The sequence below is a fragment of the Bidens hawaiensis genome, unplaced genomic scaffold, assembly GCF_021521415.1.
Source record: "Bidens hawaiensis isolate Kalapana, Puna unplaced genomic scaffold, B.hawaiensis_p1.1 tig00005460_1, whole genome shotgun sequence".
Classification (NCBI taxonomy): Eukaryota; Viridiplantae; Streptophyta; class Magnoliopsida; order Asterales; family Asteraceae; genus Bidens; species Bidens hawaiensis.
The window spans coordinates 220,394-292,482 of NW_027491348.1; the positions used below are offsets into that span (position 1 = coordinate 220,394).

The 72,089-nt window shown below is 39.7% G+C and overlaps 1 protein-coding gene across 1 annotated transcript; it reads left to right on the forward strand.

The window, feature by feature from the left end:
- The first annotated feature begins 17,911 nt into the window (after window positions 1-17,911).
- LOC143629796 (VAN3-binding protein-like) lies at window positions 17,912-22,277 on the forward strand. Its single transcript, XM_077098971.1, has 7 exons — window positions 17,912-18,252; window positions 18,329-18,439; window positions 19,768-20,185; window positions 20,813-21,034; window positions 21,121-21,170; window positions 21,709-21,766; window positions 21,915-22,277. Exons 1-7 carry the CDS (start codon window positions 18,052-18,054, stop codon window positions 22,112-22,114), a joined length of 1,260 nt encoding a protein of 419 aa, XP_076955086.1. The 5' UTR covers window positions 17,912-18,051; the 3' UTR covers window positions 22,115-22,277.
- Window positions 22,278-72,089: the final 49,812 nt, after the last annotated feature.

Genomic DNA, 72,089 nt, shown 5'->3' on the forward strand with positions numbered 1-72,089 from the left:
TCGTGGACTTAGGTCATCCAAACCTAACCATGATAAACCGGTCTCTTGTATTAGTTTTTCGTGTAGTGTCCTCACAAATGTTAATAAAGTTAACTATTAGTTTTGGTTTAAATTACGTTGTTCCCTTTTTATATCTAACATTAAACTTTTTTTATTTCTTCGTTTGCTATAACGAGAACAACGAAACTGACCGATTTTCTGCCTACAACAACGATACCATCCGATTCTCACTTATTGCTTAGTTTCATCTTAGTTTCGAACTTTCAACAACACACAAATTAAAAAAATAACTAGTTTATATAATGGGAAAATCCCCAAAATATCCATTTTAAACAATGTGGTCAAGCTTTTGTTTATTATTATTATTATATATTCCTCAAATGTCCATTACCAATAACCTTGGCTACCCCCTTAAACTTCTTTAGACTCGCTTATTTTAAACCAGTAGTTACTTGCCATGTGTGGTATATACCGTTGGCCATACTTATATGCCGTCGAATCTTAACTTAATAATTTATTTTGTAAAAGAATTTATTTTTTAAAATCATTTTCTAAATTTTTGCAAGGCAGACAGTATATATGCAGGCCGATTCTCACTTATTGCTTAGACCATGTGTAGTCATAAAGCCCCAACCCTAGGCGTTATGCGGCACGTGGCGCCCAGTCAGAGTTATGGTTTTTTACAAAAATAATGTGTAGTCATAAAGTCTCCATAAAGGCATAACTTTGTTATTTGTTTTGTTTTTTTTTTTTAAATTTATGTGCCTTCCACCAGCGTTATACACAAAGAGCTAAAAAAACATTACTCCAAAACGCTCGGTATATATCATTCGATCTTAACTTAATAATTTATTTTTTAAAAGAATTTAATTTTTAAATCATTTCCTAAATTTTTGCAAGGCCGACGGTATATATGTAAGGTCGATGATATATATGAGAGTCCGACGGTATGTATGACACATGACAGGTAGCTGCTGGTTTAAAATAAGTGAATCTGACAAGTTTAAGCGAGAATCCGATGGTATTAATCATGGATATTTGAGGAATTTATGATGGTTATGGACAAAACCTTGACCACGTTATTCAAAATGGACATTATATAATTACCAATGTTTTGAAACCCGGCCCGGACCGGGACATGTTAGGTATTCCGGTCCGGTTCGCACCATTTGGCCCGTTTTCTAAAAACCCGGCCGGGTTTGGCGGTTTGCGGCCCGACCGGAACCAGTGACCCACCGGGTGAACCGGCAATACCCCTCTTTTGTGGATATTAATTCAAAGATGGCCGGAATTGACGATCGGAAAACACTGGGCAGCAGCTGTTCAAATCAGTTGTTTCATATGCAATCTTCTCCTAATTTCTTATGATTCTCATATATTAAAGCTCTGATGCATTGACCAAAGAAAATTAAAGAAGAATCAGATCATCATGTTGGTAACTGAAGCAATGGAGATGAAGGAGATCAATTTATAATATAGGGAACTGAATATAGATTGCAGCTATAGATCTAGGTTTAAAATAAAAGCATATTATTAACTTGTATTTTTTCACCTTTACTTTTATACAAATTACATTTTCCATCCATAATATTACTGTTACTACCTGATTAGGAATTATGCATTGTGAATTGCACATACATGATTACTTTTTATGGGGAAGGTTAACGTACAAATGAAATTAACATGTTAAATGTGAGAATCAAATAGAGTAATTATATATACAAGTAGAGTAATTATGTAATTACAATAGAGTAATTACATAATTACTCTACTTGTATATATAATTATTCTACTTGATTCTCACGTTTAGCATGTTAATTTTATTTGTATTTGATCCAAACTGTATTTTTTATAAGATATAATATATATATATATATACACATATATATTATGACATCACTACAAACCCCCTATTGTCTCCACCACAAGTCCGCCACAAACCACCCGCACGCCACCGCTTGAAACGGAAGGATTGAGCCAACGAGATTGTAAGACGGCCGACAAATTTTTTTACGTCTTATTTTTAGTTTGGCGGCACGCAGGTATTTCCGCCCCTTTAATCTTAACCATCCTCACTAATCTTGTTTCTTTCTGAGCACATCTGCACTTGTCAACTCCACGTTTTGAGTTGGGTTTAGCTGCCCGATCTGTTTGAATGGATCTAGGTACTGGGTTTCATGATTGAATTTCAATTGTCATGATTTAGGTTTCTTATTAATTGTTGATTTGAGATTTGGGTATTTGTTTTGCATCCAACCACGACATCTTTTTGCTTTTCTGCTTTTCTGATTTTTTACTTTTTATTTTTATTATTTATCTTTATTTATTTATTTATTTAGTTATTATTATTTTTTTTTTGGGTTATTAATTTGTGATTTCTATGCTCTATTGCTTGTATTTGTGTGAGTAGTTGCAATCATAGAGAGTAGGAACCATGACTACTACTTGAGACATGTCCTGAAACGAGGGGTGTAGGTAAGGGTAAAGATAGGGAGCATATATTGCATTTGGCTTCTTGGAATGTAGGAACACTAAATAGTAAGTTGCTAGAATTGGTAGATGTGCTTAAAAGACGTAAGGTTCAGATAGCATGCCTTCAGGAGACTAAGCGGAAAGGGCATAGAGGAGCCGAGTATAACAGATATAAGTTGTGGTACTCGGGGTCCGATGGAGCTAGGAATGGAGTGGGGTATCTAGTGGCTAAGGAACTACAAATTAGTGTGGTGGAAGTGATAAGACATAACGACAGGATTATGGTGCTAAGATTAGTATTAGGAGAGGAAGTAGTGGCAGTAGTTTGCGCCTACGTGCCTCATATAGGCTTAGGGGATCAGGAAAAGAGAGATTTTTGGGATTTCCTAGACGCGGTGGTAGGGGGCATACCTAGGGGTGAGAGTATTTGTATAGGAGGGGATTTTAATGGACTCATTGGTAGGGCTAACGATGGTTTTCAAGCCATACATGGGGTTTCGGTTTTGGTAATAGGAATGAGACTGGCACAGAGCTTCTTGAGTTTGCGGTGGCCCACGACCTAGATATTATAAATTCATATTTTAAGAAACCAGATCCACATTTGATCACCTTTAGTAGTGGCGGACGCAACACGCAAATTGATTACATTTTGATGAGGCAAGGAGACCGACGTTGGTATAAGGACTGCAAAGTCATACCGGGAGAGACGGCCGTGGCTCAACATCGACTGTTGGTTGCAGATATTGGATTCAGAATTAAACTGACGGTTCGACAAAGGAAATGTGCACCGAGAATTCGATGGGGAAATTTGAAGGACGAAAAGCTTCAACTGTTTAAGGACAAACTCATGTTGCAGACATTGGCTCAACTAAATGGGGACACAACCCAGATATGGGAATCTATGGTGACAAAGATCATTCAAGTAGCAAAGGAGACCCTCGGGGTCACAACAGGAAATACAAGTGGGCATAAGGAGTCTTGGTGGTGGAATGAGGCCGTACAAAACAAGATAAGGGAAAAACAAGTAAGCTTTAGGGAGCTTATGAGGTGCACGAATCAGGAGGAGCGAGTGGAATTGAGGGAGACTTACAAAACGGCCAAGAGAGAGGCGAAGAAGGCGGTGTTGGAAGAAAAAAAACAAGGCCTATAAACGGATGTATGAACGTCTAGAAACAAAAGAGGTGGAACATGCTATGTTTAAGATTGCCAAAGCCAGGGAGAATAGAAGGCAAGATCTAGGACCTGTGAAGTTTATAAAGGATACAGAAGGCCATGTACTGGTTAAGGAGTAGGACATCAAACTAAGATGGCAAACATACTTCCACAACCTCTTTAACAATGGGAGAGCCTACCAAGAGGAATATGACAACACAACCCCTCAACGACAACAACCGAATAACTGCTACTGCCGACGGATCACATGGGAAAGGTCCAGACTGCACTTAGGAGGATGCGAAGGGCTAAGGCGGTTGGCCCAGACAACATACCAATCGAGGTGTGGAAGTGCCTGGGAGAAGAAGGACTCATGTGGTTAACTACTTTGTTCAACATTATCCTCAAATCTGGCAAAATGCCAGACCAATGGAGGACCAATGTCGTAGTCCCTATTTATAAGAACAAAGGAGACGCACAATGTTGTGGTAACTACCGAGGAATCAAACTACTAAGCCATACTATGAAGCTTTGGGAAAGAGTGATGGAGGCTAGACTTAGACGGGAAACTCAGGTTACGATGAACCAATTTGGATTCATGTCGGGGCATTCCACCACAGAGGCAATACACATTATAAGAATATTGATGGAAAAGTATAGGGGGGAGAAGCGCAACATCCATATGGTGTTTATTGATATAGAAAAGGCGTACGACAGTGTGCCACGCAAAGTTCTTTGGAAGTGCCTACAGGGTAGAAGGGTTCCGAGGAAATATATAGAGGTAATTATGGATATGTATACCAGGAATGCAACAAGTGTTCGTGCGCCTGTGGGGGATACTGATTTGTAACATCACGTAAATTTCGGGCCAAAAATGTCAAGTTTCCAAAGTCAAGGGATCAATTCTGCCAATTTCCAAACTCAAGGGACTAAAATGTAAATTTTGTTTTCTGAACCCATCGCGCTACGCGACAGGGTCAAGAAAGACACCCATCGCGTACCGCGATGGGGTGTCTGACACAGATTGACACGTGTGCCACGTGGCACACGGTGGCAGCGTCTGCTGCCACGTGTCACCACGTGTTGACACGCGTGGCGGCGCCTGCCACGTATTGACACGTGGCAGGTCTAAGGGTCTGATTCGCCAGGCCTACGTCGCGGTACGCGACGGGCCAGCCCAAGGACCTAACGCGTACCGCGATGGGACCCAAAATTGGTCCTATAAATACAGAGCTCCGGATCATCATTTGTGCACACCAAATTTCACATAATTACTCTCTCACTATTCTCTCTCTACCTCGAAATACATGCATCGATCCGTCTCGAAAAACGTGTCCCTAAACCTCGTAATCCGTACCCGTTACCTTGATTTGTGTGCCACTCCCCGACATCCCGAACAAGAAGGAAGTACTGCCTGACGACCCGGTGAATTCCTTGAAGTATGTGCCAATGTGTCTCGAAAAGCGTGTCAAGGGTGATTGAGCGAGTGTTGATAAGAAGAACAGAGTCGAAGTGTTGCCCAAGTAAAAAGGGTATTTCTAAGCCGACAAAGGTTGGCATAATGCCCGACCAAAATAATAAAATATTGAAAGGGCTTAATACCCTAAGTCAAAGTTATTCTCAATAAACGAAAGGAATATATAACAAAGAAAAGAAAGATAATATATATATATATATATATATATATATATATATATATATATATGAATATATAAAAAGATAAGATTATTCTTTGTTATAGAAATATATTATTTAAGTATTATGAATATACTTAAATAATAAAAGAAATACGTTTCTTAAAGAAGAAGAAACGTCGGGTTTTTGATATAAACTAAAGGTTTATAAATTACTATTAAAAGTAAAGGTTTTAAAAGTACATAAAAATGAACTAAAGGTTCATCGAGATGATAAGACTAAAGGTCTTAAGCCGGATCGTGTATCCGACTAATGAATGTTATACTCGTACTATAGGTGCGAGGTAGCGAAGGAAGAACTAACGGACGGTGTTGGAAGCCGATCCCACTGAAAGGTGAATACGCCCCACTTTTACAAACTTGTTTTCAAACGAGTCAATTTGATTATATGAAAAACTTTACATGAGGCTACGTGTTTCTAAAAACATTATAAATAAGAGTATAAGCCAGCCCTCAGGCTATGGTATTCGTTTGTCTGGATCCTTTCATATGTGGAACGCGGTGGGCACATCGCACCACGCTTGGTCACGACCTCCAGCCACGATGGGCCGGACCTAAGTTACGTCCGATAGGGGAATGGCCATGTGTATATTTATGGTACCTAAGTTATATAATAAACGCTGCGGTGTTTCGCTAAGGTGACCTAATGCAGAGACTCGAGTTTATAGTGATTGTTTAACTTGATTATTCCTAAGCCAAGATGGGCCGAGGCTTACGTAGTCTCGAGGGGTAATTAAGTAAATTAAATGTTTTTGCGTCAGCATATTCACCAGCATGCGTTGCTGACGTATTTTATTTAACATTTTGCAGGTAATCAGGATTAGAGCTTAAAAGGACGAAGAAGCTCAAGTATCTGATGGCTCGGATAACTTTTATGTAAATATTAAAAAGTGGTGGTTTTGTAAAACGTATAAACAAGTAAAACCAAACGAGACTTTCATCTCGTCTTTTGTGTTGTAAAAAATTTATAATATCGATCCTTTGTTTTTATAAAGTCTTCAGCTTAAACCCGCAACTCTGATTTATTTACAAATATGGTACAAACTGTGGGTCACACTCCTAGGCCTAGATTGGGGGTGTGACAGGTTAGTATCAGAGCCATCGATCTTAGCGAATTGGGTATCATAAAATAATACCCAAGCTTCGATTCAAGCATAGGAAATATTTATTTGTTTATTTGAATATGGATAAGATTGGTTAGTAACCCTCTCTTCCCCTCTCTACATTCTAAACCACCCAAAAAGATGTCGTATGAAGAATTAATGAAGTATTATGATAATGAAGTAAGAAGAGCAAGGAAGTATTACAAATTCCCCAAGGACATTATGAGCAAGGATTATTTCGAGTCATTTTTCAATTTCAATGAAGGATCTAGCCAACATCCTAACATGGAACCAAGTCCTATCTATCATTTGGACAATACACCACATGAAGTGTACCAACCGCCGAGACACTCGAGTTATCATTCCACAAGTCTACCTATGTATCAACCATCGGAGGTACCGACATATGATCCTTCCGAAATTCTGACTTATCAACCCATGGATACTCCACCCCATTACTCAGATCCAATATATGTGCCACCAAATCCACACCTGTCATATTATTTCCTCGCAAACTTACCAATCAAGGAGGAACCTAAATCTCCATCTTCCGAATGGATGAAATGTCACCCCGACCAAAGGAGGTGGCATACCGGCACTTCAACCATGGATACTGCCAATTCTCAAGGGCAATCCCAAAAGCCCAAGATGAGGGTGATTATGCCATACGAAAAGATTCACATGCCGACAATGACGGAAGAAGAAATGGAGGAAGAACCAGAAGAGGAAACTGACCCAAAATGACTGAAGAAGAACCTATGGAAGAAACCGACCCCGAGGAAGAGTACCCGGACAACCCGAATGAAATAAACACACCGGAGGAATAACAAACACCTAGTTATGGGTCCGTGGATCCGTACATGAAATTTCTTCAAGAACTTAAGGGTAAGGCATCATCAAGTATCCCACCTTATCAAGGCGAGATTCCATCCATTGAAGAACAGGCCAATGAAATCCGTGAACATAATGAAGCAGCTAATGCATTCTTCAATTATCCTTCCGACGAGACTGCATCACCATACCCATATCCCAAAAACCACTACGACATTGTGATGATGGGTTACCGCGACCCACCACCAAGATATGGGTATCCTACTGACATACCGCAGTCCCAGGAAGAGCATTTGGATCGAGCCCTACAAGAGACTGATGAGTTGAGGAAGAAAATTCATGTTGATGGAAAGAAGAAAAAGAAGATGGGAAATAAACTACTTCGCAAATACACCAAACTCACCAAAGTTGTGAAGAAGTTTATGAGAGATTGAGAATATGACGGAATAGGCGACGAAGTTTGTGTGTAAAATAGTTGTATAATATGTGTAACTTATGTAATAAGGATAGGATCTTATATATCGTTTTAAACGATATATAAAGTATGTTGTAAAAAGATATACATATCATTTATGATATGTATATGAATGTGAAATAAATAAAACTTGTATAATAAGAAAAGGAATGTGTTAATTTCATATCAAGGAATATAAAAGATAAAAAGATTTAAAAGAAAATGTCTAGACAAAGCGATAATCGTGAGGTTTCCCGAAAGGAAGCCGAGAAACGAGAAGCGAAAGGGAAAGGTCCCGAGAAAGCACAAGAGGATCCGATTCCCGAAAAATACATGAACCAAATACAACAAATGATTGATAAAGCTGTTAAAGAAGCATCTGAAAATAGATCCCAAACAAAACATTCACATTCTGAAAACCTTCTCGAAAGTCTGTTTCCAAACCCCGATCTAGACCCTCCCGCATGGACGAAAGCATGCACGAATCAAATGCCGATGGAGGCATAAGACAAGAATTTAAGAAACTAAAAATCGGGGGATGCTCATTCAAAGACTTTAAATATTACGGACCAAAAGAATTTCACGGAGACAAACGAGCCATAAATACTGTAAGGTGGCTCGAATAAATGGAAACAATAGTAATCACGAACAAGTGTACGGAGGAGGAAAAGATCCAATACTCCGCCTTGATGTTCAAGGGCGAAGCACATGAATGGTGGAACGCATTACTCTTGAGTAGGGGAAGAGAAGCGATGTATAGTCTGACGTGGAATGAGTTTAAAGAATTGTTGATGTCAAAGTTCTGTCCGATGCACGAGACAGACCAGATCCAAACCAAGTTCTTAGCTCACAAGGTTGTCGGAACAAGCCTTCGTGAGTATAACACAAAATTCCACGAGTATTGCCGTTTAGTGCCCCAGCTAGTCACACCCGAGTCTAGCAAAGTTACACGTTACATATGGGGACTACCTCGCGAAATTCGTGATATGGTAAGATCACACTTACCACAAACTGTTGATTCCGCGATGGAGTTAGCAGAATACTTGATGGGCGGAATGATCCGCAATAAAGAAGAAGTTAGGAAGGTTGTACCAGCACATGACTTGAGAAAAGGTGGAGATACCCGCTTCAAGGGTAAAGGGGTTGACCAACGAAGTCCTAGCTCCAATCTTGGCGTCCCTCAATGCAAAATTTGCAAGAAGTATCATCGAGGTAGATGCAACTTCTCCTCACGAGTCTGTGAATCGTGTAATAGACCCGGCCACGCCACGGCCGATTGCTGAAAAAAGAAGATGACCTGCTATAACTGCAATGAGATGGGACATCTTAGCTTTGAGTGTCTTAAAAATAAACCCGCGACTGGTGGTGCGGGTGGTAGCGGTCAGAAGAATGAGCCCAAGAAGGGCAATGCAAGAGTCTTTTTCCTTGACACAAAGAAAGCGGCTGACATGCCGGAAACTATAACCGGTACGTTTCTTGTTAACAACGCATATGCTAGAGTCTTATTTGATTCAGGAGCCAATTTAAGTTTTATAGATTATAAATTTTGTAGTCTATTAAACGAACCTTTAATCAAACTTAATAAAACTCTAAGAGTCGAAACCGCTAATGGCGACATTGTTAAAATCTTTGAAGCTTTAGAAAACCGAAAAATCTTGTTAGCCGGTTATGTTTTGCCTATTCAATTGTTACCCATGACTCTTGCTAGTTTTGATGTTGTATTGGGTATGGATTGGTTATCCAACAATCATGCACGTATCCTTTGCAATACCAAGACTGTTGAACTCCAAGCCCCTGATAAACGTACTATACGAATTGAAGGGGACAAGGACGCTGGCCAAGTTAGCCTAATCTCCATGATAAAGGCTAACAAATGTTTGAATCAAGGATGCTTAGAATTCATGTCCTACGTCACCGAAGAATCGAAACCCAAAGAAATCAAAGACGTTTCTGTTGTTTCTAATTATGCCGATATATTTCCTGATGAACTTCCCGGCATCCCTCCTGATCATGAAGTAGAGTTTAGAATCGACCTTATTCCCGGTACTGCTCCGATCGCTAAAGCTCCTTATCGCCTCGCGCCAACCGAGATGAAGGAACTGAAGAAACAACTCAACGAGCTCCTAGAGAAAGGCTTTATATGACCAAGTTCATCACCGTGGCAATACTGTCCATTAAAAAGAAGGATGGATCCATGCGCATGTGCATTGATTACCGAGCCCTCAACAAAGTAACTATCAAGAATCGTTATCCACTTCCGCGTATCGATGACTTGTTCGATCAGCTTCAAGGTGCTAGCTATTTTTCCAAGATCGATCTTCGTTCCGGCTATCACCAACTCAAGGTTCAAATTGAAGACATTCCTAAAACCGCCTTCCGAACGAGGTATGACCATTATGAATTCACCGTTATGCCATTCGGACTCACTAATGCGCCAGCCGCGTTTATGGATATGATGAACCGCATCTGCAAGCCTTACTTGGATAAATTCGTTATCGTCTTTATCGACGACATACTTATTTACTCTAAGTCTAAGGATGATCACGAGAATCACCTTCGAACCTTACTTGAAATCCTTAGAACCGAGAAGTTGTACGCCAAGTTCTCAAAATGCGAGTTCTGGTTACACGAAGTGCAATTTCTTGGTCACATAATAAACATTAACGAAATTCAAGTAGATCCCGCTAAGATTGAAGCTATCTCAAAGTGGGAAGTTCCAAAGTCGCCAACTGAGTTGGGATTGGCCGGCTACTATCGTAGGTTTATCGAAAAATTTTCCCGAATCGCTGTTCCCTTAACTTCTCTAACTCGTAAAAACATTAAATATGAATGGGGAACAAAGCAACAAGAGGCGTTTGACATACTTAAACAAAAGCTTACCCAAGCTCCTATACTGGCTTTGCCAGAAGGTATTGAAGACTTCGTGGTCTTTTGCGATGCGTCACATTCCGGATTGGGATGTGTGTTGATGCAACGCAAGAAAGCTATAGCTTACGCCTCTCGACAACTTAAGGTGCACGAAAAGAATTACACAACTCACGATCTAGAGTTAGGCGCCATAATCTTTGCACTTAAGATATGGAGGCACTATCTCTATGGAGTAAGATTTGTCGTGTACACTGATCACAAAAGTTTAAAACACATATTCGATCAAAAAGAGCTAAATATGCGCCAACGACGCTGGATGGAAACTCTAAACGACTATGAATGCGAAATTGTCTATCACGAAGGTAAGGCCAGCGTCGTGGCCGACGACTTAAGTCGTAAAGAGCATGAAAAGCCAAAAAGAGTCCGAGCGTTAAGGCTAGAACTTCAAATCGATCTTATTGACCAAATCAAATCCGCGCAAATTCAAGCGATTAACTAAAACCAAATCTCCGACGAAAAACGAAACGGCACCATTGGCTCACTAGTCAATGGTGACGATGGTATCCTAAGACTTGATAATAGAATTTTGGTACCAATCGTTGGAGGATTGCGCGAAAAGATCTTAAACGAAGCCCATAAGTCCAAGTATATGATGCATCCCGGAAGCGACAAAATGCACCAAAATCTTAAAGCAAATTATTGGTGGAACGGAATGAAGAAGGATGTCGCTTCGCATGTGGCGAAATGTCTTACTTGTTTGAAAGTCAAGGCCGAACACCAAAGGCCTTCAGGATTGCTTCAACAACCCGAACTTCCCGTGTGGAAATGGGAGTTACTAACCATGGACTTCATAACCAAACTCCCAAAGCCGACTCGACAACACAATGCGATATGGGTGATTGTGGACCGTTTAACCAAGTCCGCACATTTTATACCTATTAACGAGTCGTATTCAATGGATAGATTAGCACGTCTCTATGTAAACAACATCGTTGTATTGCATGGAGTACCGCTGTCTATAATCTCTGATCGAGACAGTCGTTTTACGTCTCACTTTTGGAAAAGCTTCCAACAAGCTCTCGGCACAAAGCTAAACCTTAGCACCGCCTATCATACACAAACTGATGGGCAAAGCGAAAGGACAATCCAAATGTTGGAAGATATGCTCCGTGCATGTGTGATAGACTTAGGAGGAAGTTGGGATGACCATCTACCTCTAATTGAATTTTCATATAACAATAGTTATCACACGAGCATTCAAACCGCACCGTTCGAGGCGTTATATGGACGAAAATGTAGAACGCCCGTGTGCTGGTCTGAAACCGGAGATAATCAATTATCTGGACCCGAGATAATCCAAGAAACTACCGACAAGGTTCTTCAAATTCGTGAACAACTTAAGACGGCACGTGATCGCCAAAAGAGTTATGTCGATGTCCGTCGTAAGCCGTTAGAGTTTAATGTCAGTGACAAAGTCCTTTTAAAGTCTCGCCATGGAAAGGCGTAGTCCGATTCGGCAAGAAAGGCAAACTAAGTCCTCGATTCGTTGAACCCATCGAGATACTCAAACGAATTGGTACTGTCATATACCATTTGCGACTACCCGAGGAAATGCAAGGAATACACGATGTATTTCATGTTTCGAATCTAAGAAAGTGTCTAGCCAAGGAATCTCTTTCAATGCCATTAAAAGACGTAGAAATCAATGAGAATTTAAAATTTATAGAACGTCCCATCCAAATCGAAGATTCAAAACTAAAGAAACTTAAAAGACGAACCTTGAAGATCGTGAAAGTGAGATGGGATTCTCGAAGAGGACCCGAGTATACGTGGGAACTCGAATCCGAAATGAGAAGGAAATATCCCCACTTATTCTCGTAAGCAATCTCGAGTACGAGATTTATTTCAAGGTGGGGAGGATGTAACATCACGTAAATTTCGGGCCAAAAATGTCAAGTTTCCAAAGTCAAGGGACCAATTCTGCCAATTTCCAAACTCCAGGGACTAAAATGTAAATTCTGTTTACTGAACCAATCGCGCTACGCGACAGGGTCAAGAAAGACACCCATCGCGTACCGCGATGGGGTGTCTGACACGGATTGACACGTGTGCCACGTGGCACACGGTGGCAGCGTCTGCTGCCACATGTCACCACGTGTTGACACGTGTGGCGGCGCCTGCCACGTGTTAACACGTGGCAGGTCTAAGGGTCTGACTCGCCAGGCCTACGTCGCGGTACGCGACGGGCCAGCCCAAGGACCCATCGCGTACCGCGATGGGACCCAAAATTGGGCCTATAAATACCGAGCTCCTGATCTTCATTTCTACACACCAAATTTCACATAATTACTCTCTCTCTACCTCGAAATACGTGCCATCGATCCGTCTCGAAAAACGTGTCCCGAAACCTCGTAATCCGTACCCGTTATCTCGATTTGCGTGCCACTCCTCGACATCCCGAACAAGAAGGAAGTACTGCATGACGACCCGGTGAATTCCTCGAAGTGCGTGCCAAGGTGTCTCAAAAAGCGTGCCAAGGGTTATTGAGCGAGTGTTGATAAGAAGAATAGAGTCGAAGTGCTGCCCAAGTAAAAAGGGTATTTCTAAGCCGACAAAGGTAGGCATAATGCCCAACCAAAATAATAAAAAATTGAAAGGTCTTAATACCCTAAGTCAAATTTATTCTCGATAAACGAAAGGAATATATAACTGATGTGCGAAAATATATATATATATATATATATATATATATATATATATATATATATATAAAACACAAGTCGCAACTAAGCTTTAAAAACCAAACAATCTATCCTAGTTCACACAAACGGCAAGCGTACCGATCGCGTATAGCACAGATGAGGAAAGTCCGGATATCGAACTCGAAGACACGTGAAAACGTTTATAATCACTAAACTCTAACCAAGACTCACCAAAATATTTAATTGATTTTTTTTTAGATTTGATTTAACTACTTAACTTAACTAAATGAAAACTTTTAACAAAACTTCGGAGACTGCAGTGATAAAAACGTCTACCTAAGTAAGAATCATATTAAAGGAGATGACAAGACAATGGATTGAAAACTCTCACGACTTCGGTTCTAAAGGATGACACAACTAAGGTTCACTCAAGAAGGTCAGATCACCTCTCGGTCTCACTAACAAACTCTAACTTATCTTAGTTGATTTTAAGAACAAACCGGGAAAACAAATTATTAACGTGTTCTAATGCCGACTCACCTCTCGGTCTCACGAAACACTAGCCTAATGGAAACGAATACTACGCAACCAAGGATAGAGGAACAATTCAACTTAACTTAAACTAGACCAACTAATCGCTCAAACACCCAAACCCGACAAGAACAAAACCCGCTCGCGATCTTAATTCTAACAAGTAAAAGTAATGAGACGAGTTTACTTCTTATCACCTCTCGGTCTCTAAGAAGGTGTTTCACAACTGATTTTATCTAATTAATTTACCCACTTATCCCTACGGTTGTACTTCCCGCAAATAAACCCTAAACACAAAGTAAAGAGCCTTAAACATGCAACAACTAATCAAAACCGATTCAATTAATTAAAGCACGAGGTTATTAGGTATAATCAAACAAATCACAGCCACCAAACACAATCTAATTTACAATTAAATCAAATTTTACATTAACAATTTAAGCCATGATCATTAACAATCCATATTACTAGTCAAAACCTAACAATATTCATCAAACCTAGGTAGAACAAACAAGATTAGCTACTCATTAAGTTTGGACAGCCATTAACATTCAAGTAAATCATCATAAACATCAACATAAACATAATCAAACTCATTCAAGATCCAAGAATAACTAAATCAAAGTCAAACAATCAATTACTTGCAAAACAATCCAAAGAAAAAGATCAATTCAACTAGTTAGGGTTCTTGAACAAGAAACAAAGTTTATGAATGATTACTTAGGGTTATATGGCTGAGATTATGAATGGACGACCGTATTATCACTCAAGATGCAGGGAATTGTGAAACTCCTAGGAACGGACATCTTTTCTGGTAACTTCTCATTAAGTTTGGACAGCCATTAACATTCAAGTAAAACATCATATAACTCATCATAAACATAAGAAAACTCATTCAATGATCAAAAACAATCAAACACAAATCAATCTCTAAGTAACTTTCAAAACAATCCAACAAAAAGATCAAACTAAACAAGTTAGGGTTCTTGAACAAGAAACAAAGTTTAAAGATGATTACTTAATGTTTATGAGCTGAGTTTATGGATTTATAAGACCTTTAGCTGCTGTATAAAACCCTCCTTGGTGTTCTTCTTCTCTTCCAGCCGTCACAGCCACCAAACCCTAGCCGCCACAAGCTTTTTCTTTCTTCTCCTTGCTGCTGCCGATCGCAATCTGCCTAGGGAGTTGGGGCTGCTGAATTTCGGGATTTAGGGCTGGAGTATGGCAGAAAATTAAGTTAATTAACTTAATATAATATCATGTAAGACTTCTAACTTGTGGGCTTGGGTTGGGCCTTGAGTTGTAGTTTTAAAACTTGATCAAAAAGGCCCCTGGAGTCTTCCAACTTAACTCCTTTTCACCATCTTTCATAAACCTACAATTAACATTTAAACTTTGTAAATTATTGCACTTAACCCCCAATACTTTCATAAAATAAACAATTAAGCATAAAAACCATGATAAAATCATAAGGAAAGTAAGTGTGTTTTACAACACATCAATAACAAAGAAAAGAAAGATAAAATATATATATATGAATATATAAAAAGATAAGATTATTCTTTGTAATAATAAAAGAAATATGTTTCTTAAAGAAGAAGAAACGTAGGGTTTTTGAAATAAACTAAAGGTTTATAAATTACTATTAAAACTAAAGGTTTTAAAAGTAAATAAAAATGAACTAAAGGCTCATCGAGATGATAAGACTAAAGGTCTTAAGCCGGATCGTGTATCCGACTAATGAATGTTATACTCGTACTATAGGTGTGAGGTAGAGAAGGAAGAACTAACAGACGGTGTTGGAAGCCGATCCCATTGAAAGGTGAATACGCCCCACTTTTACAAACTTGTTTTCAAACGAGTCAATTTGATTATATGAAAAACTTTACATGAGACTACGTGTCTCTAAAAACATTATAAATAAGAGTATAAGCCAGCCCTCAGGCTATGGTATACGTTTTTCTGGATCCTTTCATATGTGAAACGCGGTGGGCACATCACACCACGCTTGGTCACGACCTCCAGCCACGATGGGCCGGACCTAAGTTACGTCCGAGAGGGGAATGGCCATGTGTATATTTATGGTACCTAAGTTATGTCATAAACGCTGCGGTGTTTCGCTGAGGTGACCTAGTGCAGAGACTCGAGTTTATGGTGATTGTTTAACTTGATTATTCCTAAGCCAAGATGGGCCGAGGCTTACGTAGTCTCGAGGGGTAATTAAGTAAAGTAAATGTTTTTGCGTCAGCATATTCACCAGCATGCGTTGCTGACGTATTTTATTTAATATTTTGCAGGTAATCAGGATTAGAGCTTGAAAGGACGAAGAAGCTCAAGTATCCGATGGCTCGGATAACTTTTATGTAAATATTAAAAAGTGGTGGTTTTGTAAAACGTATAAACAAGTAAATACCAAACGAGACTTTCGTCTCGTCTTTTGTGTTGCAAATATTTATAATATCGATCCTTTGTTTTTATAAAGTCTTCCGCTTAAACCCGCAACTCTAATTTATTTACAAATATGGTACCAACTGTGGGTCACACTCCTAGGCCTAGATTGGGGGTGTGACACGATTTCTTCCCCGTGGAGGTAGGCCTTCACCAGGGGTCAGCGTTATTTCCGTTTCTTTTTGCAGTAGTCTTGGATGAGTTATCAAAGTCAATTCAAGAGACACTCCCGTGGTGCATGATGTTCGCAGACGACATTGTGTTAGTTGCTGAGAGTAAACAAGAACTAAACGAGAGGCTAGAGGAGTGGCGAACAACCTTAGAGACAAAAGGATCAAGGATTAATCGCTCTAAGACGGAGTACCTACACTGTGATTTTAGCGGGGTAAATGACAATGAGGACGTTCAGATCACCATTGAAGGGCAAGTGGTTACACAGGTAACGAAGTTCAAGTACCTAGGTTCATTTGTTTAGAGCGATGGGGAATTAGACAGCGATGTGGCACATCGAATTCAGGTCGGATAGTGTAGATGGAGAGCAGCCACAGGTATATTGTGCGACAAGAGTTTCCCAACTAAACTAAAGGGAAAATTTTATAGGGTTGCAGTAAGACCTGCAATGTTATATGGAACAGATTGTTGGGCCATCAAGAAGGCACACGAGCGGAAATTGGAGGTAGCAGAGATGAGAAAGTTACGCTGGATGTGTGGGCACACAAGGTTAGACCGAATAACAAACAAGGTGTTTCGGGAGAGATTAGGGGTAGGTAACATATCCAACAAGATAAGAGAGTGGAGATTGAGATGGTTTGGACATGTGAAGAGAAGACAGATGACGAACCCTGTTAGATCCGTAGAAAACATTACTATAGGGGGGGGGGGGGCGGTAGAGGCCGGCCTAAATTGACTTGGGATGAGAGGATTAGAAGTGATTTGCTAGACCTAAGCCTCTCAGAGGACATGGTTGAGGATATGAATTATTGGAGACTTAGAATTAAGGCTAAGGATTTTTAGGGAGAAAGGAATACCTTAGCAGGTTTTTCTTTACCTGATTCTGATCACACACCATTATGTTTTCTCTTCTCATGTAGTTATATATGGTTATCTATACATGTATTAGTATTATTAATTTTACTACGTGCTATTATCAATTTTATCACTATTGTACTTTGATGCCCCTTATTTTCTCCCATACAGTGTTATCTTGAGCTGAGGGTCTCCCTGGAAGCCACCTTTCTATCTCATCGGATAGAGGTACGGTGTGCCTACATCCCACCCTCCCAGGCCCTACTTATAGCTTTGCTATTAGTGAGATTTCAATGGGTATGATTGATTGATTGGATTGATATATATTATGACATCATCCGGGTCAAACACTGGTCCGACCTTCAACCCTATAAGATATCCTGGTCAACGTTCGGGTTGGATATGAAAACATTGATAATTACTCAAATAAATAAAACAAACAATAATATGTGTACCCACTTCAAAAGAATATATATATAGCGATAATTCTTAAAAAACAATGATGAAAAATATGAAAAAAAGCAATAAAAAAAGAAGTTGCATCAAACATTTAATGGAAACCAATGCCTGTGGCTACACGCGTGGAGTACAAACACAACACTCTTATTTATCAGTGAGTCTAGTAAAAAAGCAGCGTCGTACGTGTGAAGAGACAAAAGCTTACACTAAACCACCATCACCCCACCATCTTATTTCTTCATCATTACCCCATTCCTTTGCTTTATTCTTCCCACCCATTAATATTATTATTACTACTTCCCAAACATACAATGGACTCCTCCACATTTTTCCGAGCACCGGAGACTCCTTCCGACCCCATGGAGTTCCTCTCCCGCTCATGGAGCATTTCGGCGTTACAAGTTTCCAAATCTCTAGCCGACAGCGAGTTGGAGGACGTTGGGGCTAACCCTTTTGCCTTTGCCACTTCCGAGACTTCGCACTTGATGATGGAACGGATATTACCGCACTCTGTAAGTTTAAGTGTGTTTATTTAACTCGCTTTTAGTTTATTAATTGTTGGTGATTTTATTTCATTTGACTTGACAGCAAGAGGTGTCGCCGCGGACCTCCGGCAGACTCTCGCATAGCAGTGGCCCACTTAATGGCTCCCTCACGGACAGCCCGCCGGTTTCGCCCTCTGAAATTGATGATTTGAAGGTATGCTTTTCCGGTTATTATGTATGTATTTTTTTTTTCAAAAAGAAAAATGTACAGTTGTATGAGCTTTTTCAATCCATCAATGTTAAATCAGTAGTCAGTTTTAAAATCATATGAGCCGTATGATTTCTCCCTCATTTTATTGGTGATCAAATCAGTCATTTTTTGTCCGTCATAAAATAATATGCTATCGTAAGACATTTTTCACGCTATTATACGACCCGTATGAATCTAAAAACGAGCCGCTTGACTACTTTTTGCCATATGGTTTATGGTCAGTATGACCGGTATGGCACGTCACTAGTGTCCGTCTTTCTAGATATTATAAGTGGTTACATTAGTAACTTTTTAAAAAATTATACAAGCCGTGTGATTAAATTTTCACACGACTCGTATGGCCTTTTCCTACATGGCCACATCAGTAGTTTCTTTGTTAGATTAAAACATACATGTTGTATGATTTGACCCTCATACAACTCGTATGATCTTTTTCGCCGTATCATACGGTTCGTTTGACTACTTTTCATCCCATCATACGATCCGTGTGACTCGTAAGTGATGTTTGAGTATCATGTTCTTACAAGAACAAAAAATGGACTGTTGAACATAATGATTGCATAGTGGTTTTTCCGGCGAGGAGGCTGACACAGTTACACTTAAGCAGCTTATGTCTAGTACATGTTCTTGTTTTACATAACAAAACCCCCAGAATCAAACCATGTTTGCAGCTTTCCTTCTACCATCAAATCAAAATAATATAATAATCACTAAATGCCAAAATAAAAGTAGAACAAAGGATTTGAATCTAAACCTAGTGATGATTTGTTGGATATAGATCTAGATATTTTGTTTTGTACTTTTGTTTGTAATCTAGTCCTAAAAAAGGTAAACATGATCATTAGTCTTAAAGCAAGATCTTCATTAGATTCTTGTTGGCTTATATTCTAACTAGGTGTTTTACTGAATACAAATAAGTAACTACATTATTCTAAGAATGTGACACAATTTCAAAAATAAATATGTATTATTGTAGTTATATTATTGGTGTTGATAGTTAAGTTGATCTGATCCTAACTAATGGCTCATAATGAACACGGGTCCAACATTAGTGCCATCAAAAAATGGGCACATTTATGAGGTAGGTATGCTTCTATTCCATGTCTAATTTTGTACATTGTAATTAATATAGTGTACCATAGCACCTAATATAGTCTTTGACCTATAATACAACATGTAGCCGTCGCTTACTACCTGTTTGACTCGTTTTTAACACGCGCTCAAACAATTATTCTTTAAAAAAAATTGAAATACGTGCTTATGTTATGCAGTACTGTCATTTGAAGAATCCAGTGAGCAACCAGTACCGCGGTGGAGCTGTTAGCGGTGCCGCCACGGGTAATGGTGGGAAAACTGTCGGGAGGTGGTTGAAGAATAGGCGAGAGAAGAAGAAAGAGGAGACTAGAGTTCATAATGCTCAGTTGCATGCAACTGTTTCAGTTGCGGGTGTGGCGGCTGTTGTTGCTGCCATAGCCGCCGCCACTGCTGCCTCTGGGCATAGGAAGGATGAGGAAATGATGAAAACTGACTTGGCAGTAGCGTCTGCTGCCACGCTGGTGGCGGCACAGTGTGTGGAAGCTGCAGAAGTGATGGGTGCTTTACGGGAACATCTTGCCTCGGTTGTTAGCTCTGCGGTTAACGTCCGGTCGCCTGGTGATATCATGACGCTAACTGCGGCCGCCGCTACCGGTATTTATATTATTTTTTTTTACTTTATCCCTTTTTGGATATAATTATTCGGATAAGGGTGCAAGTTAAATGAGCCGAGCCTTAACTCGACAAAAGTTTTCCAAATTCCAGCTCAGCTCAGCTTGTTTATTGTTAAATACCTAAATTATACTAATTATTATTTATTAAATACTTTACTAATAAAAATTATTATATAAATATGTATTTAATATATCAAACAGTAGATATATGAATGATAGGCTTGGCTCATTTAACCTAATAGGGCTTGGGCCGGAGCTCGGCTCATGAGGAGTTTTTAAACTCAAGTTTGGCTTTGCTTGTTTATTATTTGTTTAATATTTAAATAATTATAAAACCATTTATTATTTATTTTAAAAATTCTAATAATAAATATGTTTTTGATATAACAAATAGAAAGTACATAAATAATAGGCTAGCGAGCCTAAACAAGCTCGAGAAGTGAAGCTTGGACTCAAGCTCGTTAATAAAATGAGCTCCAATCGAGGCTTGAGCTCATTTAAGCTCGGCTCAGTTCAAGCTTTTAACGGGCCGATATCGATCAACTTGACTTGGAAATATTTTAACACAAGAATATATATTTTATTCATTTTTAAAAATATATTATAGCGCTCCGGGGTGTGGCGACATTAAAAGCACGGGTGGTGAAGGACTCATGCAATATTCCAACTGTACCGCGTAATGATAAGGGGAGGGTTCATAGCAATGGCACGGCCAGCAGCTCAACCGGTAGTTATAGTGACGAGTTTGTACCCGAAGAAAACTTCTTGGGAATATGTAGCCGGGAATTGCTTGCCCGAGGTTGCGTTCTTCTAAAACGCACCCGCAAAGGTTCGTGTCCAGCGATGACTTTCAATATTTTCAAATGCGTTTATTTAGTGATGCAAAGTTTTTATATAGTTTTTCTATTGCCGCAGGTGATCTTCATTGGAAAATAGTCTCGGTTTATATCAACAAATTGGATCAGGTTAGTTTTTTGAAGCCCTAATTAAAATTAGAAAAATGAAATATAAACACTACTTTATCCTTGAAATTGACACTTAAATATGACATCAGCAATTTCTTAGTTCTTTTGAACAAGTCAACTTTAATGTCTTGTTGGGAACTTTGTTTGCTGTGTACTTTTGTGTGTTCATATTTTCAAGAAAATTTAATATACTGAAAAAAAGTGAGTGGTAGATGTTTATCAGTTTATATGCTTAACTATTTAATAGGTGACCAATAAACCAAATTTGGTTTTTCTTTTTATTGATTTTATTAGGAAAAGGATTAAAGCTTAGTAAAAATGATATTGATTTAGTTATCCAACAAAAAGTTTAAATTTAGTTATCATATTTAAAAAAACTAAAAATACTGAAAAAGGAAAAAAAAGTGATTAAATTCTTGTCCAACAAAAACTGTAATGTTGTTTACAAACATAATATTATTATTATGTGGTCCTTTTAACTCTAGTAAAGTTAAATACAAACACTTAAAAACGGTCTGTTTTTGTGTATATGGATCAGGTGATCCTGAAAATGAAGAGCAGACATGTTGCTGGGACCATCACAAAAAAGAAGAAGAGTAAGTACCCTACCCCACCCCCACCCCCACCCCACCAATAGCCAATACTGTGGTGGGTCTTTTTGGGGATTTGTTAAAGCAATAAAGAATAAAGTTGAAAAAATAAATTCTCATTCTTTTGACAATAACTTTGTCTCTTTTTCCACAGATATTGTGTTGGAGGTTTTAAAAGATATGTCACCATGGCCTGGGCGACCAATGGCGGAAGAGCGCCGCTACTTTGGGCTGAAGACGGTGGCTCGTGGGGTGGTGGAGTTTGAGTGTAAAAACGAAAGGGAGTATGATATTTGGACTCAAGGTGTGTGTAGGTTGCTTGCAGTGGCTGCTGAAAGAAACAATGGGATTTGAAGGTAGCCGAAGTAATAATACAAAGTAGATTTTGTGGGTTTGGAATAGCTTAATATGTTGTGTGTAAATCTTTTGTTTAGTATAACAATCTAATTAGTGTGGTTTAATCTTGAACGGTTTAGTTCGGTATTGGTTTATGTAAATCTATAATATGATCGAATTACTGATTGGGTGGGCATATGTGATGTTCTTAGCTATGTTTTTTTATGACTAAATGTTTCAAGTTTTGTCACACGTGAATCTTTGTCATTTATAAATGTTACATCATCTAGACCATTTTCAGTGTAGGGGACAGCTGATATGACTCTTCCACGTTAGACAGACTATCATATTTAAGGCTTTAGAGACTGTCATATGAGTGATATTACAATTTGTTAATTGTCAATTTGTTAGTTGTCTCATTCGGTAACAACAATAAGTCTGAATGATTCAGATATAATTTTAATCATTCAGATACTGTTCTGTTTAAAACTAAACAATCTGAATCAGATGTTTACATCTGAATGGTTTTCATTCAGATGTAAACGTACAGCCTCTAAGAAATTAATCCTAGATTAAAGGGTTCGATGTTGTTCCAAAATAAAATGGGTTCAATATTCCATTTAAAATGTAACATTTAGTGGTTCATTGTTTTTTTTAATTAAGTGTAACTTTATGTTGTGAACATTTGAATGTTAATGAAAGCCATGTGATGTGATGAAAAGAAAAGGAAGTGGACAGTCAAAAAGGAAAAGGAGGTAAAGAAGGATCGGTCTTTGTTGGTTTATGTGCCTTGTGTTATTGGATTTACTGGTTTTGCTTTTTGTAATGTATGCTAATTTTAAATCTTATTTATTCTTCCTGGATGTTTTTATATATTTTCCTTTTTATTAAGTTTCTTTGTATTTAAAACCAATTTAGTGGTTTGTCAATTTAAATTGTTTTTTTATTGTTAAGACAGTAGGCTTCACTATTCAGATATCATCTATACAAGTTGCACGACTCGTATGGACATCGGATGGTGTCGGAATGTAAGAATACAACTCTTATTTTGCATATATTTTTAAGTATCAAAATTTTCAAACAAAAGCAAATTAGAACCAGGGACGGATCCAGTGTTTGACTAGGAGGAGCGTTTGTACCCACTCAAGTCCATAGTTCCTTTATAAATTTGTAATATACTAGGTTCAAAGACCCAAGTGACTCATCCAAAAAATATTTAGTGACCCACTCATAGTTTTTTTAGTGCCCCAAACTTAACTTTTTAAATTTTAAGCCCAAGTTTAATTTTGTTATGAACAATACCAATTAAGCAAATATTAGTTAATTGATCAACCACTTTATTTGAAAATTTGGAATTAGTGGTAGGCGAACAGATTAGGGTGATGGTGGCTTCACATCTTTTCGATGACACTGGTTATAGACCCAAAAGACAAAGGTAATCACCAATCAACATTATTATAATTTTGATTGTTTCAAGAGTGTTGTCGATATGAAAATTCAAGAATTTGGTGACCGCTTGAATGAGATTCACATGAATTTACTTCAAAACATGTTGGCTTTCAATCCGTGTGATTCATTTTCCAAGTTTGATGCATCAAAGTTAATGAGACTGTGTGAGTTATATCCATATAATTTTGATAATGGGGACAAAATTGTTCATGCATCTCAACTTGGTTGGTACATTGATAGTGTAAGAAAAGATAAATGATTTGCTGATCTGAAAGGTATTGCGGATCTTGTTAAAGTTATGGTGGAAACAAGGAAAAATATCTCTTTTCATTTGGTTTATCGATTATTAAAGCTAACGTTACCTATTGCAACCGCAACGGTTGAGAGATGTTTTTCAACAATGAAGATCATAAAGACAAATTTATGTAATCAAATTGGTGAATATTTTTTGAATGCTTGTGTAATTTATAGTGTTGAAAAAGAAACACTTTTAAGTTTTACGAATGAAGCTGTAATTTACCGTTTTCAAAAGATGAAATCACGTATAAGTCAATTGTAATATGTATTTTGTTTATCTTTATTGAAATTTATTGTTTACATTTCTACACGTAGTTTGTTTAATATAAATTTTTTACTCAACCCGTTTCGGTTTGACCCGACCCATTTTGGTTTGACTTGCTTTAGTTTGAATTGACGAGTTCTAAATTGAAATTTGTTTTGCACCCACTGGCTAAATTTTCTGGATCCGCCACTGATTAGAACAGTTTACTCTTTAGTCGTTTTGGTTGAAATGAGTCAGATCCAGCAACTTCCGGCTGATACTCCGGCAGTAGCAAAGCGAACTGTCGTTCTCGGAGGTCTTACTCCTGAAGACGACGGCCGGGTGACCGGGGAGACTCGTCGGAATCTTTGAATTTCAGATCTGGAAGAGAGATCTGGAGATTCTCCTCGGTTTAGAGAAGAAACGCCGGTAGCTCGCCGTTTTGGATCTTGGTTTCTGGAAGAATCCAAACTTCAGAGGAACAGTTGCAAATGCAACAAGAATGAGTAGCTGAAGAGTATGATCTCATGTTGCGGAATGATAGTGTCTGCGAGAGGACTCTGACGTATGAAGATTCACCTCCTTCATCTCCTTCTCCTCCACCAACAATTCGTCGCAGTCATCTTAACGATAACCTTAAAACTATGACATATTCTGATGAATTAGAAGGTAAGGGAAGTCGTGACAGAGGTCGTCGGGTTATGCATAGTGTATTCCGCAAAACCACGTATGATCAGAGTCGTGCTTCCTGTAGTCATCGTGATAATACATATCGAGATGACAATGATGGTTATCCAAGTGATGATAGTCGGATTCATAGTAGAGAAGAAACAAGTCGCCCGCAAAAGGGGGTAACACATACCGAATATTGTAGTGATGCAGAAGTAGACTTTACCAAGACATATCATCCCACGACATTTGCAGAAAAGTCTATGTTTATTCCATGGATTGCCACTGCTTCTTTCCCAACAAATATGAAGATTACTAGTAATCTGGGTAAGTATAATGGCATGACATATCCTAGTGATCATCTGCTTAACTTCACAACAGTGGGGGGTGTTAGCGGGTGGACTTTACCATACCGGTGTCACATGTTTTCCCTCACTTTAACTGGAGTACCCGCGAGTGGTTTGAAAAGTTACCAGATGGGCAGATCCAAAGCTGGAATGAGGGTGGCAAAATTTTTACAACATTTCAGTCAACAGAAGAAGTATATGTGTAATTTGTCTAAGATTTTAGATGTTGCCTGGAGGGACAATGAATCTGTGGAAGACTTCAATACTCGGTTCAACAATGAAAGTTTGAAGATTGGTGGAATCGGTTAAGAAATGTTAAGAGGTGATTTTAGGCATAATGTCCGCAGTAAAGATCTGATAAGATGTCTAACTGGGCGGAATGGAATGCCCAAGACGTGAGACTCTATATGTCTGTCACAAAAGTGTTTGCGGCAACAGAAAATGTTTTAGGTTGTGACAGTCTTAAGCAAACACTTAAAGCAGAGTTTAAAAATGCTCGGCCTAATAAACAAAGGTGAGGTTCCATTTGGTCATGCATCCAGCCACCTGCGGAATCTTCTAAATAGCTAGATGCGCGAGCACTAATTGGACTGAAGAATAAAGATCGTGGTTGGGGGCAGGATGGTCACAAGTGGAATCCTTTAACAAAGACTCCGTCAGAAATATTAACAACTGAGAATGTTGAGTTTAAGAAACCTCAACCCATAATCTGCAGGTCATATTTGAATCCAAACAAGCAATGCTTGTTTGATAATGACATTGGTTATCATACTGACGATTGTGGAAGTCAGAGGAATAATATTGAGATGGCAATTAAGTCAGGAAAGTTGGGACACTTGTTGAAAAGTGTAAGGCAAGGGACACGCAAACAACCTACCCAGATTGATAATGGGCCGCCAAAGAAACAAGTAAAGGATTTGAATGTTCATATGATTCAAGGAGGACAGATTCGCAGGTATAAAAGATCTGAGATTGAAAATGAGGATTGGAAGGGAGAACTGGTAGTTTTTCCAAGAGTTAAGGGTGGTCATTGTATGAAATATCCACTGATTATCACTGTAGTTAACTGGCAATTATCGATCTCAATATGTGTTCTTTGATATAAGAAGCACATCAGATATTATGTATGAGCAATGCTTTGAACAACTTGGTGAAGAAGATAAAGCCCGACTGAAACCTATTCATGCACCATTATCAGGCTTTGGATATGAAGTTATGCACCCGTGAGGTGTAATTTCTTTTCCAGTAACTCTTAGTGATGAAGTTCATTCAAGAACTGAAGATGTGGAGTTCTTGGACCTTCCCGCAAGATCGAAACATGTTGTAATTCTTGGAAGAGAAGCTATAGGTGATTTTAATGCTAATCAGTATACCGCGCACGGCGCGGTAGGGGTTCATGTTAGGACTTTTTTTGTGGTTTATGCTTTGTATAGCGTTTACAGTTTTGTTTAGAATGGGCTTGACGAGTATTGGGTTTAGAATGGGCTTGGCCTGTGTGGCTTTTACTAACCTATATAAGTTATGGTTTTATCATTTGTTAGGTTAAACACTTATATTATTATTCTCTTTAAAAGTGTAATCATTTTTTGTATTGTGGGATTAAGTACCCGACGTTTATAATAAACTTGTGCTTTAAATCTCATGTTTGTGTTCTTTTCATCTATTTCTTGATTCACCACGTGTTTGGATTCCGCCAGTCACTTGTTTATTTGCTATTGCGTTGTAATGATCCAAATTCAGGACTTACAAGTGGTATCAGAGTCTATAGAACTATTCTAGGCTCGGTTGCAATATCAACGAATTCATGAAACGGATTTTTGGATTTTTCAAGGTGTTAAAATCAAAGTTTTGGGGTGTGTTTGCTCGGTTGATCATTGAAGTCTACTGGAAACCGAAGAACACGAGGAATTGATTTTCATCGTGTTATTAGGATTTTCGGTTGGAATTTTGAGATAATATTTGTTCAAATCTTTTCAAAAAATTCTTAGATATCGAAATCCGTTGTTTATCGAAATGTTGAGTATTGACCAAGTCAAACTGGGTTCTCGGTAAAACAAAGTTCTCAGCAAGATTTGGTTCTCGGTGACAAAGGATCTCCTAATCGAGTTCTTGATTCAGCAAGTGTGTGCGGCTTAGGTCTGGGTTTTCAGTTAAATTAAAAGGTTCTAGGTGTGTTTTTGGCGTTACTAGTTCTTGGTTAGGAGCTCTTGGCCAGATCTACTCGTCTCACCTTGTTTTTGGTTAATAATTGGGTTTTCGGCAGATATGGAATCAAAGGATGAAACCGTTGGCACCAACATTCACCAGAAGCTTGATTCCGTGATGGGTACTGTTTTGGTCCAAAATAGGCTAATGATAATATAACCAAATTCTTTTGGTGAGGTTTAGTGCTAAGTTAACAAATATGGTAAGGAATCGATGGTAAACACAAACACAAGGATTTGTTATGAGGAAAAGCCCTTGATCTTGATCGGATCGCCAGCACAAAAAACCCCGGGTGATGACAAATCGTCTATCACCACTTTATTAAGATAAAAAATGAGGATACAAGGTTTGAAGAATATGATCAGTATTACAACTAAGTGTGTATGCTACTGTAGAGAGAGTTCTCTTGTTGTGCGAAGTACAAGTGTTCAGTTGTGACCTAGTTTGATCATAAACTCAATATATAATGAAAATAACAACTAACAAGAAAGTCCTATAAATCCGCCATATTCCCACTATCTTCATCCATGACTTTTGACCACGTGTTTGACAAGTCCAGTAGCGAGATATCAGATGGAATAGGTCTTGTAGCTGTTGCACTTATTAAATATCAACCTACACACAAGAAACAATTGTTAAGAATGGCAAGTACTGCGGATCCTTGATCCTGACAGGATCTGACTAAGGATAACTGATCCAAGAACATTTTTCAGGATAACGTATCCACAGTGTCAAATTTCTGTGCCCTAACATATGCCCCCAGAATGGCGGTTGTGATAAGATCACAGCTATCATTTTGCCTTTGAATTCAAACTTCCTGCAAAAACAGATGAGATTTGACAAGCTAGATATAATTATCATATGTCTATAGAGTGTCCTTGGGAACTTCCCTTCCGGCTATATATCCAACTCCTCGTATTCTTCCTGCAAATCATGAACAACTAGTAAACTTGCTTAACCCGGGTGTACGGTCCATCTTTTGAATGATGAAGTCCGGGTTAAGGTTTTTGGATAAGTCCAAGTGACTTATGATTAATAATAATTTAACTATTGTCTATTTGCCTGTTATTTATTATTCTGAAATCATATTTTTCATAGTTTAAATCCATAAATAGTTCTAAGAAATGTTTTTGAGAAAAATCTTTAAGGATAGAATATCCTTGTAAATAATAAACTTAGGATCTTGAATCCTTACATAAAATAGTTTATAAAGACTTAAGCCAAGTAAATGTAAATTGATAAGTAGAAGTCATACCATAAGATCTAATTAGATCTAAGTTACCATAAACGTTGAACCTTCTGTAATCCTTGTAAAAAATAAATTAAGGAACTTGAATCCATAAGTTTTGATCCTTTTGTGATCCTCGTAAGTGAACTTAGGATACCCGATGAAAATAACTTACAATATTAACTGGGATTAAACCCAACAAACTGTGGATAACCCCATAAGATAAACTGGGGACAAGCCCGTGTAACTGGGGACAAGCCCAAACTTGTGACAAACCCAATAATACAGATGTTAAATGGGGACTCGCCCAAACCGGGATTTAGCCCAAACATGAGATAACATGAAAATGTTCTAAACCGGTGGTATGGTACGTCTACCATAAATCGTAGGATCCTCCATATAGCCGAAGACAACGAAATTGTCAGCCACTAAGCGTGTACTGGTCCCGCTGCCCCGGACTATACGTTGGATAACGTGCGCTCCAGGAGAGAGTGTAGAAACTCTAATTTATAAGAAATGTGAGAACCTTTAAACCTTAGAAGATATGACCATCGGGGGTCATACCTTAATCGTGGGCTAGGCAAAAGGAAATAGTAAAGTACCTTAAACGTGAAGGAGAGGTGGCCAACCTCTTGATCATTGAACCTCTTACTAGTATCCTGCATTGTTATTGAAAACTTGGAAAAGACAAACATTAAGAATATGTTATCTTTAGATTAATAAAAATCTTAAATGAATAAGTGATTAGATAGATATTACCAATTTCAGGATCCTTGATCCTTTAGGGATACTCGATCCTCGAAGGATACTTGATCAGAAAAAGTACTTCTTGAGGTGGATAGCATTCCATGCTCTTGGTAACCTGTTGCCCTCCACAGTGAGCAAATAATATGCCCCCTTTCCTGCTTCTGACTCGATCAGATAAGGGCCTTCCCATTTAGGTGCTAGCTTCCCATATGCCGGATTAGTTGTATTTTGGAAGACTTTCCTCAAGACCAGGTCTCCTTCTTGAAATCTTCTGATCCTTATACTCTTGTTGTATGCCTCAGCTACCCTTTGTTGATATGCTGCCATTCTGATTCTGGCTAGATCTCTCATCTCTTCAACAGTATCCAAACCTTCGAGAAGGATTTCTTTATTGGTCTTAGGGTAAGGATGCTTGTTCTGGCAGAGGAACCACTTTCTCTGTAGGGATTACTGCTTCTGATCCAAACACCAATGAGAAGGGTGTTTGGCCTATTGCATTCTTTGGTGTTGTTCTGTCAGCCCAAAGAACATAAGGAAGTTCCTCAGCCCACTTGCCTTTCTTGGATCCTAATTTCTTCTTCAAGTTGTTGATGATTATCTTGTTGCTTGATTCTGCTTGGCCTTTAGCTTGAGCATGAACCGGTGTGGAAGTAATCATCTTGATTCCCCAACTGTCACAAAAGTTAGTAGTTCTTTTCCCAATAAACTGGGATCCATTATCACAAACAATTTCAGATGGGATACCAAATCTAGTAATAATGTTTCTTTTAATGAAGGATATAACTTCCCTTTCTCAGACTTGTACGAATGCTTCTGCCTTAATCCACTTAGAGAAGTACTCTGTCATAGCAAGCATAAAGACCTTTCCGCCTGGTGCCTTTGGTAGCTTGCCAACAATATCCATTCCCCATTTCATGAAAGGCCACGAAGAGGATATAGGATACATTGGTTCTGCTGGCTGATGAAGGATGTTTTCATGCCTTTGACAAGCATCACACTTCTTTGAGTACTCCATTGTATCCTTCTTCATTGTTGCCCAGAAGTATCCAGTCCTAAGTATCCTGGAGAATAATGTTATTTCTCCTATGTGGTTGCCGCAGTCACCTTCGTGGAAGTCTTGGAGTACCTCTTGTATTTTAGGATCCTCGATGCATCTCAAATAGGGACCTGCAAGAGATTTTCTATATACAATAATGAATTGTGATACCTTCAATCTGAAAGCTTTAGGATTTTCCATGTAGGGATTTCTCCAACTTGGAGGAATTTCTTGATTGGAAGGATCCAAGATCCTGCTTTTGGAGAGGATGAAGATTCCTTAAGTTCTTCTATGCAATCCACTGTTACCTCCACAACTTCCGCCAAGAGCACAAAAGAGCTTTATTTATAATTAGCTGTTCTCAGATTTCCGAAGACAATACATAAATTATAGGAATCTTTACATCATCTGTGATTTTTAATGATGATGCTAAGTTCGCTAAGGCATCTGCCCCAACATTTTCTTCTCTTGGTACCTGCATGATACTAAACAACTCAAAGGCTTTCGCTAATTTCTTCACAATTTCTAAATAATTGATCATATTCTCAGCTTTCACGGTATAAGAGCCATTATAGTGGTTTGTTATAAGAAAAGAATCTATATAAACTTGAAGATACCTGATCCTCATTTGTTTGGCTAAAAGTAAACCTGCGATAAGTGCTTCGTATTCTGCTTCATTGTTGGTGGCTTGAAATGCACATGCAATGGACTGGGTATTATGTCCCCGTGTGACGATTTCAGTAGGATACCTAATCCTGTTCCTCTTACGTTGGATGCTCCATATGTGTAGAGGATCCAAGGATCCTTGGTCTCTTCTAGTTGCTGAACTTCCAAATCAGCTTCCTTCTGCATGTCACAACTGAAATCAGCCACAAAGTCTAAAAGCTCTTGTGACTTAATGGCTATTCTGGGCTCATATTGAATATCATATTCACTCAGCTTCACAGCCCACTTGGCCATCCTTCCTAAAAATTCTAGTTTTCTAAGCACATTCTTAACAGGATAATTAGTTCTCAAAATAATAGTATGTGTTTCAAAATAGTGTCTTTACTTGGTTGAGCCCATAATCAAAGCAAGAATTATTTTTTCAAGGTGAGAATACCTGGCCTCTGCATCTAAGAGGCTTTTACTTACATAATATAACGGGTGTTGTTGTCCTTCGGGATCTTTAGCTAGAACAACACTGAATGCATTACCTGATACGACTAAGTATAGAGACAGTGGCTCACCATCAATCGGCTTCATCAAAGCATGCGCTGAGGATAGGTAATCCTTAAGAGCCTTTAGTGCATTCTCGTGTTTCTGAGTCCATTCAAACTTTTTATTCTTCCTCAGGATATCATAGAAGTCTTTGCACTTATCCGAGGATCTGGAAATGAATTTGTTGAGAGCAACTATTCTTCTCGTCAGTCTTTGGACATCCTTAGCATTCACAGGAGACTTCAAATTGATGATATCCTCTATCTATTCGGGGCTCGCTTCTATTCCTCTCTTGGTCACCATGTATCCTAGAAATTTCCCAGTCTTAACACCAAAATGGCATTTTGACTGGTTCAGTTTCATATTGTACTGATCGAGGATATTGAAAGCTTTTTCAAGATCTCTGAGGTGATCCTCAGCTCTCTTTGACTTCACCACCATGTCATCTATGTAGACTTCCATGGTCTTGCCTAACTGATCCTTGAACATCATGTTGACTAATCTTTGATATGTTGCACCTGCATTTCTTAGTCCGAACGGCATAGCAATATAACAGTATATGCCGGTAGGAGTCATGAATGTTGTATCCTCTTGATCAGATGGTTCCATCTGAATTTGTTGAAATCCAGAGGAAGCATCCATAAAGGTAAGCATTTCATGTCCTGCCGTTGCATCCACCATGGAGTCTATATGTGGTAATGGGAAAGGATCCTTGGGGAATGCCTTGTTTAAATCAGTAAAATCGATACACACCCTCCATTTTCCATTCTTTTTAGAAATAACAACCATATTAGCTAACCATCGAGGATATTTAACCTCTCTGATCATACCTACCTTAAGAAGTTTTTCAAATTCTTCTTGTATGATCGCGTTCCTCTCAGGAGAGAATTTCATTCGCTTCTGATGGATGGGTTAACAGATAAATCAAGGCCTAATTTGTGGGTAATTACCTCCTTAGAAATACCTATCATGTCTGAGTGTCGGAAGGCAAATGCGGATTTTCTTCGCTTTAGGAAGGATATTATATCCTCCTCGATCTCATTAGGGATATTGGATCCTAGGAACACTTTCACATCTGGATCCTCGGGATCTAAGGATACTTCTTTTATGTCTCGCTCCCGAGCCTCCAACACGTTCATAGGATGCTGCTGTGGTTGCTATGCTATCGTCTGTTTAGCTGCTGGCTTCATGGATGAAGAATAATAATTCTTGGCTTCCACTTGGTCACCATCTATCCTTACTACTCCCCAAGGAGTCGGGATTTTGATGCATTGATGGTAAGTAGAGGCTACAAGCTTCATTCCATGTAACCATGGTCTGCCCAAATTTACATTGCAAAAAAAAAAAATAGGCTATCAATAACACAGAAAATTGGTAAGAGTTTAACCCTTCAATGTATATTGGGAGTTTGATGTCCCCCAATGTTTTCTTGGTCTCGCCACTGAGGCCAACTATAACCGACGTCCTCGGGATGATCTCGGAGTCTGGAATGTTCATTTTCTGTAGGACATCGTGTTGGATGATGTTGACCGAACTTCAACCATCAACTAGGATCCCGCGTACATAATGGTTAGGGATAAAAAAGTTACAATTAAACCTTCATGATGTGGATCCTGGATGCTTGATTTATCTTCTTCATCGAAGAAGATCCTTTTGTCATTCGTCAAAGTGGTGGATATGACTAATCGTTCTCCATTCTCCAACTTGGTTTCTTTAGCGTGCCTTTTTGCCGAAGAGAAATAAGTGTCGCATAGATCTGAGCCTCCGGAGATGAAGTCGATCACTTGTGCATCTGGTGGGGGCGGAGTTGCTTTTTTGCGGAACTGTTAGGGCATAGAAATTATGCTATGGATCCTCAATCCTTGAATAGTTTATGGATCACTTATCCTTGTGATATGTTCCAGATTAGAAAGGATCAAGGATTCTTGGTATTACCTATTTACTAATAATTTTGTTTGAATGGTATTGTGTTTAATAGATAAAACGGCTTGAAGACTAAGTCATCCTATCCTTGCGCTAGTGGAAGACTCCCGCACGTGGTCAAGAGAGAAGAAACGGCTAGTGGAGAATATGGCGTGATTATAGGAAATATAATTAGATATTTTTTTAGTGTATAATCGAGTTATTGATCAACTAAGAACACACGTACACTCGTTAGCTGATATTCGCATACACATTAGCTCAAATCTCTGTAATCACACACTTAGCTTTATTATTCATTGAACATAAACTCCACCCATTGTAACCCGATTTTGATATTAATAAAGTGGTGATAGACGGTTTGTCATCACCCGGGGTTTTTTTTTCCTTTGATATAATAGAGATCAAGGGGTTTTTCCTTGCAACAAATCACGATGTTCATATACATTTTGTTCATATATTCATTATTATCACCATAGCACTAATCCTCACTAAACGAATTTGGATACATTATCCTTAGTAGATTTTTGTCCAAAACAATTTGGCACCCACCGTGGGGCGATTGGTGCTATAATCCAGAAAATACCCAATCAATTTTAAACCTCTTCTACCAATACCACTCTCTATGGCCTCTCAACAATCTTCTGCTTCATCAACCATGCCATCATCCGTTTCTCACTCCTCAAGGACCTTGACACCAATACCTCCGCCGCTAGGTGCACCTCCAATGACTACCGCGGCTGGAAACAAGACTCAACTACCAGTCTTTGTCACACCCTCAAAATCCTCTAACGGAGTTTTATCGTCAGAGGGTGTGAACTGGCAGGATCGGAATCATCAGTTATAATCGAACCATAAAATAAAGTTTCAAAACCATGAAAACGTTTACGAGTAATTAAATGCGGAAGCGTAAAAACCTTTAACCAAAAGTTGCGTCACGCAGGACGACTTAAAACCAATGATAACTGTTAAAAACAAGTTTGCATAACAAAAGCGTTTTCAATCAATGCATGTTCCTAAACCGCACGCCCGCCTCGGCTACCTGAGAATAACATACTAAAAGTGTCAACACAAGGTTGGTGAGTTCACAAGTTATATAAAATAAATCGTTTAGCGTTTGCGTTCAGCGTTTTATGTTAAGCGTTTTGCGTAACCACGTTACGGCGTTTTGCGTTAAGCATTTTGCGTAACCACGTTACGGCGTTTTGCGTTAAGCGTTTTGCGTAACCACGTTACGGCATTTTGCGTTAAGCGTTTTGCGTAACCACGTTACGGCGTTTTGCGTTACCAGATAGTGTTATGTCAAATTTTATATCGATAGGTAGCTAATCTATACAACAAGTATTACTAAGTGTTCGACACCGAAGCTGACTCGTTTAGTAAGTGCCTTGTCACCAGGTCCTCCAGACCATGGTACGTGTTAGCCAAAATTACACCCGCTCGACCTCCAGTCGAGTTTAGCGTTGGGTGGGGTTTGTCAAACCCAGTAGTACTACTCAACAGTGACTCGCTATTCTAAATATTAACCGGTTCGATGTGTAGGACTTCAAATATTTCGTTTGCCACTTAGCCTTTACAAGTGATATATAATTTATAACAAAATCTTAAATGCGTTGTGGAGTATGTTATCTCCCCCAAGTGAAAAGCGTTTGAAAACAGTTTAAAGAGGGGAAAGTGAAACTCACCGTTTGCGAAGAATTTCCCAAAATAATCACCAAGATGCGCGTCACCGAAAAACTCTCTCTAACGTTCTAAAACAACAAAGAGATTTTTCTAAGTGTCGGAATATTATCGAGTCTCTAGACCCGGCACATAATACCTATGCACATAACATGTTTCGTGTTTCGTTCGTGAATCGTGTGTGTCTTTAACAAGTGTTTTTGTGACACATCACATGTGTAAGCAATCATATACGTGTCATGTATTCATAATGTACATTACTAGCAATTTTTCCCGTAAGGGCATTTTGGTCAACAAATAACAATTAACAAGCCATTATTCTCCATATGGGCAATTTGGTCAAATTATGGCAATCACTTAGCAATTATCCCCGCAAGGGTATTTTGGTCAAAACATAGCAATTATATAACAAGTATCACGTTTCATGCATTTTTACACAACTCAGCAGCTAGTTTCACCGAGACAGAAATCCTACTAGAAAGATTGCACTATTTCACCGATCATAGCATCTCATTTAATTTACCAAAAATCATCACAGAAGCACATATGTCTTATGTTTCCAGAACATATTTTATTACATTTTTATTCCTCATAGTTTTTTCACAATCATCAAATCATTACAGCAATCTCATAACAGTCATATTCATGCACAATAGAATGTTATTTGCAATTCCTGTTAAACGAAAAATCCAATAAATGCAAGACCACTTGGGTTTGGTTCCTAACTCAATGAGTCAACTTCCAGAAGTGGAACCAACCCAATTGGTCTCGTAGTTCATGAGATATAACATTTACAACATTCCCTAACAGCAGGTCTAACAGCTCAGCTTTGCACAACGTTTTTGTAAAATCATAAAAGTTAACTTCTACTTGTCAAAAAATTACAAACTTATACTTTATAGAAACTAGACTCAACCTAGTTTACTGTAGTACCCACAATCTCAACCAACTTTCACGTTTACACTTCGTTACAGTCACTTAAACATCGTATACACATTCTGTCCAGAATCTGTTTGCATCCAAACTCAACATAATAACAATCTATGAACTATCATGCATCCATATAACCCTCTAGACTCCATAAACACCATTTATACACATCAATTACATATTACATACTTGATTAGGGTTTGTGTTTGAACTCAAATCAAAGACACAACAATCAACATGCAACAAGATTCAATCTACTTATCAAATCATCATTCAATCAACCACAATCATGTTAGCTATCTACATACACAAAATCGGCAGGTCTAGGGTTTGTGGTTAACCCAACAAACATCAAAATTAAGCTACAAGAATGTAAAGGATGATCAATTATACCTTCCTAGCATCTAGTTCTTGGATTAAACACTTGATTTCTTGATGTATGTTTGTGTGGAAGTCGGCGGCAGCAAGGAGCAAAGGGGAGGGGGGGCCGATCGGGTTGGGATTAATAATAATAATAGTTAGGGTTTAATTTTTAAGGTTATATTTATAGACACAAAAGTTACACTCAAGTCCCTCTACTTTCAAGTGTTGCTTTTCTAACTTAACTAACTTAGTTCTTGTTTCTTGTTTAGCATTACACACAATATAATCAAGTAACACATATGTTAACACATAATTATCACATAATTATTATGTTGACGTTTTTCGTTTATTCCTCAATCGTTTGCGTCAACTTGTTTGCGTTTCGGTGCAAATCCCGAAAGACTACACATGTAGTAAGTGTTAAGCGTCATTTAAACCCTAGTTTAAATGTAATGAAGTGTGCGTTATAGATTAAATGATCTTTAAGTTTGAATTGACGCAGTTGAGTTAACAGAGTTAACCTGAAATTGACGATTGTCACATCATTCCCATGTTAAAGAATTTTCGTCCCGAAAATTTGAGTCAAGTCGTGATGAGAGTCTGAAAGAGTAAGAAAAAAAAAATTTCAGTTTGTCATATCATCCCCTATTAGAAAGAAATTTCGTCCCGAAATTTAATTTATACCTCCGGTGATGTCTGACGGTTTGCCGAGTTTCGCGGTTTTCTGTGTTTGGTTAGCCCTTCAAAAAGGCGAGGATACTTTTTCATCATTTGATCCTCGCGTTCCCACGTGAATTCCGGTCCACGTCTCGAGTTCCAACGAACCTTAACGATTGGAATTTTGCTGTGTTTGAGCGTTTTGGTTTCCCAATCCAAAACCTCGACTGGTTCCTCAATGAAACGTAACTGTTCATCAACTTGTAGTTCCTCCAAAGGGACTACTTGGGTTTCATCAGATAGGCATTTCTTCAAATTTGATACGTGGAATACATCGTGTACGCCACTGAGTTCTGTTGGTAGGTCCAGTCGGTACGCCACCGGACCAATGCGCTCAGTTATCCGGTACGGACCAACATACCGTGGGTTGAGTTTGTTTCGCTTCCTAAAGCGAACCACACCTTTCCAATGTGAGACTTTGAGTAACACTCGATCGTTCACTTGAAATTCGAGAGGTTTTCGGCGCTTGTCGGCGTAACTCTTTTGGCGGTCTCGTGCTGCTGCCATGCGATTTCGGATTTGAACAATCTTTTCCGAAGTTTCGAGTACCAGTTCTGGACCAGTGATTTGGCTGTCACCCACCTCTGCCCAGCAGAGTGGTGATCGACACTTCCGTCCGTACAGCGCTTCAAACGGTAGCTGTTATTGTACGAAAACTCTACCAAGAGTAAGTGGGGTTCCCAACTTTTTCCGAAATCCAATACGCATGCACGCAACATATCCTCTAGGGTCTGAATAGTTCGTTCACTTTGCCCATCCGTCTGAGGATGGTATGCTGTGCTCATATCAAGACGGGTGCCTAGTGCGCTTTGCAGCGACTTCCAAAAGTGCGAAGTGAAACGAGAATCTCGATTGGAAATGATCGAGACAGGCACTCCGTGTCTCGACACTACTTCCTTCATGTAAACACGAGGTCAGTCTTTCCATTTTGTCCGTTTCTTTTATCGCTAGGAAGTGTGCCGATTTAGTCAACCGGTCAACGATCACCCATATGGTATCGCATCCCGTCGGTGTCTTAGGTAAACCCGTAATAAAATCCATTGAGATGTGTTCCCATTTCCACATTGGGAGTTCCGGTTGTTGCAGTAGACCAGATGGTTTCTGGTATTCTATCTTGACTCTGGCACAAGTCAAGCATTTGCTCACGTAGGTGGCAATGTCGGCTTTCATTTTCGGCCACCAGTAAAGTGCCTTTAAATCATGATACATTTTATCTGAGCCAGGGTGGATAGAATATCGGGACTTGTGAGCTTCGTCCATCACTAGAGTTCTCAACTCTCCGTACCGTGGAACCCAAATCCGGTTCTCAAAATATCGGACCCCGTCTGATCTGGTTTCAAGTTGCTTGTTCATGCCCCGCATGAGTTCCGATGGAAGATTATCATCTTTCAAAGCTTCAAGTTGCGCATCGCGAATCTGATCGGGTAAGCTGGCATGAGTCGTGAGTTGCAATGCTCTCACCCGTCTAGGTTTATCTGTTTCTTTTCTGCTGAGGGCGTCGGCCACCACATTGGCCTTACCAGGGTGGTACTTGATGGCACAATCATAATCTTTGAGCAGCTCGACCCAACGACGCTATCGCATGTTCAGCTCCTTCTGATCGTAGATATGTTGGAGACTCTTGTGGTCGGTGTAAATGGTAAACTTGGTACCGTACAAGTAATGCCTCCATATCTTAAGAGCAAACACCACAGCTCCGAGTTTCAAATCGTGGGTCGTGTAGTTCTTCTCGTGAACCCGTAGTTGTCGAGAGGCGTAGGCTATAACCTTCTCGAGTTGCATCAGCACACAACCGAGACCTTGTATAGATGCGTCACAGTGTACCTCAAAATTTTCCGTTCCCTCAGGGAGGGCTAGAATAGGGGCGCTACAAAGCTTGGTTTTCAACAGTTGAAAAGCGGATTCTTGCGCGTCACCCCAATTGTACTTAGTGCCCTTGTGAGTCAAAGCGGTGAGGGGTTGAGCAATCTTTGAAAATCCCTCGATGAAACGCCGGTAGTAGCCGGCCAGTCCTAGGAATTGTCGCACCTCAGTCGGAGTCTTAGGTGCTTCCCAGTTTTTGATGGTCTCTACCTTACCGGGATCGACATGGATACCATTCTCGTTGATCACATGTCCTAAAAAGTGAACCTCGCGAAGCCAAAATTCACATTTCGAGAGTTTAGCATACAGTTGTTCCTTCTTCAATAGTTCCAGAATTACCCTTAAGTGCTCTTCGTGGTCAGTCTCGTTCTTGGAGTAGACGAGAATATCATCGATGAAAGCAATCACAAACTTGTCGAGGTACGCCTTGCATACTCGATTCATGAGATCCATAAATACGGCTGGTGCGTTGGTTAGGCCAAAAGGCATAACCGAAAACTCGTAATGACCATAACGTGTTCTGAAAGCCGTCATTGAGATATCTTCCTCACGCAATCTCAGCTGGTGGTAACCAGATCGCAGATCGATCTTCGAGTAGTAACTCGATCCTTGAAGCTGGTCAAACAAATCATCAATTCGGGGTAAAGGATAACGGTTCTTGACCGTCACCTTGTTCAACTCCCGGTAGTCGATGCACATTCGGAAAGTCCCGTCTTTCTTTCGGACAAACAAGACAGGGGCTCCCCACGGCGATGAGCTAGGTCGGACAAAACCCTTATCCAACAAATCTTGCAACTGAGTGGACAACTCCTGAAGTTCCGCCGGTGCGAGCCGATACGGGGCTCGTGCTATGGGTGCTGCACCGGGTGTCAACTCGATTTGGAATTCGACCTGATGAATAGGAGGGAGTCCGGGCAAATCCTCCGGGAAAACTTCCGGGAAGTCTCGCACAACAGGTATATCTTCAATTCGTTTCTCCTCCGCGGGTTTCTCAACAATCTGTGCCAAAATTGCCGGATGACCCTTTCGTAGATACTTCTGCGCCTTCATAAGGGTAATGATGCTGGTGGTCATGCCGCTTCTCTCACCTCGGACCGAAATTGTCTCGCCGGAAGGGGTAGTAATATGGACTATCTTATCATGGAATATAATCTCCGCTCGGTTCTCGGATAACCAGTCCATGCCGACAACGACATCGAAACTACTAAGCGTAAAAGGAATAAGGTCGATATCAAAGACATGACCTGACAGTTTTAACTTACATCCCGCAAGTACATGAGTCGTTATTATAGTCTTACCGTCAGCTAATTCAACAGGAAACTTAGCATCTAACGGGGTTGGAGTTAAGTCTAAAAGTTGGCTAAAGGCTTTCGACACAAAACTCCTATCAGCTCCAGTGTCAAACAAAACAGAAGCAAAACAATCGTTTACAGGGAACTTACCAGACACCACGTGCGGATCATTGCGGGATTGACCCGATCCAATCACAAACGCTCTTCCCTTGCCATTGCCTCCACTATTACTTCCACTTCCATTACCCCCATTGTTGTCATTCTGTTTCAGCTTGGGGCAATCTTTCCGGAAATGGCCTTCCTGCCCACATTCAAAACATCCCTTCGTCGTCATCGGTGGCTTAGGAGCACCCTTTGCCGCAAGGTCTCCTCTACATTCTTTCGCTTGGTGACCTATCTTTCCGCATCTTTGACACTTGACACGGTCACACTGGCCAACATGATGATAGTTGCACCTGTTGCACTTTGGATATTTCCCAGCATATCCGCTCGAAACCTGCCCGCTACCGTTGTTGTTGTTGTGATTCTGAGTGTTAAAGCTCCGAGTGAATTCGGGCTTACGGTAGTGTTGTTGCGGTGGGAGGTTCGAGGATGAAGATCTGGTGTTGTCAAACTTTCTCTTCCCGCTGTTCGAGTTGTTGTTGCTGTTATTGTCGTTACTCTGGTTGTCACGGGCTTTAACAGTCGAACCCCTAGGTGGTAACGCACCTTGGGTCACAGCCTGATCCGTCAGTTTGTGAGCTAAACGGATCGCTTGTTGGATCGTGGCTGGTCTGGAAGACGTCACCATGCCCTGAATCTGCGGTGCTAATCCATCAATGTACATTTCTATCCTCTTGCTCGGCGGATCCACCATCCGCGGACACATCACAGCCAACTCGTGAGAACGAGTAGTGTAGGCTTCAATTTCCGAGCCCACCATCTTCAGTGACCAAAACTCCGACTCTAACTTTGAAATCTCTTCTCTCGGACAGTACTCCTCTCGCATCATGTTTTTGAACTCCTCCCAGTTCATCGCATTAGCCAGTTCCAACCCAAGGATCTGGACGTTCGAATTCCACCAAGTGAGGGCAGAATCCTCAAGTGTCCCAGCAGCGAATTTGACCCTACTGGCAGGGGGACAATTACACATCTCAAAGGCCGACTCGGCCTTCTCAGCCCAACGCAGGAAGCCTATAGCTCCCTCAGTGCCCTTAAACGTACTGGGCTTGCAGTCAAGGTAGTTCTTGAAGGTACACGTTCCACTCGGACCTCCAGCTTGATTTTGAACGTGTGCGGCTAAAGCGGCCGCAATATGGTCGTTCAGCAGAGTTTGGAGTTCAGCTGCAGTCATGCTGATGTTACCACGTCCTCGTCCAACGTTTCTTCCAGCCATTTCCTAGAATCACAGTATAAAATGTTAAACATGAATTTTTCTTTCATATACAACACACCATACATGTAATAAAAAGATAGGTAAGAAAGAAAATAAGAAACAACATCACATCACAACCACATATTAGTCTAAAAAAAATTCATGATTAAAACCATTGTATTCGCTACAAAGTATTTCCAATCAATCTTTAAAATCATAGAAAAATAATAGTTCGGATGGAGACAACCCCTCCATCTAAGTGTCATCATCACTAGATGTCATCATCTGAGGACACCTCTGAGTGTGCCTCCTCCTCAGCCGGTTCTTCCTCCGGTTCTTCTTCGGGTTCCTCCTCGGGATCTTCCTCAGGCTCCTCTTCGGGGTCTTCTTCAGGTTCCACTTCAGGCTCTGCCCCAGGCTCGGCCTCAGGCTCTGCCTCAGGTTCGGCTGCGTTCTGAGCAAGTTGCATTTGTAAGACATCGCAACGCTCTAGAGCTATCTCGGTTCGGGTCCTTGCTTCTTGGAGTTGCTCTTTCAAGTCTATCATCTCAGCTTGCATCTTCATCATAACCTTCATTTGTTGATCGCTAGTCTCTTGCATTTCCTTCCTTGCCGCTGCCATGCGGGCAATCTCCTCCTTAGTCTCGGTTCCGTCTTTTAACATTCTGGAAACGTTCTCCCTCGTATAGCGCATGTAACCCACGTCACGCTCCAAGCATGAAACAACAGCTGCGAGAACTCTCTCTACAGGTTCGGTTATGGGTGGTAGGGTGTTGGGATAAGCAGGGTGGTTCGGGTGAGGTAACGGGGGAACTTGTTCGCGATAGACCATACGTCTGATCATGTTAGGGTACCAATCCCAACTAACGTCGTTTTCGTAAATGCCTCCGGATAGGCGGTACCTCTTCGGTGCGGGAGTTTTGAGTTCCGGGACTACTCGGGGTGGTGAGGCGGTAGGTAACTGCGGTTCCTTCCCGTGAGCATGCGTCATCGAATCGGATGATGATGAGGGTGGCGTCGACATTTCTACAGGTCAGCCGTGTATGCGCGCGCGTATGAGTGAAAGAGGTAAAGAGATAAGATTACAAGACTACACAAAGCTATGCAGTGCGTATCATTATAACTAATGGGTCGTCGCGGTTATAGTCTAGTATGCATGCAGCTTCTAGTTCGCTATAACCAATGGCTCTGATACCAATATGTCACACCCTCAAAATCCACTAACGGAGTTTTACCGTCAGAGGGTGTGAACTGGCAGGATCGGGAATCATCAGTTATAATCAAACCATAAAATAAAGTTTCAAAACCATGAAAACGTTTACGAGTAATTAAATGCGGAAGCGTAAAAACCTTTAACCAAAAGTTGCGTCACGTAGGACGACTTAAAACCAATGATAACTGTTAAAAACAAGTTTGCATAACAAAAGCGTTTTCAATCAATGCATGTTCCTAAACCGCGCGCCCGCCTCGGCTACCTGAGAATAACATACTAAAAGTGTCAACACAAGGTTGGTGACTTCACAAGTTATATAAAATAAATCGTTTAGCGTTTGCGTTCAGCGTTTTATGTTAAGCGTTTTGCGTAACCACGTTACGGCGTTTTGCGTTAAGCGTTTTGCGTAACCACGTTACGGCGTTTTGCGTTAAGCGTTTTGCGTAACCACGTTACGGCGTTTTGCATTAAGCGTTTTGCGTAACCACGTTACGGCGTTTTGCGTTACCAGATAGTGTTATGTCAAATTATATACCGATAGGTAGCTAATCTATACAACAAGTATTACTAAGTTTTCGACACCGAAGCTGACTCGTTTAGTAAGTGCCTTGTCACCAGGTCCTCCAGACCATGGTACGTGTTAGCCAAAATTACACCCGCTCGACCTCCAGTCGAGTTTAGCGTTGGGTGGGGTTTGTCAAACCCAGTAGTACTACTCAACAGTGACTCGCTATTCTAAATATTAACCGGTTCGATGTGTAGGACTTCAAATATTTCGTTTGCCACTTAGCCTTTACAAGCGATATATAATTTATAACAAAATCTTAAATGCGTTGTGGAGTATGTTATCTCCCCCAAGTGAAAAGCGTTTGAAAACAGTTTAAAGAGGGGAAAGTGAAACTCACTGTTTGCGAAGAATTTCCCAAAATAATCACCAAGATGCGCGTCACCGAAAAACTCTCTCTAACGTTCTAAAACAACAAAGAGATTTTTCTATGTGTCGGAATATTATCGAGTCTCTAGACCCGGCACATAATACCTATGCACATAACATGTTTCGTGTTTCGTTCGTGAATCGTGTGTGACTTTAACAAGTGTTTTTGTGACACATCACATGTGTAAGCAATCATATACGTGTCATGTATTCATAATGTACATTACTAGCAATTTTTCCCGTAAGGGCATTTTGGTCAACAAATAACAATTAACTAGCCATTATTCCCCATAAGGGCAATTTGGTCAAATCATGGCAATCACTTATCAATTACTCCCCGCAAGGGTATTTTGGTCAAAAGATAGCAATTATATAACAAGTATCACGTTTCATGCATTTTTACACAACTCAGCAGCTAGTTTCACCGAGACAGAAATCCTACTAGAAAGATTGTACTATTTCACCGATCATAGCATCTCAATTAATTTACCAAAAATCATCACAGAAGCACATATGTCTTATGTTTCCAGAACATATTTTATTACATTTTTATTCCTCATAGTTTTCTCACAATCATCAAATCATTACAGCAAACTCATAACAGTCAGATTCATGCAAAACAGAATGTTATTTGCAATTCCCGTTAAACGAAAAATCCAATAAATGCAAGACCACTTGGGTTTGGTTTCTAACTCAATGAGTCAACATCCAGAAGTGGAACCAACCCAATTGGTCTCGTAGTTCATGAGATATAACATTTACAACATAACCTAACAGCAGGTCTAACAGCTCAGCTTTGCACAACGTTTTTGTAAAATCATAAAGTTAACTTCTACTTGTCCAAAAATTACAAACTTATACTTTATAGAAACTAGACTCAACCTAGTTTACTGCAGTACCCACAATCTTAACCAACTTTCACGTTTACACTTCGTTACAGTCACTTAAACATCGTATACACATTCTGTCCAGAATCTGTTTGCATCCAAACTCCATATATTAACAACCTATGAACTATCATGCATTCATGTGATCCTCTAGACTCCATAAACACCATTTATACACATCAATTACATATTACATACTTGATTAGGGTTTGTGTTTGAACTCAAATCAAAGACACAACAATCAACATGCAACAAGATTCAATCTACTTATCAAATCATCAATCAATCAACCACAATCATGTTAGCTATCTACATACACAAAATCGGCAGGTCTAGGGTTTGTGGTTAACCCAACAAACATCAAAATTAAGCTACAAGAATGTAAAGGATGATCAATTATACCTTCCTAGCACCTAGTTCTTGGATTAAACACTTGATTTCTTGATGTATGTGTGTGTGGAAGTCGACGGCAGCAAGGAGCAAAGGGGAGGGGGGGCCGATCGGGTTGGGATTAATAATAATAATAGTTAGGGTTTAATTTTTAAGGTTATATTTATAGACACACAAGTTACACTCAAGTCCCTCTACTTTCAAGTGTTGTTTTTCTAACTTAACTAACTTAGTTCTTGTTTCTTGTTTAGCATTACACACAATATAATCAAGTAACACATATGTTAACACATAATTATCACATAATTATTATGTTGACGTTTTTCGTTTATTCCTCAATCGTTTGCGTCAACTTGTTTGCGTTTCGGTGCAAATCCCGAAAGACTACACATGTAGTAAGTGTTAAGCGTCATTTAAACCCTAGTTTAAATGTAATGAAGTGTGCGTTATAGATTCAATGATATTTAAGTTTGAATTGACGGAGTTGAGTTAACGGAGTTAACCTGAAATTGACGATTGTCACAGTCTTCCAGAGCTCGAAAACCTCTGCTGCCACTTCGGTGGTCAATACTAACAATGATGTTTCTGCTATGATTTCACAGGTTAAAGTATACATGGAGCAGCAAAGCAAGACTAACCAAAGGATTCTTCGGGAGATAGAAGACTTAAAGAAGACTAAGAGGCCGACAGAGGATCAAACTCCTCTAATGCTCAGGATGTTGGATTTTAACACTCCAGGATCCTTAGCTCAACCCACTCAAGGATCATCCATCCTTCAACCGGGAGCCATGAATCTACAAACTCACGAACCCTCAATTTTCCAGCAAGGATCATCTATCCTTAACCCGGGGTCCATGGGTCAACAGGTTCAAGGATTCTCAACTTTTCAACAAGGACCATCCATCCTTCAGTCAGGATCAATGGGTCAGCAGACTCAGGGATCCTCAATCTTTCAGCAAGGATCATCGATCCTTCAACCAGGATCCTCTGGGTTATACTACCAAGGATCCTATAACTTCCATCCTCAAGGATTCCTCCTCCAGAATCAAGAATCCTCTGGAATCCATCATCAGAGATCTTCGGAGGTTCATGAAGGAGATATTATCCCAATGCAGACTATCGCTACTGGTGGACCAACTTCTGTAGCAGACACTTCTTACCTTAGCCACTATTCTGGAATGCCAACATTCACGCAGCAAAGAGGTAACGTGTATGATCCTATACCTCTAGATGCTAATCATGGTTCCATGCAGGATGCAGGTATTAACCAAGATATGGCTAAAGAACTGCAAAAGCTTAAGGATATGATATCCAGCATACCAGGGGTGGTCCGGCCATTTCCCAAAATACCTGAAGGGAGTCACAAGTTATCTAGATTCGCTCCACCTATCAGTGATGCTGAAATCCCAAAGCGGTTTCAGACTCCCAACATGAAGACTTATGATGGGACCACTGATCCTGAAGAGTATGTTGCTCAATATAGGGAGAGGATGGAGATTAATCCAACCCTAAAAGACTCAAGGAGGCTTGTCTATGCAAGGGTTTCGCTTCCACACTAATAGGATCTGCACTCAAATGGCTGCTAAGTCTCCGTCCTTACTCTGTTACTTCATTTTCTCATTTAGTTAACTTGTTCAATAGTCAATTTTCTTGTAGTAGGAAATTTGAAAAGTTAACTAGTGATTTATACCGAGTTGTCCAGCCTTATGATGAATCCCTTAGGGATTTCGTTACAAGGTTTGGCAGGGAAGCCCTGGAAATCCCCAATCTTGATATGGCTAATGTTGTTGAAGCATTCAAGATGGGACTTCAGAGGGGCTCCTCCTTTTATGATGATCTTGTGATGACTCCTTGCAGGCCTTTAGATGAAGTGAGGAACATAGCACTAAGGTTCATACGGCTGGAAGATGACAAAAGGATCCAAGAACGGTTGGGGGCTCAAACGAAGCAAGAATCTCCTAACAAGAAACAAGGATCCTCGTTTTATAAAAAATAACTCGAAGCCATACTCCAAATTCAACAATCAAAATGTCCGAGTGGTTGAAGAAGGAGATGATGATGAAGATTACCCCAGCATATCAGAATACTACTTCTCTATGGATACTCATGGCTTGATTTGTGCCATGAAGGATCTAGGAGAGAAGGCAAGGTGGCCCCGAAAGAACGAGAAGTCAACGGCCTTCAGAGACAAATCCAAATGGTGTGATTTCCATGAGGATTTTGGCCACATGATGGACGATTGCATCGGCTTAAGGAGGGAAATTGGTTACCTCCTAAGCAAGGGCCATTTTAAGTAACTTTTAGGAAGAAAAAAGTCGAGGATCCAGGATCCCGAAGAGGTCCCTCAAAAAGCAACTCCGCCTCCACCAGACGCTCAAGTGATCAACTTCATTTCCGGTTGCTTAGACATATGCTCCGCAGCTAAGAGGCTCGCCAAAGAGACCAAGTTGGATAACGGGGAACGACCGGTTATATCCACCACTTTGACAACTGACAAAAGGATCTTCTTCAATGAAGAAGATAAATCAAACAACCAGGATCCACATCATGACAGTTTGATTGTTACTTTGTTTATCGCTAACCATTATGTACACAGGATCCTAGTGGATGGTGGAAGCTCGGTCAATATCATCCAACACAATGTGCTTCAGAAGATAAATATACTAGACTCGGAGATCATCCCAAGGACATCGGTGCTAGTCGGTTTCAGTGACGAAACCAAAAAGATATTGGGGGACATTAAACTCCCAATATACATCAAAGGGTTAAATTCTTATTAGAAGTTATGTGTTACTGATAACCTTTCTTGTTGCAATGTTATTTTGGTCAGGCCTTGGCTATATGGGATGAAGGCAGTGGCCTCTACTTACCATCAATGCATTAAACTTCCGACCCCTTGGGGAGTAGTAAGGATAGATGGTGACCAGGTGGAAGCCAAGAACTATTATACTTCATCTGTGAAGCCAACAGCCAAACAGACGATAGCATAGCAACCACAGCAACATCCTAGGGACGTGCTGGAAGCTCGGGAGCGAAACATAAAAGAAGTATCCTTGGATCCCGAGGATCCAGATGTGAAAGTGTTCCTAGGATCCAGTATCCCTAGTGAAATCGAGGAGGATATAATATCCTTACTAAAGCAAAGAAAGTCCACGTTTGCCTTCAAACATTCAGACATGATAGGTACTTCTAAGGAGGTAATTACTCACAAGTTATGCCTTGATTTATCTGTTAAACCGTCCATCAGAAGCGAAGAAAATTCGCTCCTGAGAGGAACTCATACAAGAATAAGTTGAAAAACTTCTTAAGGCCGGTATGATCAGAGAGGTTAAGTATCCTCGATGGTTAGCTAATGTGGTTTTTGTTTCTAAAAAGAATGGAAAGTGGAAGGTGTGTGTTAATTTTACTGATTTAAACAAGGCATGTCCCAAGGATCCTTTCCCGTTACCATATATAGATTCCATGGTGGATGCAACGACAGGACATGAGATGCTCACCTTTATGGATGCCTCCTCTGGATTTCAACAAATTCAGATGGAACCATCTGATCAAGAGGATACGGCATTCATGACTCCTACTGGCATATACTGTTATATTGCTATGCCATTTGGACTAAGAAATGCAGGAGCGACATACCAAAGACTAGTCAACATGATGTTCTAGGATCAGTTAGGCAAGACTATGGAGGTCTACATAGATGACATGGTGGTGAAATCAAAAAGGGCAGAGGATCACCTCAGAGATCTTGAAGAAGCTTTCAATATCCTGGATCAGTACAATAGCCATTTTGGTGTCAAAGTTGGGAAGTTACTAGGATACATGGTGACCAAAAGAGGAATAGAAGCGAGCCCAGCGAGCCCCGAACAAATAGAAGCCATCATCAACTTGAAGTCCCCTGTGAACGCTAAAGATGTCCAAAGGTTGACGGGGAGAATAGATGCTCTAAACAGATTCATTTCCAGATCCTTGGAGAAGTACAAATACTTCTATGATATACTTAGGAAAAACAAGAAGTTCGAATGGTCGGAGAAGCATGAAGCTGCCCTAAAAGCCTTAAAGGATTACTTATCCTCAGCACCAGCTTTGATGAAGCTTGTGGATGGAGAATCCTATATCTGTACCTAGATGTTTCAGGAAACGCGGTAAGTGATGTCCTAGTAGAGGATCACGAAGGTGAACAACATCCCGTTTATTATGTAAGTAAAAGTCTTTTAGATGTGGAAGCCAGGTATTCTCATTTAGAAAAATTAATTCTCGCACTTATTATGGCTTCTATTAAATTGAGACATTACTTTGAAATGCATACTATTATTTTGAGAACTAATTATCCTGTTAAGAATGTGCTTAGAAAACCAGAATTGTCAGGAGGGATGGCTAAATGGGCTGTGAAGTTGAGTGCATATGATATTCAGCATGAGCTTAGAACAACTATCAAATCGCAAGCACTAGCGGACTTTGTGGCTAATTTCAGCAGTGACATGCAAAAGAAAGTTGACTTGGAGGTCCAACAACTAGAAGAAACCAAGGATCTTTGGATCCTCTTCACAAATGGAACTTCCAATGTAAGAGGAACATGATTAGGTATCCTACTGAAATCGCCACAGGGGGACATATTACCCCAGTCTATAGCCTGTGAGTTTCAAGCGACAAATAATGAGGCAGAATACGAAGCTTTGATCGCAGGTTTGAAATTAGCGAAACACATGAGGATTAGTATTGATCCGGTACCAAGAGAAGAAAATGCTGGGGCAGATGCTTTAGCAAATTTAGCCTCATCTTTGAAGATTCCAGAAGACAAGAAGATCCCAATCATCCATATACTATCGCCAGCAATAGGAGAACAAGAAGTTGGAGAGATAACAACTGACAAACAAATTGTACTTTGGGATCCATCATCCTCATATAGTCAAGGATCGTGGATCCTCCCAATTAAGAAGTACATCCAAGATGGAGAAATTCTAGCCACAGAGAATCCGAAGTCTTTCAAACTCAAGGTATCACAATACATTATATTACATAATATTCTGTATAGGAAATCTCTTGCAGGTCCATACTTGAGGTGTATCGAGGATCCTAAAATTCAGGTGCTTAAAGACTTTCACGAAGTATATTGTGGTAATCACACTGGAGGTAGAGCTCTGTTTTCTTGGATTCTAAGAACAGAGTACTTCTGGCCAATCATGAAGAGAGACGCCATGGAATACTCAAAGAAATGTGATGCTTGTTAAAGACATGGAAACATCCTACATCAACCAGCAGAACCTATGTTTCCTGTATCCTCATCATGGCCTTTCATGAAGTGGGGCATGGATATTGTGGGTAAGCTACCTAAGGCACCAGGAGGAAAAGTCTTCATGCTTGCAATGACTGATTACTTTTCAAATTGGATAGAAGCAAAAGCATTTGTTCAAGTCCGCGAAAAAGAGGTGATATCTTTCATTAAAAGAAATATTATTACTAGATTTGGCAGTCCTTCAGAAATTATTTGTGACAATGGTTCCCAGTTAATCAGGAAAAGAACCACTAACTTTATGACAGTTGGGGCATCAAGATGATTACCTCTACTCCAGTGCATCCTCAAGCTAATGGCCAGTCGAAATCAAGTAACAAAATAATCATCAACAATTTGAAGAAGAAATTAGGATCCAAGAAAGGCAAGTGGGCCGAAGAGCTACCTTATGTTCTTTGGGATGACAGGACAACACCCAAGAATGCAACAGGCCAAACACCCTTCTTATTGGTGTTTGGATCAGAAGCAGTATTCCCTACAAAGATGGTGGTTCCTACATCCAAATAAGCATCTGTGATCCTGAGGCCAATAGAGAAATTCTTCTCGAAGACTTGGATAGTGTGGAAGAACTCAGAGACCTAGCCAAGATCAGAATAGCAGCTTATCAACAAAGGGTAGCTGGGGCATATAACAAAGTATAAGGATCAGAAGATTTCACAAAGGAGATTTGGTCTTGACGAAAGCCTTCCAGAACACAGCCAATCTGGCTGATGGAAAGATAGCACCCAACTAGGAAGGTCCTTATCTGATCGAGTGGGAAGCCGAAAAGGGGGCACATCACTTCCTCACTATGGAAGGCAACAGGTTACCAAGAGCATGGAATGCTATCCACCTCAAGAAGTACTTTTTTTGATCAGGATCACGTATCCTCTGAGGATCGAGTATCCTTATAGGATCTAGAATCCTGAAATGGGTAATATCTATCTGATCACTTATTCGTTTAAGATTTTTATTAGTTTAAGGAGAACGTATTCTTAACATTTGTATTTTCCAAGTGTTAAGTAGTAATGCAGGATATTAGTAATATATTCAATGATCAAGAGGTTGGCCACCTCTCCTTTACATTTAAGGTACTTTACTATTTCCCTTGGCATAGCCCACAATTAAGGTATGCCCCTTGATGGCCATATCTTCCAAGGTTTAAAGGTTTTAGCCTTTCTTATAAATTAGAGTTCCTACACTCTCGCCTGGAGCGCACATTATACAATGTATAGTCCGGGCAGCGGGACCAGTACACGCTTAGTGGCTGACAACTTTGTTGTATTCGGCTATATGAAGGATCCTATGATTTATGGTAGACGTACCATACCACCGGTTTATAATATTTTCATGTTATCTCACGTTTGGGCTAAATCCCGGGTTGGGCAAGTCCCCAGTTAACATTCGTATCATTGGGCCAGTCCCCAGTTTGGGCTTGTCCCCATTCATTGGGCCAGTCCCCAGTTTGGGTTTGTCCCCAGTTTTTGGGCTTATCCCCTGTTTGGGCTTGTCTCCAGTTCACGGGCTTGCCCCTAGTTGCACGGGCTTGTCCCCTGTTTATGGGCTTGTCCCCAGTTTGATGGGTCTAACCCCATATGATCTTATAAGTTATTTGCAACATATATACTAAGTTCGATTACGAGGATTAAAACTTATGGATTCAAAATCCTTAGCTCACTTCTACAAGGATCACGGAAGGATCACCACTTATGGTAACTTAGGTCTAATTAGACCTTATGGTATGATTTCTATTTGTAAAATTACATTTGTTTTTCTAAGATCCTTACAAACCTTTTTGCTTAAGGATTTAAAATCTTTCAATTATACTTACAAGGATATTTTATCCTAAATTTTTTTATTCAAAGATGTTTCTTAAAATTCTTAATAAAGCTAAAGCTATATCAAACAAACTTTCAATATAACGAGCAACAAGCAAGTAACCAAAAGATAATATTTATTAAAGACTTACTTAAAGTTATCAAAAGTTAACTCGGACTTCACCATTTAAAACATGGACCATCCATCCGGGTTAAAGTAAGTGTTACTAACCATTTAACTGAGTGCAGGAAACTAAAAGTTAGGGGCACCAAAGGCTTCATCCCCACAAACAGAGGATCCATCCAACTTTGCTACCCTTTGAAATTATCTTAAGGATCACAGATCCTTCAACCTAATTACTATTATCCATTACAAATATTATCCATGAAAACATAATCAAAACAAAATAAAAAACGGGCTCTGGCCTTGTCTTTGATATCCTTCATTGCCTGTTCAAGCAGCCTCCTCACCTTCTGCTGCATCCTTTCCTCCTTCAGTCTCCACCACCTCCTTGGCTCCGCTAGTTCCAACTTCGTTCCAATCCGGCATCTCCACATCCTCTTCCCCACCTAAAGCCACCAGAGCCACCTTCGACTTCTTCAAATCCCAGGCAGCTTTGTCAAAAGCAGGATCACTGGCTTCCGTCGCCATCTTGATCCGTGCCTGCAGCACCGACCTGGCAACCCACATCTTTGCCTACTCAGTGGCCTGCTTCACCTCTTCTTTGTGTTGGGCTTCTGCGGTGGATAACTGTTCCTCCAACCACTTCTTGTCCTTAGTGAGCTGAGCCATAGATTTATCCATTGCGACCGCTGCACTTCCCGTCCCTAAAAGGCTATCGCTCATCTGACTCAAAATCTTGTCATAATGATCTTTGCAAGCATTCACAGCCTGTGACCAACAATTATGTAAAAGTTAGAAGAATTTTGGATCCTCAAATGCAAGACATCAGGATAGAGGATACTTTACAGTGAGGATCATGTCGAAGTGGGTCTCGGGCTCAGAAGATCTATTTCTCTTGGAAGCAGCTGACTTGGCCCTGGTAGTTGTGGTCCTTGGCTCGGAAGTAGTTGTTGCCTTCAAAACTTCCATCTTGATAGTTTAAGGAGTAATCATGCTGTTAATATCCTCCAAGGAAAACTTGTTGGCAGACTTCTGAGATTTTTGAGCACCTGCAGGAACAAATCGACAGATAAGTATTCTATTTTATTTAATTTTATGTATAAAAATCTTACTTGACATATCGGAATCTGAAGAGATGTCGTAGAAAGCCTCAATGAATCTGGCTTGGAAGGTTCTGACTTCGGAATCTAGAGCAAGAATCATTTTGCTTTTTCTTCTATTCCAGGTAGCTTGGCCAGCGAAGCAAAGTTCTCAATTGCAAACAAGAAAAAGGATTGAAAGTTAGAACAGTTATCACGGATTGTTTTTCTGTTAAGGATCCAGGATCTTTGATTCACAAAGAAGAACCGGTTTGAACCGTGGTAAATCAGCCCCACCAGGTATGGATCTTTGATTCACAAAGAAGAACTAATTCCTCCATAAAGAATCATTCAAGGTTACTTTTGAAATCGGATTGGGTTGACGAGGCTTAGACTTAAGCAAAAACCGGTTTGAACCGTGGGTAGTTAGGGTATAAAGGTGAGATAGCTCTTGGACGCCAAAATCAATCATCTCTTTCTCAATGATTCTTTCAATGGTCCCAAGAACCCTCCAAGTCATGGGCATGGCCTGAATATAAGACATGCCGGTGGATTCGAAGAAACTTTGGGTGAAAGGAGGAAATGGGTATGTATAGCCAATGAGGAAAGGGAAAGCCGGGAAACAGACCCAAGTCTATGAATAAACGTCACATTGGATGGTAGAATCGTATGGTCGGAAAACGGTTTCTAGTGGAAACAGTGGCCGAAACTCGTCAATTTCAAAAAGGGAGGAAGACTTAGTAGCCATTTTAAACAGATCCTGATATTGTGGATCCAAAACCCTTGCACAGACTAGCCTCCTTGAGCCTCTCAGGAATTGGATTGAAGCGTGTATTGGGCTACATGCTCTTCAGGATCAGTGGTCCCATCATAAACTTTCATGTTGGGGGGTTTTAGAGCGTGTCGGGATCTCCGTGTCACAGATTGGTGGAGAAAATTTGTACAATTTGTGGCTTCCTTCTTGTATCTCAGGGATTGGATGGATTACCCCTGGTACGCTGGATATCATATCCTTAAGTTTATGCAGTTCCTTAGCCATAGCTTAGTTGATACCTGCATCCTGCATGAAACCACGATTAGCATCTAAGGATATAGGATCATGTATGTTACCTTTTTGTTGCATGAACGTCGGCATTCCAGAAGAATGGCTGATGTATGAGGCGTCTGCTACAGGAGTTGGTCCACCAGATGCGATAGTTTGCATGGGGATAATATCTCCTTCATGGACCTCCGAAGACCTCTGATGCTGAATTCCGAAAGATCCTTGATTCTGTAGGAAGGTTCCTTGAGGCTGGAAGTTATAGGATCCTTGGCAACATAACCCAGAGGATCCTGGTTGAAGGATCAATGATCCTTGATGAAAGATCGAGGATCCTTGAGTCTGCTGACCCATTGACCCTGATTGGAGGATATATGATCCTTGTTGAAAGATCGAGGATCCTTGATCCTGTTGACCCCTGGACCCCGTATTAAGGATGGATGATCCTTGTTGGAAAATTGAGGATCCCAGAGTTTGTTGACTCATGGATCCCAGTTGAAGGATGGATGATCCTTGAGTAGGTTGAGCCAAGGACCCTGGAGTGGTGAAATCCAACATCCTAGGCATCAGGGGAGTTTGACCCTCCGCTGGCCTCTTAGTCCTCTTCAGGTCTTCTATTTCCCAAAGGATCCTTTGGTTAGTCTTGTCCTGCTGCTCCATGTAAGTTTTAACCTGTGAAAACATAGCAGAAACATCATTGTTAGAGTTAACCACTGAAGTGGCAGTAGTGGTTTTCGAGCTCTGGAAGACTGGTATTGTGTCTTGTTTCCAGCCGTGGTGGTCCTTGGAGTTGCTGCTAGTAGGGGAGGCATCGGTGGCAAGGTTCTTTGCGGGTGAGAAACTGATGAAGGCATAGTGGATGAAGCAGAAGATTGTTGGGAGGCCATTGATAGTGATATGGGTATGAAAGGTTGAAGATTGATAGGGTATTTTCTAGATTATAGCACCAATGGCCCCACGGTGGGAGCCAAATTGTTTTGGTCAAAAACCGGCTAGTGATAATATAACCAAATTCGTTTGGTGAGGTTTAGTGCTAAGTTAACAAATATGATAAAGAAACGATGTTAAACACAAACACAAGGATTTGTTACAAGGAAAGGCCCTTGACAATGGTCGGATCGCCGGCACAAAAACCTCGGGTGATGACAAATCGTCTATCACCACTTTATTAATATGAAAATGAGGATACATGGTTTGTAGAATGTGATCAGTATTACAACGAAATCTAAGTGTGTGTGCTACTATAGAGAGAGTTCTCTGGTATGTGTGAAGTACAAGTATTCATTTGTGACCTAGTTTGATCATAACCTCAATATATAATGAAAATAACAACTAATAAGAAAGTCCTATAAATCCGCCATCTTCCCAGTATCTTCATCCATGACTTTTGACCACGTGTTTGACAAGTCCAGTAGCGAGATATCAGGTGGAATAAGTCTGGTAGCCATTGCACTTATTAAATATCAACCTACACATAAGAAACAACCGTTAAGAATGCCAAGTACTGCAGATCCTTGATCCTGACAGGATCTGACTAAGGATAACTGATCCAAGAACATTTTCCAGGATAACTTATCCACAGTGTCAAGTTTCCATGCCCTAACAGGTACCACCACTCGTGTCCCTTGTATGTTATCTGTTGAAGGGTACGGCGAGTGGAAGTACAGGTTTGAAAGATACATGAAGATGAAAGACTCCAAGGGTTGGGAAGCATTCTGAGAGGTCCAACTATGGTGACCTATACGCTGGACGATGATGAGAGGACTGTTGCTCCCAATCCAGAAAATTTGTTCACTGATGAAGATTTTGTCTGGTAGCAGATGATGAGAGATCCTTTTCTACTCTTACGCTAGCATTATCGCCAGATATTGCTATTGGTCTTCGAGATGCAAAGTCGTCTAAAGAGCTATGGGCATCCATTATAGATAATTTTGAGGGAAATGAGGATATGCAGCAGAGTAGACGAGATCGGCTAAAACAGGAGTTCAGTTTGTTTAACCACATCTTGGGTGAATCTCTTTTTGCTCACCAAGATCATGACCAAGATGAGATTTATTAACATTGAGCTAACCCTTCTTGAGGTCAATCAAAAGTTGTTGGATTCTTCCTCAAAGCTGGGATCTGAATGTTGCATTGATCAAGAAAACAAAGGACTTAGCCAAACTAACTATCAATGAGATGAAGGCCATTATTAAAGCATATTATATGGATGACAACAAGCGTGCCATAAGGCATGCTAGCTCTTATAACATTGTTGGTTATAATCCATCCTCCAATACTGCCTTCTCTGCTCAAGATGGAACAAACGGATCAAGATCCATCTCAAGCCAGTTTTCCCCAATACCCTTAAAGGCATCTATCAATACTAATGCATTTTCATCTAGGGCCTCTTAAGCCAATCCTGCTTATCAAATTCCCTCCATCTCTAAGGAAACTAAGGATAACATCGCCGTGATTGCATGTTTTATGAACTGCTACAATGCTTTTCTTGTTAGTGACATTGTCTCGCCGGTTGTGTTTGCTGAATTGGATCAAATTCATCCTAAAGACGTTGAGGAGATGGATATTTCATGGCAAAATGGCCATGGCTGTCTTCAGGGCAAAGAACTTCACCAAGAATACTGGTAAGAATAACTGGGCTGTCACCAATAACAAAAGGGTGGGATTCGACAAAATCAAGATGAGGTGCGACAACTGTCATGAGCCCAGCCACTTTGCTCATGAGTGCACAAATCCTGCTAAAGAACCGAATGAAGAAAGGACCATGATGCTAGTGGGGCAAGGTGGTGGAGTTGGGTTGAACTGTGAGAAGGCTATGGTTGTACAACAGTTTGGATAGTAGGATCAGATGAAGGCACTTAACTTGGTAGAGGAATTGGCTAATTTGGCTCTCAAGTTGAAAATGTGGAAGAGGATAACCAGACTGAATATCTGATGAAGGAACTCCAATTCGCCTTCATGGTAACTTCTACTCCAAACTCCAATCAGGTAAAAACTAAACTATGTTCTTCTGAATGTGCTTATAAAGTTGAATTGTATAGATTTCAGAATAAAACCACCTTCAGACAGATGGAGGATGTTCAAAGAGCTAATAACACTTTCAATTCTCATGAGACAAAATATAAATAAAAGATATAAGCTCAACGAAAAGATCTCTAAACTAAAAGTTGATTTAACTCAACATGGTTGCATCTATCTTGATGCTAAAAATAAAATAGCAACTTGAACTGTTGATCTAGACACATCTAATTTAGAAATTGCAAAGTTAAATGCTAAATTTAAAAATACCAGCTTCAATTTTAAGAAATTTGATGTGTCTAGTGCATTAGTTGAAAATATAATTGAACATCAGTTGAAATTTAAGGATAATAAGGGTGCAGGTCTTGGGTTTAATAAAGTTCCCCCTTCTTTCAATAATAATTATACAGTTATTCCCATGACAAAGAGGAAGAGTAAAGGATACACCATTTGAAATATGGTAAAAAGGTTGCAGATGATGGCGTGGGAAAGGGCTCCCTCAAACCCATTGTGCATGTATTTTTGAATAAGGTTTATTCTAATGCCTCTTTTCACATGCAGATGAAGTATTAGTTGAAGAGTGGTCGGTAGAGGACGAATATGATTTACTTGTTCAATAAATAAACATCTTAAAACTGTTTGTGATTCTGGTTCCGTTAAAACTGATGTTTGTGTGGGCCCTATTTTTAAGATTGAAAAATGTGTGCTTGAACCTTATATTACTGCTTTTATTATAGGTGTGACAGAAAATAATGTTGGTAGACCTATGAAAACTAATAAATATGTTACTCCAAAATTTATAAAAGTAGGTAAAACCTGTAAATTCTCTTGCGGTAAAACAACTAATAAGGAATAGGTTAATAAAGATCAAGCAGGTTCATACAAACATATGAATACCAGGAGTTAATAGCAATGGATTTTATTTAAAGAAGCAAACCTGCTACTGCTGTGGAACTCCAGGTCTCAAAGCCGGAAACTGTCCATATCGTTAATATGTTCCTTATTATGGACGAAGACAATGGAGTATTCTTAGGCAAGGGTTTCAAAATCAGTTTAACAGAAAACCCTCCAAGGCAAACTCCTCTGAGGGTGACTGGAACATCCGTTCATGTGTAGATTAGGGATCCAAACATCATAAACCAGCAACGACAAAGAAACTTGATAAAAGGCCTGGTTTGGCCCTAAAACCAAACCCGAGTCTGAAATCGGCCAGGGGACCAAGAATTTGTTCTTCATATGTTCCCAAAGTCGAAGTCAGAAAACCTATATGTGTTGATCATAAGGTTCTCAAACCTGATTACAGATGGTTGCCTAAAACTGTAACGGAACAGTCCCTTAAATCTTCTTGTTTTAAATCTAGAAATTTATTTGAAAACAGGGAGGACATGACATGGCAACATGTGCCATGTATAGATAATTCAGGTTTACCCAGTGTTACTACGGACTGGGTACCTAAATCTAACCAATCCCGCACTTTGTGCAGGAACAACTATGGAGGATTATCATCAGACCATGGTATGTTGATAGTGGATTTTCGAGGCACATGAAAGGAGACATCACCCAATTTCATGACATTCAAACCATTATTGGTGGGTATGTGTCCTTTGCGGGAGGAGAGAAGTGAAAGACCACTCAAAAGGATACTTAAGTAATGGTGTGTTAATGTTCGACAATGTGAAGTATGTCCCTGAGTTGAAACGCAATCTGTTCAGTGTATCTCAGATTTGTGATAGAGGGTTTTCAACTCATTTTACAAACAAATAATGTCTCATTTTGAAACCAGACATTGTCATCCCAGAAGACTTGGTTCTTGTTCGATCACAAAGAAAAGCTAATGCATATGCTATAGACATGAACCAAAATGTTCCTGAAAAATTACCAGTTTTTTTTCAAAAGTGTTAGACAAAATGCCATGCTCTGGCATTGTCGTCTGGGTCATAAAAATGTCAAATACTTTTATCGTCTTGCTAAAAACAACATTGTTCGTGGCTTGCCAATTAAACATTTTATAACCTTTGAAAAATGTGTGGCATGTGCTCAAGGAAAACATCACTTTAAATCTCACAAGCCTAAGTTTGTCAACACTATTGAGTCTTCACTTCAATTACTTCATATGGACCTTTTTGATCTTGTCAGCGTGTTCAATATTTCTCGTAATTCTTATTGCTTAGTTATTATTGACGATTATTCACGTTATACTTGGGTTTTCTTTTTGGCTAACAAAAGCGAGAGTGCAGATCTAATTAAGAGATTTGTAATGTTGATGGAAAATCAGACCAACTTGAAGGTTAAGGAGATACGGTGTTACAACGGTACTGAGTTCAAAAATGTTGTTTTGAATTACTTTTGTGTTGAAAAGAACGTCAATATAGTGATGCATGAACACCACAAAAAAATCGAGTGGCTGAAAGAAGAAATCGTACCTTGATTGAAGCTAATCGCACGATGTTGTGTGATTCAAAGTTTCCTCTTTTCTTTTGGTCTGAGGCAATCAACATGTCATGCTATGTGCAGAATAGGGTGCTCATCAACAAAAAGTGTTGGGAAAAGAAAAGGCTAAGGAAGGTTGGAATCTTCTCAACCTCATTGGAAAATGGCTACGTATGGAAACCGAGCACACTTAGACCTCCCAGCAAGCTTAAACTTAGTCAAGTAAGGTATTTTGCTCATCGAGCAAAGTAAATCCTCAGATCTAATGAATCTGGTTGGATAGTAACAAGATCTAGACACATAAGAAAAGAAATCAAAGTAAAACAGAGTAAGAAACACTTTTAAACCTCAATGAAACAGTAGATCTGAGAAATACGAAAAACAGGGCAGCTGACGTCACAAATCAGTGGAACAGTTGTCAGCTAACATCATTCTTCATCTTCAAAAATCAACAGTTTTCAGCAATAGTTCTTCACAAATGCAGTAATACAAGCTCTGATACTACTTGTCAGTCCCGAATATCTCACTTAATCGCACACTTACTCACTACCGTAACCCACACAAATGTGTCGACAAGAAGGTTACGACATATTGCTTTTATGAAACACCAAAGAATATTAAAGGCATAATCAATAATACTCTTAGTATTGCTCAACGGACGGGAAAATAACAAACACACAAAATAACTCAAAATATTTCCAGTTATATTGTGAAGGATACAATGAAAATCAGTTAGGGTTTCTAGGTGGAATGTTTGTATACTTGACATCTTTTCTGTACAAGACAAAGACAGCCGTCAAATCAAAATATTCGCTCAGTGTCCGTTGTTGTCATAGGCGTGCCCTAAAGATTCCTTTTATAGGCCTGCCCTGACACCTGACATTCTTTCTAGAAACCCAAATGATTGATACTAAACATATTCAAACGTATTACAAAATATTCTAAGTGTATACAGGTCTTCGAGTAAGCTTTGCAGCTTTTGCTTTAGCGAGCAGACCTGGTAACCACTAAGTGTGTTGGGGAACAGTTCTCCGAGTAAGCTTTACTTAGAATATTTTCTTAAGAAAATAATTATCAAGCAGGCTTCAATCTTCCTGATAATATCAAACTTTGCTTAATATATACCCTACGAGCAAACTTGTTCTTCAAAGATCCCTTCAACCTTTTGTAACTTAACTTATTTGAACAAATCCAGTGTGATGGTGACACTGTAGCTTGCTCGGGGTTAAAATTTGCTCGTTAGAAGTCCTTAGGTAATTTCTTCATCAACTTCCTTCAAGCTTGTTGGGACCACTGTCTATTATAAATAAACCTTTCTCCATCCACCAAATTACTTGGTTTTAGCTTGGTTTAGTTAAGAGTTTGCTATGAAACAAACCTTGCTTGACTTGAAGAACAACCTTGCTTGATGAAATGTAGTTTGCTCGAACTAACACTTAAGAGGAAAATACTTAAGAATTCCAGAAGTTGGTGGTCTTTGTTGTCGTTGACGTGTGGCTCTAGTTGTTGGTATTGGGACACTTACAATGGTAAAACTTGGAGCATATTCTTTTTAGGTATTGGTCTTCTCACATGCCCAGTTTGTTCAACATACTCACAATTTGATCCTTTGGCATCATTATCAGCCTCAGATAATATCCTCCCTCTTTTGCCAATGTTGTAATCATTTCCATTATTTCTTTATCAGTTGGCTCAGTTGGGGTTGATCTTTGAGTTTGAATTGGTTCACCCCTTGGTCCACACTAAAAAGATAGCAGTCTCCTCTGCTCTTCTTCTAACTTCTCCCATTGTTCTTTCTTAGTGAAGAACAAATCCTTCAACTGTTCTTTCCCAAGGTTATCAAACACAGATTCAGCCATGCCCTTGCTCATCATTAAACCTTTTAAAGTTTTAATTTTGTTCTCATCTTCCCAGGGTAGAAAGTTTACTCTTTCAACTGGCTTTTCCTTCACTTGAACTAGAGGGGGGGCCTGAGTGGTTTTTGACTTTCCATTTTCTTCATTATATTTCCCCAACTCAGACTCATAGAGGGACAATTTTTCTATTGTACTCATGTTATTTGTTTACTCCCCCCTCACCTCTTGCTGTCATCAGTCTATCAAGCAGCTCCACATTCTCATCTTCCCAAGCTTTCTTTTCTTTTACATCCAAAGATTAACCTGGGTTTTCTTTTGGTAGTATTTGAGTCAGACTTCATTTTCTCAGATATTTGTCTGAACCTTTCCTCAACAATCTTTTTGCTCTTTCCTTCAACATGCTAAACAACAATCCCATGATCTATCAAGAATTTACACTTTCCCCGATACTTGCTGTAAAGATCTTCTAGTTTAGCCTTTTGATCATCTGCTTTCTTCTTCATTCTCTCCCACTCTTCTGTTTGTATTCTCTCTTTTGTTGACTTGCAGACACTCTCTAGTTCCTCAAATTTCATGTGACTTAATTGTTTTTCTGAGAAGCCATGAAGTCTCAGATATACCAGGAACCTTGTAGTGCCTTTATTTCTTTTCTCCCTAATCTTCTTCGACTCCTTCACCTTTTCATCAAGTAACACCTGCAACTCTTCATCTGTCATTATAGCCGGTGTCTCAAATTTATATCCATGATTCATCAGGCTGATGATCTTGGGATCTTCTTTCTTGGCTTCATCCAGCATGTTATGTATATTTTCTTTATGTTCCTCAGTCATATTCACATGTGGAGAGTCAGTCCCTACATCCTCTACATCAGATAAATCAATGAGTGCATCAATTTTAGGCTCATCTACTTTGGGCTCAATTTCAGGATCAGTTGGCTTAAAAGATTGTAGAGGTACAACCCTGATAGGTTTCTTCTTTTTTTTGGGCATTGCCTCTTTAGGAAATTTGTCACCCTATCTCTACCTCTTCCTAACATATTTAATTACATATGATGGCCAGCTCTTATCAACTTTACTCACCTCATTAACTAGGCTTTGATTCATCATATCACTGGCCCTTTTTATCATTTCTTGTTGCATAGCCTTTGCATCATGAATATCAGAGACCAACTGCCTATCAAAATTTTCATTTTCAGGCTTATTAGCAGTGGCTGTGGGATTATCAGCAGTGTGAGTGGTTTGTTCATTTTCAGCTTCATTGGATTTGGGTTGCTGGAATTGATATATGACTATAGCCAAGAGTTGTCAACCTCCTCCATCTGTTGCAACTTCAGCAACCCCTCAATTACCTCTTGCTCAATCTCCCCTTCTCTTCATCCAATTTTACCTTCAATTCAATTTCTTCCAACAAGATTCTTTATTAGTTAAAAATCTTGTGATCATCTCCCTCTGCATCCACTCACCAACTATATCATCATGCCTTTTTATGGCCTCCTCAGCTGCTTCATCCACAAACAAGACTTCATCACTTTATTGGATCTTGTTGGGCTTTAATGGCTGCAACCGGTCTTCATTTTCTGCTACCCGCCTTACCTTTCAACCACCTCTTTTCCTCATCAGCAGTTAAAGGTCTGTATGGACCTACTTCCCTCACCACCGTTGGTTCATTGAAAGTTATTAATCTCATTAAAGCGTTCATTAAGTTAATCATCTATTGTTTTCTCCTTCTCAGCCTCCTTCACCTTCTCCATCACTAACAGAGATTCAACATTATCAAATTCTCCATGTAGTATATCAAGATCATCTTCATCATTCACATCCTCCATATTTTCATCCTCCTTATCAACAACCTCCTCCTCATCTTCATTCTCTTCAACATTTTTATCAACCACCTTCTCAACCTCCCTCTCCTCCTCATCTACCACATTCTTTTCCACCATCATGTCATCATTTTCATTAACATTGTAATCTTAAATCATCTCCTCTGACACATCAGCCTCATACCCCCTTTCATCATTTCTCTTTTCCTCATCATCCTCCTCCTCATCACTTCCATAAATATCACAAAGATTTTTCAGTATATCATTATCAACCACATTGACAACAGGTAAATTCTCCCCTAGTTTTGGTGCAACTGAGGTCTTCTCAACCTCAGTGACCAGGGATTGAATCCTTTGATGAGCCTGTTGCAACATGGATTCCAACTCAGCATTCTTTTTCCTTAGTTCCTCATTCTCCTTCCTCAAATTATAGTTCTCAAGTAATACATCCATATGTCTGTCAAATAGTCTGAAGTTGGCATCAAGGGAAGGGGAGTGGATTGGTGATACTAGAAATGGATCAGGAACTTGGGTTTGGACAGGTTCATGAAGTGGTCTTTCTATTATGTTTGTACCGGTTGAGGGTAATGGGTTTTTGGTTTGGATAGTAGGTGTATATGTGTGTATGATTTGGAAAGTTGGGATGTGTGGTTGGTCAGATGTTTGTGAGTGGGTAGGGGATTGGTAAGGTGTGTTGTTTTGGTTTATAAGATGGGTTGGGATGTATTCAGGTATGTATGGTTCATGTTCAGGTTGGTCTAGTTTAGGGCTTGGACTGCTGATTGGTTTTGGGTTTTGGTTGGTGATTGGTTTTGGGTTAAGGTTTGGTTTTGGGTTGGTGGTTGGTTTTGGGTTTGTGACATTCATGACAAAACGAGGTACACTATACTCATTACGTAACAAGTAAACGATAAATCGGTTAATTCGTAGTGCTTAAACGAGTAACCGACCGATACTAATTATGACCCGTATACATACTGAGGGGTCATATACGAGTTATATATATGTTATAGAGGCTAACATATTGATATTTAGGCTCCAGTACGTTTAAAACTCTTTAAACGAAAAAGGTTTCGTTTATTGATACGCTATAAGCTTAAACGCAATCGTTAATATCAAAACAAGCATTGTAGCATCCGTTAAGCCGAAAAAGATTTATAAAACACTTATATGACATGTTCTAAGCAATCCGTGAAAATATTTTGGAATTTTACAACGAGTCAGTACGTTTTTCTTATTTTACAAAAATAAGCTGAAAAACACGCGTTTTTGCGCTATTTCTCACACCCGAATTAATGTTCTTGCGAAAAACCGAACCCGAACTAAATTTGAAGTGGGCTTTTCAAGTTTGGGCTTGTATAATTAAATTGATGGGCCAAAATAGCCCATTATGGGCTCTTCTATGTTCCGATCGGAATCTGCCCACCAAACATCACATTATTTGTTTTATATAACTTCATCCTTAAGCATTCTTATTTCATTCTAACTTATAACTTTTGAAGTCCAAAGCAGCTCCAGCCCTGTTCTATCAATTCCCTTTCAAAACCCTAAGGTAAGATCAAGTTTTGTGAAGATTTAACCAAGTTTGATTCATATAATTAACATATAAACATGTTTAACCATCCAAAAACCCTAAAAATCAAGTAAAACCATGTTTTGATGTTAAACATGTTTACAAACCAGGAACATATACTTTTTTGGTCAAAAACGCGGATTAGAACATGAATACAACGTTTTTACGGTTAGAAAGTTCGGTTTGAACCCAAATCCGAAACCCTAATTATCAAGGCTGTTACATGGATGATTTATGCTTGGTTTGATGTTATATGATATGTAGATATACTGAGTTTGCAACCCGAGACCCGGAAAGTCGTTTAAGCTAGCAAAATTCATCGAAAACCGACAAGGTAAACCCGTAATACTCGTTTAGGGGCTGTTTAGTATTAGGTTGTGACGTGCTTGTTGTTAGCTTGTGAAAACTTTCAGGGACATTAGGGATCATATAAATGAGTCCCTGTTCAAATTTGGTAATTTTTCGATAAACGGAGAATATTTGGTGAATTTATTCCCGTTTATGAGCGTTTATTTGGGAAAAATAGCTAAACATATTGAAAAATTATGAAACTTGGTTTTGGAGTTTAATATGTGATGGTAAGATCACTAGTAAAGTTTGGGAATCATTGGAAATGTCTAAGTATGGTTTGTGCAATCATGGCTTAACCGAATTTTAACAGCCGAAAAACGCACAAAAAGGCATTTTTTTCAAAAGATTTAGGTTCTGGAAATTTTGCAGGGGCTATATAATGACATTGAGGCCATTGGTAAAAATTATCGGATTTTTCGGAGGTCGTTTGATATAAACGGGGCATTTATTACACGATTATAACCTATTAAATGAATTTTTATAAATAAATAATTAATCATAAAATTTCGGAAAATATTTTTATAAAATTCTCCATGTCTTAATGTATTTTTACAAAAATTTGTATAATTTATATATAAGTACATATTTAGTTATGATTAATCAAAGATTTAAATTATAATTGTTTTAACGAAACCGGCAGTTTTGTGTTTAACGGACTGACTGGTATGTCAAAATGTCAAAAGTGGTCAAATATCATATTTTTGAATAATATTGATAAAAACGAACTTTTTACGAGAATTCCGGACAAATCGGGTGGATTGTGCGCGTTTTGTATAATCAAACCCGTGTGAAAACGGAAACGAACCCTGCGATCAAACCAGACACCGAAACCTTAAAATTCTTTCATAAATCAAATTATTTTATCAATCAATATATTTACTTAAGTTTTATGTGATCTTACCTAATCCCGAAACGTATAAACGATCAACTGAGCTAGGCTCGGAAAACGGTGAAACTGAGCCAAATCCAGTTTTAAACATTTCATAGTATACAACGTCACAATCTAAGACTATGGTCATGTTCTGGGCCTAACAGCTATACCCAGATTATCTATACAGCCCGATTTAGCTTGAACACTGTACTAGTAATAACAATACGATACCGTTTATAGGAATCAGGCTATAAACGAGGCATCTGACTTGTTGATACGTGATTTCTGTGCAAACTACGATAAGGTGAGTTTCACGACCCCCACTTTCTAAACTGTTTTACGAACTTTTGGGGTGAAAAGCATGTTTACATATACTGATATACTTGAAAACGTGTGATGATGTGGATTATCTAAGTACTAACACTTGACAAGTCCCCACAAACACAAGTGATTAACTTCGTGCCGGTGACGTGTGGATAGTACTATCGGTTTGACAAACCCAACTGACAGAGCCGGTGGGGTATGCCGGAACATATGTAAACCCAGTTGCACATTGTCATTATATTTTTACATACTGCTATGTGGTGTTAGACATAGTACATACTTGGGGCAAAGTGGCTGTTAAATGCCAACGGGAGTGCATGGGCAGTGGAGGCCATGTGTTTTAGCTCGTTTCGGTTTCACTTGTGGCTTAGTATAATACATCATACACAGACATATATACATACACACTGAAAACTTTACGAACTCGTGTACTGATTTCATTGATACTCGTGAAACTTGAAACTCACCAACTAGACGTAGTTGACCCGTTTTAACATGCTTTTCAGGTAAAGCAAAAATGGAATGATTTGCTTACATGCTTGGTGTTAGAAAGAAAGTTGAATAGCTGTGAATAGACGCTGATATAATACTGTATAAGAAGCTCGTAAACCGGTTATGTGTTTTTCACCTAGTTTGTAAACATAGTACCTACCAATGTAATATGATGTAAATTAGCTGTTGAATTTTCTTTATAAACAATGTTGTTGATACCAGTGTTATCTGTTACATTCCCGTATTACGCTTCCGCAACTTCCTAGTCGGGGTGTGACAGAAGTTGGTATCAGAGCCATTGGTTATAAAGAATTAGGATGTCCTTTAGGATACCCTAAGATAACCGTAGGCTCGATTAACTCTGGGAATAAAATAATATTAAATAATATACACGAATGATTCTCGTGATGAACGCGAATGGACAAGTGGGTTATTATGGTCCGGAACGTAATAACAGACTTGTTTGTACGAGGAAATTCGAGAAGAAGTCGATAAACAATCGAATAGGTAAAAACAGCAACATATGTGAATAAAATATAATAATAAATAAATATTTGTGTATATAAACGATTATTTGTGCTTATGTGTATAAATACTTACATGTATTTTACTATGATTAATATAGAAGGATATTATTCTTATCACTAACAATTGTGTAGGAATATGTCAAGATCTACTGATCGTTTACCTAATACCCTACCAACAGAACCTGAGGAGGAGGAGGATCCGGAAGAAGAAACTGAGGAGGAGCCAGAGGAAATAGAAGAAGGTGCAGATGCGGTAATTCCACGCGAGGTACCCGCAGATCAACTCGACTTATCGGGTTACCGTTGTGACACCTACCCCCCTAGGGAATCCCCTAGGAATGTTGCAGGACAGGGAGTTACTAGTGCTTATCATTCACCTGTTAGAGCACCCAGATCCCCTACTCCACCTGTACAGCATGCACCAGTACCCCCACCCACTATTAGAAACCGTCAGACTGCTCGCATTTCAGTGCGTCCACCTGAGCACACTTCTTTCCCACCTCGATCTACATACCATAGGGGAGAAACATCACGTGTCCAGGTCACTGAGATACCTATTCCTACTTGGGGTTTACCCGCCCCGATACCCGAGCCACCTCGTCATTCTGATTCAGCATGGTTTGGTTTAGCGACTGATCAGCTTTTAGACCACTCACATTCTATAAATAACTTAAACCTGCATAGATATGATATGCAAGATCACATGAGGTATATGCAGCAAGAAATCAGAATTGTGCAAAGATCCAGTGCTCACAGCCACGGGCGTCAGGATCGAGCGATGATACTACTGGGGGTATGCTTAACGGTTAATGCGGCCCTAGTGGCTGCTGTTGTTTGGTTGTGGCTCCATGTTGCAAAGAACGGATAGGACATAGTAATCTAGTCTTATGTATATAGTCTTTTGATATCCCAGGCAGCATTTTGTTACAGCGTGTTGGGCTGACTTGGGAGTTGTTTGTGGTTTAGTACTATTTCAAGCACTGGCCCTTATCGGGTTAAGTCTACCTGTCACTTAGTGACAAATTTTGATACGCATATACAAGCGCTGGCCTATACCAGGTTAAGCCTATGCGCTAATTTTGGATGCATATGTACAGTAATGATTATAATTAATACAAACGTGTTTTCTTTGGCATAGTTATGTGTTGTGAAGGTGTAATATTATAAAGTTGTGTTGATCATAGTGAAACAATATTGATTATTATATAATTGATTATTCTATAGAATGGCCCCGAAGAAAACAAACACTTTGTCTGAGGCGGAAGTGGCCGCAATGATTGCTCGTCAACTACAAGCAGTGATACCAACAATTGTAACACAAGTCACTGCAGGCATACGTGCTAACAATACTGTTAATCAACCTACGAGCACCACCACGGCCACTGTTAATACACCTCCGCCGGACACTAATGTAGCCCCGGGTGTTACTACCCCGGTGAATACTGATAATGTCATAAATAATAATAACACTCTCCCAACTATGAATGTCACTGGGAACCCAGAACCTGTTGTGCACCCTGATAATATCCCGAACCCAAACCCTGTACCGGTTGTTAACACAACTAATAGTGATAATACTCGGACCAATACCGATAATAACAATAATAATAACCGAGAACCCCCGCGTCAGGAGTACTCATACAAACAATTTACATCATGTAAACCGATTGAGTTTAAGGGTATTGAAGGACCTAGCGGACTGGTCAAATGGATAGAAAAGACCGAATCAGTAATTAATATCAGTGAGTGTCCACCGAACCGCGTGGTCAGATTTGCTACCAGTATGTTTCTAGACCAAGCGCTGATGTGGTGGAACACGGTAGTCCAAATAAGGGGACAAGATGCTATTAATCGTATGTCATGGACTGAATTAAAAACCCTCATGCTAGAGCATTTTTGTCCTAAAAGTGAGATTCAGAGGTTGGAACACGAGTTATGGAATCTGGAAATGAAAGGAGCGGACCATGTGGGATACACGAATCATTTTAACGAACTGTCTCGCTTAGTTCCATGGTTAGTTACACCGGAAGCGAAACGAATTGAACGTTATATCTGGGGACTGACCCCTGCTGTGAGAAGTATAGTGAATTCAGTTGCCCACCCGACATTAGAAAGTGCTGTATCTCAAACGGGTGTCATTACTTTTGATCTGATGAGAAGTGGAGTGATAAGGATGCCAGGTGAAACAACAAGTTTAAAACGAACTGATTATGGGACAAGAATGCAAGGAAACCCTCAAAACAAGCGGGCTCGTCCAAATACCCGAAGTTATGCCATGACCAGTTCTAATGTAAAACAAGAGACCTATAAAGGGACGTTACCGAAGTGCAGAAGATTTAACTTTCATCATGTGGGTGATTGCAAACAGATCATTTGTCAAAAGTGTGGAAGAACGGGACACTATGCCCCCAACTGTAGAACCCCCACCAACACTGTTAACCGTCCACCGCAATCAACTCAACTACCTCGACCTCAACCAACCCGCCCACAACTCAACCAACAAACCCCACCTACCACAAACCTCCGTGCCTGCTATGAATGTGGCAGTACGGAACACTTTCGGAGATACTGCCCCAATTTGAACCCGGGTACGGTGAGAAAGCAGAACCAAGCACAAGCATCAACCTCCAATGCAGCTAAGGGACGCGCGTTTGTATTAGGACCGGGTGAAGCGCGTCATGATCCGAATGTGGTGACAGGTACATTCTTAGTTTCGGGTCAGTATGCTTCAGTTTTGTTTGATACGGGCGCCGATAGAAGTTTCATATCTGTTAACTTCTTACCTTTAGAAAATATGCCGGTTAGTGAACTAACAAAACCATATACTATAGAACTCGCTAACGGTAAGTCTATACTTGTTAACCGAATAGCCCGAAACTGTTCCCTTATCCTAAACGACCACCCATTCCTTATAGATTTACTTCCAGTAGAATTGGGAAGTTTCGATATTATAGTCGGTATGGACTGGCTATCTAAGTATAAAGCTGAAATTGTCTGTAAGGATAAGACCGTTAGGATACCTCTTTCGAATGATGAAGCTATGATTGTTCAAGGTGAGAAATCTGGTACGGTACTGCCTCTCATATCTCAACTTATGGCATTGAGATATTTACGCCAAGGTTGTACTTTATACTTGGCGAGCGTAACAGTTAAGGAACCCGAGGAAAAACGAATGGAAGACATCCCAGTGGTACACGACTATTCAGATGTATTCCCCGATGAGTTGCCTGGTTTACCACCGACCCGACAAGTTGAATTCCGTATTGACTTGATACCGGGAGCAGCACCCATTGCTAAGGCACCTTATAGACTTGCGCCTTCTGAAATGCAAGAACTGGCCAACCAGTTACAAGAATTACTGGACAGGGGTTTTATTCGCCCTAGTTACTCACCGTGGGGAGCACCAGTGTTGTTTGTAAAGAAGAAGGATGGGAGTTTTCGAATGTGTATTGATTACCGGGAATTGAATAAAGTGACTATAAAGAATAGATACCCCTTACCTCGAATTGATGACTTGTTTGATCAGCTCCAAGGTGCGAAGTATTTTTCAAAAATTGATCTTATATCTGGTTATCATCAAGTAAGAATTCAGGAAGAAGACGTACCAAAAACAGCTTTCCGAACTCGGTATGGTCACTATGAATTTTTGGTTATGCCGTTTGGGTTGACAAACGCACCCGCAGTGTTTATGGACCTCATGAACCGAATTTGCAAACCTTACCTTGACAAGTTTGTGATAGTGTTTATCGATGACATTTTGATATATTCGAGAAGTAAGGAGGAACACGAACAACATTTGCGGGAAATCTTAAAATTATTGAGGCAAGAGAAGTTATACGCAAAGTTGTCCAAATGTGAGTTTTGGCTACAAGAAGTACAGTTTTTGGGACACATTGTGAACCACCAAGGGATCCAAGTAGACCCAAGTAAAATTGAGGCCATTAAGAATTGGCAAGTGCCTAAGTCACCAAGAGAAATTCGTCAATTCTTAGGACTAGCCGGGTATTATAGAAGATTCATTGAAAACTTTTCAAGTATTGCACAACCTCTAACCCTCCTAACTCAAAAAGATCGAGCATATGAATGGGGAGAAGAACAAGAAATGGCCTTCCAAACGTTAAAACAGAAATTATGTGAGGCTCCAATATTAAGCCTTCCAGATGGAACTGAAGAATTGGTGGTATATTGTGACGCATCTCGTAAAGGTTTAGGATGCGTACTGATGCAAAGAAAGAAAGTAATAGCATATGCTTCCCGACAATTAAAAGTACATGAAAAGAATTATACGACCCATGATTTGGAATTGGGAGCAGTTATCTTTGCATTGAAGATTTGGAGACATTACTTGTATGGCACTAAATGTACCATCTATACTGATCACAAAAGCCTACAACACATATTCGATCAGAAAGAGCTAAACATGAGACAAAGGAGATGGG

Excerpts from the sequence above, each read along its gene's own strand:
- LOC143629796 (XM_077098971.1), top strand. The coding sequence starts at position 18,052 with ATGGACTCCTCCACATTTTTCCGAGCACCGGAGACTCCTTCCGACCCC. Across the intron at positions 20,186-20,812 it reads AACTGCGGCCGCCGCTACCG|CGCTCCGGGGTGTGGCGACA; the intron begins GTATTTATATTA and ends AATATATTATAG. Across the intron at positions 21,767-21,914 it reads CATCACAAAAAAGAAGAAGA|ATATTGTGTTGGAGGTTTTA; the intron begins GTAAGTACCCTA and ends CTTTTTCCACAG.